The following is a 72,089-nucleotide window of genomic DNA, read 5'->3' on the forward strand; positions in this document are numbered from 1 at the left end:
CCATGGATTTTCCAGGCAAGGGTACTGTAGTGGGGTGCCATTGCTTTCTCCATGGACATTCATGAATTGTAGCAATTAATGACAATAATCAGATACTGTGTTTAAGTGTGCTTGACGAAAATTGCTGCAAGTTTAAGAACTAAGTGCTAAGCACCCTTAAGGAGCTGTTAAAGGGAAGGTTAAAAAACAAACAAACAAAAAAAGACTTATAGAAATGCTTGGGGAGGAGCATCCCCAAAAAATTGAATCTTTCCTGGCAAAACAGCTGGGGACACAAAGCATGGTTCATGGTCACAGGTTAGGCTAGGTCACTGAAGTTTCATATATGCCACCATATGGATGCTCCAAAATGTTTCTTTTTAAATCCTTTCAGTATCTTATTAGAGTTGTCATTCTCAAACTTAATTGTATATATTCACCTGGTGAGTTACACAAAACCTGTAGCCTATGGATTACCTCCAGAGGTTCTGATTGACTTGGTTTAGTCATAAAATTAAAAGATGTTTGCTCCTTGGAAGGAAAGTTATGACAAACCTAGACAGTGTATTAAAATCAGAGACATCACTTTACTGACAAAAGTCCGTTCAGTCAACCTATAGTTTTTCCTGCAGCCATGCACGGATGTGAGAGTTGAACCATAAAGAAGGCTGAGCAATGAAGAACTGGTGCTTTCCAATTATGGTGCTGGAGAAGACTCTTGAGAGTCCCTTGGACTGCAAAGAGATCCAACCAGTCAGTCCTAAAGGAAACCAACCCTGATTACTCATTGGAAGGACTGATACTTGACGTTGAAGCTCCAACACTTTGGCCACCTGATGCAAAGAGCCAACTCATTGAGAAAGACCCTGATGCTGGGAAAAATTGAAGGCAAAAAGAGAAGAGGGTCACAAAGAGTCAGACATGAGTTAGGAACTGAACAACAACGGTACTGTCCTAACTGGTACAGTACTTCTCAACTTCATGTTGAACTTGTTGATAATATAAATTCTTTTTTTTTTTTTTCACCAATTTTAGACTTTTATTTCCTATCTTCAATTTGATTTTACAAACTTGCTTTCAATAGCACCATGTACAGATAATATAAATTCTTGAGCACCACCCCGGACATACTGAATCAAAACCTCTGGGGTGGAGCCCAGCAATCCCTGTTTTAACAAGATCTCCTCTTGACTTGGATGAACTATAAAGTTTGGAAGCCACAGCTTTAGGCATCACAATTGTTAGAGCTCTCCAGAAGATTCTAATAAACAGTGAAACTTGAGAAGCAGGACTTTAGTGAAAAAACTACTCCCTAGGACTGGGTTCCACCGCAATGCAGACTGGTTCCTTGGTCATGTTTTCACCCTGCCTTTTACCAAAATCATACATCTACCTCCTTGTCTTAGAAACAAGAATTTCCAGCAGGAATGTGAATGGAGAAGAACATTCTGAGAAGAACATTCTGGGTAGAGGATTTGAAGTCCCACACAACTTAATGGGGTAAGAATGGCAATTAAAGCCAATATTTTATAATAACTATAAATAGAGTATAACCTTTAAAAATCATGAATCCTTATATTGTACACCTGTAACTTATATTGTGGGGCTTCCCTAATAGCTCAGTTGGTAAAGAATCTGCCTACAAAGCAGGAGACCCAGATTCGACCCCTGGGTCAGAAAGACCCCTTGGAGAAGGAAATGGCAACCTACTCCAGTATTCTTGCCTGGAGAATTCCATGGACAGAGGAGCCTAGTGGACTACAGTCCATGGGGCCGCAAAGAGTTGGACATGATTGGGTGACTAGCTTTCACTTTCACTTCAACTTATATTGTACATCAGTATTCTTCAATTTTAAAATGTGAAAAAAAAGTGGGGACAAAAGACAGCGTTAAGTGAGAAGATAAGAATGTGATTGTGAGCTGACTTAGAGACAAATCTCTGATCTTGCAAAATACCAGGTTAAAGTGAGATTTCTTTCTTCTTAACCCCTCTCTGCCTTCCTCAAAAGGACACTGGCTGCCTTGGCTCTACCAGGTCTCCTGGAAGAGGTGACTTGTTCTATCTGCTCACAAAATTTGAAGAAACCACTTGCAGTTGAATGTGGACACAAGTCTTATTGTTATCGCCTCCTATGAAATTGGAAAGGAATCTAATTACAGCACCCGCTTTAAGTATAAAGAAATTTGCAAGGGAAGGGACTTCCCTGGAGGTCCAGTGGTTAAGACTCTGCTCTTCCATTGTAGAGACACGGATTTGATCCCTGGTCAGGGAACTAAGATCCTGCATACTGCATGGCATGTTCAAAAATTTTTTTGAATAAAAAATAAAATAAATGTACAAGATAAGTGATCCAAGGTGTAACCTGCAGCTGAGGATGATGGCTGAGACAGCAAAATCCTCACATGATGGATTTAAAGGCTAGCATATGTGAGATCTACCAAGAAAAACTGAAGAGGTTCTGTGTGAGAGATCAGATGCTCTTTTGTGAGATCTGTTTTATGTCTCAGGAACACAAGCCTCATGGTGCTTACCACTGAGAAGAAGAAAGATTTCAAGGTAAAATTGTCTTTCAAAATTTCAGGGATTCATTCTTATCATTCTTTCCTCTTTAAATACCGTGGGTTTTCAAAATCATACAGATTGAAATCATTTTGCTATCCCTGATCTGTCAAATATGGAGATTTAGGAGCCCCAAAGACCTCATTTTTGTTTTACAGTAAAACTTCTATTTCAAGCATGCATACTTACTTTTAAAAAATGCAAGTAACAACAGTTGTTATCATTGTGGGGAGGAATGAACAGTGACTAGGTGAGGCTGAGGGTGGCATCTGAGGAGCTGATGATGTTCTATAATAATATTGTTTGGGGGTATGGTCATATGGATATTCATTTTTTGATAGATCACTGAGCTATAATTCTTAAGTATAATTTTTTTTAATAATTCTTAAGTATATGTATAGCACTTCACAATAATAAAAGTTTTTTAAAGAAAAAAAAAAGACCCCATTTTGACAAGGAGTAATTAATTTTCACTTTAGAACTCATTCCTGAGTTTGTGCTATAACTTCTATTATATAGATCTAGCATAGCAACCTCCAAGAGGAGTTAAAAGCAAGCTCTCCTTTTCTGAATGAGATCCAGGAAATCCCAGATTTTCTGTATAAGACATTAGAGTCTCACAAGAGAGCCCCTTCCTCAGAAGAGATAACTCTATTGAGTCAAGGAAGAAAATCATGTAAAAACCTATAATTATGTGTATATGTTGCTGAGAGGGGAGGCAAACTGTATTCAGTTTTAGGAATAGGAAGCTATAGGGCTGCTAACACAGTCAATAAAGTTCAAAGCCCTACCAGGGTCTCTGAAAAGATCCGAATCATCATTCTGGCAGATGTATCTGGTCATTATGTCACTCTGTGAAGGGTGAAAAGGAACTGCAAAATAATCACTTGGGAAGGGATTGATTAGAATGAAGGTAAGATGTCAGTTTGCTTGATAAATACCCTGGATACCTGCAGCCCCAGAACTCAAACCCAGTGGAAGTTTCCAGCAAAATATAAACTCACTTAACTAAGAAGCAAATTATCTCCTAGTTGGTTAACCATTTAACCAATCATAACCACACTCTTAACGTTTACATCTACTAAACACGTAAACATGTGTTACTTATTAAACATGTGTTAACTTATTAAACATGTAAACATCTACTTAGTGTCATTCCTAAGGAAGTGTCATTCCTTTAGGAATACATAGCTTATGGTAATAGCCACATAACTGTAATCTAAAATGTACAATTGAGACACTGATTTCAGATTTGTGAATTTAAGTAGAGGCCCAAATATACTGGGCTTCCCATGTGGTGCTAGTGGTAAAGAACCACCTGCCAAGGCAGGAGACTCAAGAGATGCAGGTTTGATCCTTGGGTTGGGAAGATCCCTTGCAGAAGGGCACAGCAACCCACTCCAGTATTCTTGCCTGGAAAATCCCTTGGACAAAAGAGCCCAGTGGGCTACAGTCCATAGGGTTGCAAAGAGTCAGACATGACTGAAGCAACATAGCAGGCACCAAATATATACAATGCACTGTAATATATAAAAATTCCAGGTTTACTGTATGGATTTATGTATACATATGGGTTTATGTATGGATGTGAGAGTTGGACTAGAAAAAAAACTGAGTGCCGAATTGATTCTTTTGAACTGGGGTGTTGGAGAAGACTCTTGAGAGTCCCCTGGACTGCAAGGAGATCAAACCAGTCAATCCCAAAGGAAATCAGTACTGAATATTCATTGGAAGGACTAATGCTGAAGCTGAAGCTCCAACACTTTGGCCACCTCATGCAAAGAGCTGACGCATTGGAAAAGACCCTGATACTAGGAAAGGTTGAAGGCAGGTGGAGAAGGGGACGACAGAGGATGAGATGTTTGGATGGCATCACCAACTCAATGGACATGAGTTTGAACAAGCTCTGGGAGTTGGGGACGGACAGGGAAGACTGGTGTGCGGCAGTTCACAGGGTCGCAAAGAGTCAGACATGACTGAGTGACTGAACTGAACCCAGGTTTACTATTTTTATAAGCTTAATTTATCATAAGAATTTAATGCTTAGGGGAGATTTTTATTAAAAAAAATAATTTTATTTATTTATTTTTGGCTGTGCTGGATCTTGGTTGCTGTACCGGCTCTTCTCTAGTTTTGGTGAGTGGGGGCTACTCTCCAATTGCAGTGCAAGGGCTTCTCGTTGTGGTGGCTTCTGCCATTGCTGAGCATGGGTTCTAGGTCACGTGGGTTTCAGTAGTTGTGGTTCCTGGGCTCCAGAGCACTGGCTCAGTAGTTGTGGCACATGGGCTTAGTTGCTCTGCAGCATGTGGCATCCTCCCAGACCAGGGGTCGGACCAGAGTGTCCTGCATTGGCAGGTGGATTCTTTACCACTCTTAGGAAGGTGGAGGGAGGGTGGGTTGGGGTTGGGGCCGTGGATTTTTAAGTGAAATGATTGAAATACTTAAAGATATTGACTATACTATCGGGGGCCTATGAAAGTACTTTGTGATAAATTTTAATTTAACTTTGAGGTACTTTCTTTTATAAGTTGGCAAAAATTTTTAGTTACAAGAAGTAAGGAAGTATTATAAAGCTTGGTTGTGATTCAAATCCGATATCTGTAATTTTCTGTACCGAGTGCTCTGGGTCACTTACTCAACCTCAAAATCATTAGCTTTATCAACCATAAAATGTATTGATAAAATGTTTCTCACAAGATTGTGGGAAATGGTGGTGGTGGTGGTTTAGTCTCTAAGCTGTGTTTGACTCTTCGTGACCCCAGGCTCCTCTATCTATGTGATTTCCCAGGCAAGAATACTGGAGTGGACTGCCATTTCCTTCTGCAGGGGATCTTCCTGACCCAGGGATTGAACCAGATCTCCTACACTCCAGGCCAATTCTTTACTGATCAGCTTTATCAGCTATAAAACATATTGATAAAGTGTTTCTCACAGGATCATGGGAAATACATAGATATAAAAAGAGCTTAACATATTGTGTTGCATAGCACTTTCTAGAATTATCTTAGTTTAAATATGTGGTCTTCCAGAATAATTTACTATTTACTTAGAGTCATAGACTTCTCTGGTGGCTCAGATGGTAAAGCATCTGCTTAAAATGCAGGAGACCCGGGTTTGATCCCTGGGTCGGGAAGATCCCCTGGAGAATGAAATGGCAACCCACTCCAGTATTCTTGCCTGGAAAATCCCATGGACAGGGGTGCCTGGTAGCCAACACTCCATGGGGTCGCAAAGAGTTGGACACGACTGAGCGACTTCACTTTCTTTCTTAGAGTCTAAGATAGACCTTATATGTCTCCACGACATGAGAATTTTGCTTGATGTTTTACCTTTTAATTCAAAGGTTATGTTTTCCTGTCTCAGAATGAAATCATATAAATTATAAAAGCTCAGGACAATAAGAATAAATGACCAAATAATTGATAAAATCATCACATAATTTGGCTGCATCAAATGTTAAAAGAAAAATAAGGACTGAGTAGAAAAAGGAAAGAGATGGAGGCTGAGGAGGGAGGGATACATAGAAAAGAATGCGATTAATCTGAAGGAGAAGAGGGTTTGGGTGGGGACTGTCATTTGAGATAAAGAGAAAGGATGTATACTTAAGATTCCATAGGGTGGAACTAGGTTTTGGAAGATCAGATAGCAAGCAGAAGAATTTTTTCATTGTCCTGTCTGGTAGTTTTAAAACCACCACCACAAAAAAAAAAAACAGGCACTGTATATTTGATCAGTGGCACACTGATTGATGTAAAATGTTTAAATTAAATTTTAAAAACAAACTTTTCAGAGACAGAATTATAAAAATTGTGTAGTTGTGCAGATTGTCCTTCTGCTGAGGTCATGATAAGTCACTTCAAGTCTGTCTGGCTCTTTGAGAGCTTAGCAGGCAACTAGTACATGGGTCTCACAGCCTGACAAGATTGAGCGGCTTAGGATGCTCGAACAGACGCACGGACTGTAGACCGCCAGGCTCCTCTATCCAGGGTTATTCTCTAAGCAAGAATACTCTAGTGGGTTGCCATTTCCTTCTCCAGGGGATCTTCCCAACCTAGAGATTGAACCAGAGTCTCTTACGTTTCCTGCATTGGCAGGCGGGTTCTAGCTCCGTCTGGGAAGCCCTCCAGTGAGGTCAACTAAGAGCTATCTGAGATTACCCCTGACCTCCCATTCTAGAGCACATTCCTTAGTCAGGCAGCTGTTTCTCTCTTTCCTCCCTACAAATAAAGCAATGATCACTTCTTTCAGCAAACAATGAACTCGGGCATTGTTCTCTAATAAAAACTATTCAATGGTTTAAGATAAAATGGGATGGCTAAGGAAAGAACCGAATGAGAGTCTCAGGTAATGCTTGTGAAGAATTTCTTCCCTGTGAAAATTGTCACTATATACATGACGTTCATGAAGAACAAAAATAAACCACCAACAAAAACATTTATGTAGTGCCTTCCAGATAGTAACCCCTTAATTAGACCTTGATGGTGGTGTAGTCGCTAAGTGCTGTCTGACTCTTTCGACCCCATGGACTGTAGCCCACCAGGCTACATGGGATTCTCTAGGCTCGAGTGGGTTGCCATTTCCTTCTCCAGTGGATCTTCCCAACCCACGGATTGAATTCCGGTCTCCTGCATTGCAGGCAGATTCTTTACCAGCTGAGCCACAAGGGAAGACATTGGAGGTACAGGAAAGAATGAAATATTCACCCGGCCACAGAGACTGAAATGCCTGAAGAAGGTCCCTGACTACTGGGCATTTTCTAAGAACTCATTAAAATGCAAATTAGGGCTCCACCTCAGATCTACCCCAAGAAGACTGTTAGGGCGGGGCCCAGAAATCTGTTTGAATATGCTGAGATGATCCTAGTGTTCACTGAACTTTGATAACCACTGGCCTAGATTTATTGTATGGGTAGGATGTGAAATGTGACCAGTTCCCTACCTGATGATGAGAGGGAGGGACTGAGGGAGTAGCTGAATAGATCAAAGCTCCTAGGTTTCCATTTTTCTCCCTCTTTCCCCGAAAGGAAATACCAGGATTACAAAGAAAGGGAAGCTTTTCTCTGAAGAAAATCCTGTGTGTGCTCAGTCGCTCAGTTGTGTCAGACTCTCTTCGACCCCATGGACTGTAGCCTGCCAGGCTCCTTTGTCCATGGAATTCTCCAGGCAAGAATACTGGAGTGGGTTGCCAATCCCTTCTCCAGGGGATATTCCCCACCCAGGGATTGAACCGAGGCTTCCCACATTGCAGACGGATTCCTCACCCTTTGAGTCACCAGGGAAGCTTCCTTAATCATGGTTTTCTTTAAATACCTAAGCTTGATTTTAGTATTCAGGGAAGCTTTAGAAACATATATACAATGCAATGGTATAAAAGGGTAGATGAAAAAAGCCAGGGCAAAAAATAAATAAAATTATAAAAAAACAAGAATAGGTATGAATTTGGTGCATAGATAACATACTCATGATCTCCTACTTTGTTTTCACCTGGGTCCTGTAAAAATATTTAATCTCTATTCTCTGTCCTTCACTGATTTCTCTTTGTGCTGGTTTGATTTAAAATATTTACTCAGTGTTAGATAAAATAGATACAGAGGAAATGATTATAAATGGCGGGAAGGTATTTCAAGTTGGGTAGTTAGAGAAAGGAATCTCAGAGGAAGTGATATTTGAGCTGAGAACTGTAGGGAGGAAAGAGGGCTGAAAGAAAAAGCGAACGTGTTTTGCTCAGTGACCCCAGGACTGTAGCCCGACTCTTTGTGACCCCAACGACTGTAGCCCACCAGTCTTCTCTATCCATCAGATTCTCTGGGCAGGAGGCCAGATCATCTAGAACTGTGTTAGCCTTTGAATTTTATCCTAAGTGCCATGGGAAGTTATTAGAAATGATTAGAGGGAATTCCCTCCAATGGTAGGACCCTGAGATTTCACTGCTGAGGATGCCAGTTCAATCCCTGGTGGGGGAACTACAATCCTGCAAGCCACACAGCCAAATTAAAAAAAAAGAAAGAAAGAAACTCGATTAAGGTTTTAATATAGTATTCTGGTTGTTGAATTCACAGACTGAGGGAACAAACTTATGGTTGCCAGGGTGCAAGGATCGGGTGAGGGATAGTTGGGGAATTTGGGATGGACTTGTCTACGTTGATATATTAAAAATGGATAACCCACAGGGGCTTACTATATAGCATGTAGAACTCTGCTCATTGTTATGTGGCAACCTGGATGGGAGTCTGGGGGAGAATGGATACGTGTATATGTGTGGCTGAGTCCCTTGCTCTCCACCTGAAACTGCCACAACATTGTTAATCGGCTATATTTCAATATAAAATAAAAAGTTGTTGTTTTTGTTTTTGTTTTTTTTTTGAAAAAAGCTCTTACCCCCCAAAAGATAGTATTCTGGCTGTTGTGCTGATGATTTAGAGATAGAAGTGGGGCAGGATTGAGTATGAACTAATAAAGGTGAGGAATTGATGGTGGCTTACATGGTGCTTCCAAATGAAATTTTAAAGTGAGTTTGGGGTCTGACTCAAGAATACTGGAATGGGTTGCCATTTCCTCCTCCAGGGGATCTTCCTGACCCAGGGATCAAACAGGCATCTGTGCATTTGCTGGCAAATTCTTTATCATCTGAGCCACCAGGGAGTTGGGGGAGGGAAGGCATTATTGATTAAAATCCAAAAGTGTTATAGGTATGTTAATGTGGGGTGCTTATTAGACATTGAATTGCAGATGAGTTGGGAGTGCCGGGTCTAGGTGGATGATTAAATAAACGTTTGGAAGTAAATGTGGATTACCTAGGGAGATATTAGAACTAGAAGGGAAGGAACTAACACTGACCCTTGAAGCCTGTGAAAATTTAGAGGTTCAATAGGATTCAAAGCCAAGAAAAAAAAAAAAGAATTTTGAGAAACGGGCAAATTAAGTAGAAGGGATGTCATTTACAAGATCCTGATTGCAAAGAGAGGAAACTGTTCCTGGCCAACTATGTTGACTGCTGAGAGCTCAAGATAAAGCCAGGAGTTACCACTGACTTTCTAAAAGCCTTCATTTTTGTAATGGATCAGTGTTCTGCTTTGGTTTTTCAGTCTACATTATGTTCAGGGAGGCAAGACAAGCTACGAGGATTTGAAAGGACCCAGTAAAAACCAACTGGAGTAAATTCAAATCCAGATGATAAGTAGAGGGTAAATATCTGCAATTTGTATAATAAGGGGATGGTCTATTCAAAAACCTGTCAGGTAAAAAACAGCTGAAAGGCTTAAACATGGTTCACAGAAATGTTAAAAATAAACATTTTTATGAAGAACCTTTTCTAAACAGTTCCTCAAGACAAGAGGCATGATTTTAAAAATTTGCATATCTCTTTAATTTTTGATTTATATCTATTCTAGCATTCTATCCATTGCAATGTTATTTTAGTTGGAGTCCATGAAGAAAATCTGTCCTCACACTAGGACATAGTTGGGAAAGGGGAGATCATTCTATACCTTTTCAGATAATTGTTTGTTTTTAAATCATATTAATGAATGTTGTGTCCTCGGTAACACGAAAGTTCACTGATTTTATACTTTGAATCCACTTTACCCTTTCATAATCTTGTAACATCATGCATTGAGCTTTTAGAAAATAACTTGTTCAGTCACTCAGTTGTGTGACTCTTTGTGACCCCATGGACTGCACCATACCAGGTTTCTCTGTCCTTCACCATCTCTGGGAGCTTTCTCAAATTCATGTCCATTGAGTCGGTGATGGCATTCATCTATTTCATCCTCTGTTGTCCCCTTCTCCCCCCTTCTAACTTTCCCAGCATCAGGGTCTTTTCCATCAGACATTTCTTCGTATCAGGTGGCCAAAGTATTGGAGATTCAGCTTCAGCATCAGTCCTTCCAATGAATATTCAAGTCTGATTTCCCTTAGGATGGACTGGTTGATCTCCTTGCAGTCCAAGGGACTCTCAGTCCTTTTCTCCAATACCACAGTTCAAAAGCATCAATTCTTTGGCACTCAACCATCTTTATACTCACCTCTCACATCCATACAAGACTGCTGGAAAAATCATTGCTTTGACCATATAGACCTTTGTTGGCAAAGTAATGTCTCTGTTTTTTAATACATTGTCTAGGTTTGTCATAGCTTTTCTTCCAAGGAGCAAGCATCTTTTAATTGGTTCACTGAATTTGCAGGTTTTCCAAATGTTGACAGATTTCATTTTACAATAGCAAAAACAATCAGTTGTTAATATCTCTACTAATTTCATCAGAAAAGACCAAGAATTGGGAAGCTGTCAAGCTTAGAATAGTAGATACAAGTTTTCTAAAACTCTCATTTTTGCTTAAAAGCTCAGATTTTATCATTAGGAACTAACGCACTTAGTTTCCTTGAGATGACAGTGTTTGAAAAAATGTCTTTCCAAATCACTACATGCGAATGACCACAGTCTTTCTACTAAAAATGACCTATGAAAAAAATAGCACTAGTATTAAGCTTGCAACTTAATCAGAAAAAATGCATTTTTGTGAGACAACCATTGTTTTTCCATATGCAACATAAATGTTTTACACATTTCTATCTTGTCACCTGGTATGCTAAATCCTATACTTTTTTTTTTTGGGGGGGGTGGGCAGCATGGCTTAGCATGTGAGATCATAGATCCCTGACCAGGGATTGAACTTGTATTTCCCTAATTTGAAGTGCAGAGTTTTAACCACAGGATTGTTAGGAAAGTCCCTAAATTCTGTCCTCAATGGTTGAGATTTAATATTTTACCACAGCATCAAGAAATATGAATGTTTTTAATTAAAACAGATTTTTAAAAAAAAAAAACGGGAAGTCTACAAATAGGTAGAGATTTAAAAAATACAGTAAATGACTGTGGTCCTGTTTGCTGCTGCTTGCTTGACACCAGCAGTTTCATCTACTGTCAGTGCAAATGTCGACATAGTGAAAAGGCAAATCAAGTCTGCTGCTTTAGCATGTGCCCTAGCAAAAGAACAATGTCTTCATACATTGAATATATAAGAATAACAGCTTCAGAATTTTTATTGTTTCATGTATCTTAAAAATTAAAAAAGAGTGAAAGGCCTAGATGATGTCATGGTCCATGCATGGGCTGGAAAAGAATTTTCAGACATCAGGCAGAATGAGAAGAGAATAAAGTTTATTAGAGAGAGAGAGACAGAACAGTATTAGAATAGTGGGTTGGTTCAAGGGAGAGCCGAACACTTCGGCAGGCTTGCAGCCAATATTCACAGCCTCAAGAAAGAAAATTCCTACTGGAATGGTGTCATTAGGTGTCAGGAAACTGGCCGGTTTAGATGTGGAGGCTCATGGCAACAGTTGCTATGGGGCTTGGTCAGTTCCAGAGATTTTTATCCTGGGATCTTGGTACAGGGCTTCACACCTGTGACCTTGGTATGGGGCTCCACAGTAGATGGTCAAGTTTGGGCGGAACTGCAAGTATGAGAGGCAACAAGAAGCCAATGAATCCAGAAATAGAAGTTTCGGAGTTCTGCTTTCTTTCAAGTTAATTCTTTGCAAGAGATGTTGTTAAAAATAGCTGGCTAATGAGACAGAATGGGCAAATGTAAATTAGAGAATTTTGAGAAATTAATATCTGGTGTTACAGTGTCATCGACAATGGCTACAGATGGGGTTAGACAAGGAAACTAAGGCGATTCCTCATTGGGAAAGACTTCCAAATTCAGTAGGTAATACATTTTAAGAATATAATTAAAATATATCTAGTGAAAAGGTAGAATTGTTGCTCAAACGTTATCAGAATTGTCTGGAAATGGGGATGCACGGATTATAGATCACTTGTTCTGTTTTCTTAAAATATATTTGTATATATGCACATATGTACATATGTATATATGTATTACCTACATGTATTTATGCACATACTTTGTTGTTTAGTAGCTCAGTCCCGTCCCTCTGGCAAGTTCCTCTGTCCAGGGACTTTCCCAGACAAGAATACTGGAGCTGATTGCCATTTCCTTCTCCAGGGGCGGGCGTCGGGGGTGGAGGTGGGGGTGGGGGGCGGAGGTCTTCCTCACCTAGTGATGGAACCTGTGTCTCCTACATCGCAGGCAGATTGTTTACCACTTAGCCACCCAGGAAGCGCATATATGTACATTTGTGCTGTGTTGCGCTAAGCCACTTCAGTCGTGTCTGACTCTGCGACCCCATGGACTGTAGCCCGCCAGGCTGCTCTGTCCACGGGATTCTCCAGGCAAGAATAACTGGAGTGGGTTGCCATGCCCTTCTCCAGGGAATCTTCCTGACCCCGGGATCTAACCGATGTCTCTTACATCTCCTGCATCGGCAGGCAGGTTCTTTACCACTAGCGCCACGGCCAGATCCCATATGCACATATAAATACGTGCAATTTCCCTTCAGTATTTTTGAAAAGGTTTATTTACTTGGGGTTTGTGGCTTCCCTCATGCCTGCAACGCAGGCGACCTGGGTTCGATCCCTGGGTTGGGAAGATCCCCAGGAAATGACAACCCACTCCAGTATTCTTGTTTGGAGAATCCCATGGACAGAGGAGTCTGGTAGGTTATAGTCCATGGGGTCGCAAAGAGTCAGAGACGACAGAGCGACTTAACTTTCTTTTTTTTCTTTCATTTATTTATTTTTTTAGCAAACATCCTTCAACCGCCAAGTCTGGTGTGACACGTCTTACCCTTCAGGCACAAAAATGGCGCCTCAGTCAGGCGCATGCGCACTTGTGGAGCCCCCGAGAGCGCCTCTCAGGCAGAGAAGCTTGCGCGCCTCGAAGCCAGACCTGAAAAGGAGCGCCTCCTCGGAACGCGGCGACACACCACTTCCCGTCCGTCTGGTTTAAGGAGCCCTCACTTTGTGGATCTCTGCAAGCAACTGGGTGAGTGAGGGATTCCTTCGGCTTGCGACTGGAGTGCCTGAGGCTAGGCTCTGTCTGCTTTTAGTTCCAGAAGTTCCTTTCCTGCTCTTTGCCACAGTGTGCTTTCCTTTGGGCGTGATTTTTCTTTTCTTTAATGACTTACTGGGAAGCACTTTGCTATTTTGTCACTTGTTAATTATTTTCAATAACTTGAAATTCTCGGAGAACTTGACCATTGGTGGAATTCATCGTGTCTCAATCCTCAGGCTCGTGGCTGCAGAAGGTTTGCTGGAATCCAAAGAGTCCAGGACCCTTGACTGCGGAGGACGGAGGCTGCCGAGTGCGTCTGCCCTAGAACCCCGCACTCCTTTCGCGTTCGGCGTGTGGGGAGGTGTATACCGCCTTAGAAATAGCCTGATCATCTCCACCGAGGGCCACCTGCCGGGATGTCCAAAAGGCTCCGCTCCCAGTTAGAGCAAGACACCCCAGGAGGTGTCCATTGTGAGACACGCCCGCAGCCATCGCAGCTGTTCCGCAGTGGTGACCAAATGGCGGTTTGTGGCCGCAGCTTCCCGCCCCAGGAGCGTGGGAGTCCCGTGGTGGTGAATGAAGTGCCAGAGGCGGCCGAGAAGTACAGGGTAAGCTTCGTACAGATCCCAGACCACCCTGCCATTCTGGCTGCCTCCTCTTTTCATTAATTACCTTATTTGTTTGGGGAACAGGTATTCTGATCCTTCAAGGCCATTCCCTTAGTGGATGTTGATCAGCGGAATACTAGATAAGTACCATATGCAGACCTTCCACGTGTAGTCAGGGCTATTGGCCTTTCAGTTGTCTAAGGTTAGGAATCTAGCTGTTGTAAAGCAATTACTGTGATATATTTCTCTGCAGAAGTTATTCCAGGAGATGTTGGACACATTGAAGGAGAAACTTGAAGCAGCTAAAATCATACTGGCTGATGAACAAGAAAGAATGGTGATGATGCAGGTCAGTGCTTATCTTGATTCTTGGGCGGAAATTACCTATAATGTTGGCTAGCAAATAACATAAACAGCATCATAAGACCAATGGCACAGCAGGAAAAGCTACTTAAAAATCCATAGGTAGGAAAAGTATTAATTTCTTCATGTATAAAGAGCTCTTAATAAGCAGGGGACTTCCCTGGAGCTCCAGTGGTTAAGACTGCACACAGTTCCACTTCAAGGGACATGGGTTCAATTCCTGTTCAGGGAACTAAGATACTGCAACAAAAACAAAACGTCAGTAGCAGAAGACTAGACACTCAATAGAGAAATGATCAAAGACATGAGAGCTCGCAGAAAAGCAAATGCAGATAATCTTTTGAGTAGACTGAATTGGTTCATACGCTCGTGTTAAGAGACATACAAATTAACTATATTAAATTTGTTAGAGAGATGGCATTTTTATACCTTATTTATAAATATAAAAAAGACTGATAGTGCAGTTAACAATGCCATAGGAGATTGAGCATCGTTTGTACTTTGGATGTGGCAGTGTAAATCCTGAAGGCATTTAAAGGTCAATGTAAGGATTTCTATTCGGGGCGTGTCAATTAGGAGTTTGGCATTGACATGCACTGCAGGAGGATTGCAGGCCGATTCTTTACTGCTGAGCCACCCAGGAAGCCCTAACATATTCACAATACTATATATAAAATAGAAAATTAACAAGGATCTACTCTAAAGCACAGGGAACTATAGTCAATATCTTGTAAAAGTCTGTTAAGGGAACAGAAGCTGAAAAATAATATATAGACTGTAAGAGGGTGAGATCACAGGCAGGGAGTACTTGAAGGGGACTGTTTGCAATAATCAGGGCCAGGTGATGGTGAACTGTGGCGGGAGGGGTAGTGGAAGTGGTGAGAATAGTCAGTGTCTTGATAAATGTTCACTCAGCAGTGTCATGAGGTTAAATATGGTCATTTTGTTGTGGTGGTTGTTTTGGCTGCACTGTGCTGCATGTGGAATCGTAGTGCCCTGACCAGGGATCGAACCAGTGCCCCTTCAGTGGAAATGCAGAGTCCTAACCACTGGACCTCCAGGGAAGTCCCTAAATACAGTCGTTAAGCCAACTACTCCCAATATATGTCTGTAGCTCAGACTTTCCAAGGAGTGGGCTTTCATGTCCAACTTTCTTCCTAGTATCTCTCCTTGGATGGCTGACTTATCAAAATCGACATATCCTAAACTGAGTTGCTGATACACTCCCAATGTCTAGAATCTGTCCCAGCCATAGTTTGCATTTTATGTTTTGGCAGCTCTGTTCCTAAAAACCTTGGGGTCACCCACTGATTGCTCTTCTCTCATCCACTGTCCAAAGCATCAGCAAAAGCCATTGGTCCTACCTTCCAGTTTTCCTGATCTCCTGCTCTTTGGTCCTGAAGTTGTGTAGATTCCTCAGTTTCCTGTCAATGAACATTTCTCTATCTGCATTTCATGTTCTAAAATTGTGTTGATATCTTGGCTGATGTTGACCCAGAAATTCCCTTTGTCCTTTGTATCTATGCCTATTATTCCCTTTCCAGTACTTTATATTTCCTTGGATTTATATTAGAATTATAGATGGAAAGGGACCATAAATAATTGTCTGTAGTATTTAACCTGAAATCTGTCATTTCTGTGTCTTTGATGAAGAAAGAGGAACAGAATTTTAAAGAAATGATTGAGTCTGAATATAGCGTAAGGATCCGGCTGATGACTGAAGAAAATGAGATGAACTTGCGAAGCCTGCAAGGTGGATTCAACCTGAATTTGAGACAAACCAGTCAGAACCAGCTGATGGAGTTTGCCATGAACCTAAAGGAGAAGTTCCAGGAAACACTACAGGTGAGATATGCAACGTGGCATCCTTACAATATTTGGGAAATGAAAGCAAGAAGAGCTAAAACTATGTTTTTATTAAAATAATGTGTATATATATATATATAGTCACCCCACAGTTCTATTCCTGATAATTTGTTTTGCAGATATATTTGCATGCATATGCTGTTAAGTCGCTTCAGTCGTGTCCAGTTCTGTGTGACCCCATAGACGGCAGCCCACCAGGCTCCCCCGTCCCTGGGATTCTCCAGGCAAGAACACTGGAGTGGGTTGCCATTTCCTTCTCCAATGCATGAAAGTGAAAAGTGAAAGTGAAGTCGCTCAGTTGTGTCCGACTCTTAGCGACCCCATGGACTGCAGCCTACCAGGCTCCTCCATCCATGGGATTTTCCAAGCGAGAGTACTGGAGTGGGGTGTCATTGCCTTCTCCGTGCATGCATATAAAAAGACACATTCATAAGGGATGTTGTAAAATGATGTCAGTATAGAGCCATGGCTTAGAGATAGTCTTTGAAGCCAAACTGATGGGATTCCTAACTGAGTTCTATAATTTAGAAGTCTAGTTGGCCACTTTCCCTGGTGGCTCAGTGGTAGAGAATTCGCCTTGAGTGCAGGAGACACAGGTTCGGTACCTGGTGTGGGAAGATCCCCTGGAGGAGGAAATGGCAATGCACTCCAGTATTCCTACCTAGGAAATCCCACGGACAGAGGAGTCTGGTGGGTTACAGCCCATGGGGGTCACAAAATGTTAGACGCAAATGAGCAACCGAATGACAATAGGTGGCTTTAGACATTCTGCTTAAGCTTTGGCTTACTTTCCTTAGATGTAAAATGATAATGGCCCTGAGTTCATAATATTGTGTGATAATCTACATGAAGCTCTTTAAATAGTATTTGTACATGTGTTCATTATTGTGTAATGTAAATGTAAGTTTAAGTGTTGTTATTACTTTAACATTTGTTGATAGCAGGAGAGTGGATTCAACCTGTATCCATCAATATTGGACTCATGAAATGCATTGTATAGGACATACAATGGAATGCTCTTTAGCGTTTAGAAAAGATAACATGGCTTTAATATGTATGGATAAGGAATGCTCTCCAAGAGCATATTATCTATTAAAAAAAGCAAGTTGCCAGATCAGCAGTGGAATATGACATCACTTGTGTTAAGAAAAAAATAGCATGAACATTCTCATACGTGCCTAGATGGAGCATCTTTGCAAGAGTAGGAAGGAACCTGGTATCAGTGGTTTGATTATGTTTTTTATTATTGGTTGAATTTAATTTTTAATTAACTTATAGTAAGTCTTAGTTTTAATGAAGGAAATAAGAAACTTCCTGAACAAAACTGAACAGCCAAAAGAAAAAAAAAGTGACCTGTTTTAGGTCCAAGTTGTGAACTGATTAAGTAGATAGAAGGATACTGTCCACATCAGAATAAATACAGTATGTCAGAGAATCAAGGGTCTGTTGAGGTATCCTGCTTGACACAGAGGAATATCCTGGCCTTATCCAGTTACTTCTGTTTCTGGGTTGGCAGGCAATAGAGTGGGTTTTTAATGAGGTGGTTGAATTAGCCAGTAAGAGAAACTGCCAGTTGTTGAATAAAGAGATGCTTGTGCAGAGACTGAACTTTCTGGGGAGAGAGAACATGAAGAAACTGAAGGAGAGTGAAGTCAGGCTTTCTGAACAGATCTGCAGCCTCCAGCAGATCACCGCGGAGCTCGAGAGGAAGTGTAGGCAGCCCGCCTCAGTGTTGCTCCAGGTAAGAGTCTGGAAATAACCTTCACTACAGTATTTGAGAAATGAGATGTGGATAGTACTCATTAGGAGTCAGTGCTAGAATACAGTACCCAGTGATCTTCAGGCCTACTTGAAGACTGTCAGAAGCATTATGACTCATCCTAAAATCATAGTATGTACAGAGCTGCTTCACTGATCAATAGTTAAGTTTGAATCGACATGCCCTTTAGTAGGGTAAGTGGGCTTCCCCAATGACTCATCGGTAAAGAATCTGCCTGCAGTGCAGATTTCCAGCCCTGGGTTGGGAAGATCCCCTGGAGGAAGAAATGGCAACCCTCTTCAGTGTTCTTGCTTGGGAAATCCCATAGACAGGGGAGCCTAGTGGGTACACTCCATAGGGTCACAAAGAGTTTGTCACGACTCACTGCGTGCGTGCATGCGCATGCGCACACACACAGACACACACACACACTGGGAGTGAGAATGCAGAGTCCAGAGCATTCAGACTCAGCACACACATACACACACATACACACACGCAGAGTCCAGTGAGTGCCAGGGCATTCCCAGTATTGTATACTTTAAATTTTGTTCAGGAGCATGCTTTGGGACTTCCTTGGTGGTTTGGATGGTAAAGAATCTGCCTACAATGCAGGAGATCTGGGTTCGATCCCTGGGTTGGGAAGATCCCCTGGAGGAGGGCATGGCAACCCACTCTAGTATTCTTGCCTGGAGAATCCCATGGACAGAGGAGCCTGGCGGACTACAGTCTGTGGGGTTGCAAAGAGTCAGACAAGATTGAGCAACTAAGCACAGCACAACATGGTTACCATTTTCAATAAGTACATTTTTATATTTTAAAGACTATCCAAAAAACAAAACAAAACAAAAAACTATCCAGATGCACCTGGACATAAACAGTTAGGTTCTGTCGTAGAGCCAAGCCTCATTCCAGACAGCACAGACAGGTGTGACCCAGTTACGTTCAGTTCCTGACCTGGTTCCAGCCACCGACCCCAGCGTAGCAGGCTAAGTTTCTGCCGCCCCCAGTATAGAAATCAGGTAGATGGGCAGAATTTGAATGAGGAGCATCCTCTATGTGAAGTAGAGAGGATTATTTCCCTTGGGAATATAACAGTGATTTCAAGCATTTTTTTGACTTCCTGTTCAGTGTTGAAATTTGATATCTGAGAATTAGCATCATGAGGCTGAAGAAATTACTTGGAAATCGAGTTTTGTTCTTATGAGAGAAAATATTTTCATGAGCACAAGTCACAAAAGTCTTGGCTCAAATACCCCCTAGTAATTTTTTTCCTCTTTTTTCATCCTATAGAATGCAAAATATGCTTTGGAAAGGTAAGTTAATCATTTTGGAAACATTTGGGTCAGATTCACAGTCTGATATGTGAGCACACAAGGGTGGAGGTGTTGGGATGCGGGTAGCAATGAGAACCACCTACTGGATGGAGGAGCCTGAGGTCTGCATGGATAACTGAGATTATCATTTCTGTAACAGGAGTGAGTCACTACTATATCAGTTTCTACAGCCCGCCCAAATCACAGACCTGAGTTTGTGCCAAGTAACAGGAATGAGCAAAATGCTCAAAGTGCTGCAAAGTAAGTTGACACATGTCCATGATCACAGGACATTTTATATTTGTATAAATTCCAGACAGCTGAAGGATTTAAAGAGACTCTGTATTTGCAGATATTTCTCCCATGGTTTGTATTTTCATTTACCTAGTAGTATCTTTTGAAGAGCAGAAGTTTTAGATTTTGAAGTTCAGTTTATCATTTTCTTTCCTATGGTTTGTTCTTTCTGTGGCCTAAGAAATTTACTGCAACAAAGATTTCCTTCTAGAAGTTTTACAGTTTTCGTTTTTGCTCTTAGGTCTTATTCATTTGAAGTTACTATTTACATACTATTCAAGATATGGTACAACTCTCCTCCTTTTTTGTATATATGTGTATTCAGTTGTTCTAACATCATTTGTTGAAAATCACTTGAAAATGAACAGACCTGTTTTGAGTCTAATAGATTCATTGATTGTTATTTATCCTTTTGGTAATATCATACTGGCTTGATTGATTATTCTATAGAAAGTCTTAAAATTGGGCACTGTGAGTTCTCCAGATTTTTTCTTTAAAAATAATTTTGGCCACTCTAGATCTTTCTCCACATAAATTTCAAAGTGAGCTTGTTGACTTCTACAAAAAGCCTGCTGGGGTTTTGGTTGGTGTTACACTGAGTCTGTAGAACAACTTGGGGATAAGGTGATATATCTCCACTTATTTAGGTCATCTTTGATTTCTCTCAACTGTGTTCTATAGTTTTCAGCTAATATTGTACATATTTAATTAGGCAGATACCTATGTGTTTTTTAGTTCTATTAGTGAAATTAAATATCAGTTTATTTCTTCCTTTCTAGTCTGTAAGCCTTTTCTGTATTTTTCTTACCTATTGCACTTACTAGGACCTTCAATGTAATGGTGAATAGGAGTGGTAAGAATCTTTTTCTTGGTCTTAGGGAGAAAAGATTGTCTTTGACCATTATTAATGTTAGCTGTAGGTTTTTCCACAGCTGCCTTTTGTCATGTTGAGGACGTTCCCCATCTATTCCTGATTCAGTAAGATTTCGTATCATGAACAGATGTTGAACTTAAGAGATGTTTTTGTCTGTATCTACCAAAATATCCATTTTTTCTTCGTTAATGTGAATTATGTTTGCTTCGTATGTTGAGCCAACTTTGCATTCCCAGGATAATGTTTTATCCATTTTATATATTGCCAAAGTGTATGTACTAATGTTTTTAAAAGAATTTTTGCATTTATGTTAATGCATATTTTCTGTAGCTTTCTTTCCTTGTAATCATCCATTGGCATTTTAATACTTTATTTTAATATTTTAATATTTTATTTCTAGATAATCTTATTTAGTTGTCAAACCCACTTAGTCTTGCTTTTTTTAGTTTCCTGTATTCTATAGGACTAGAAGTTTTTCTTTTTTCTTTAAACATAGAAGGAAAATTTATTGTAGAGTTTATGCCTGGCAATTCCAGTAAGTAAAGTTCTTCAGATTTTTTTCTGCTAGTCTCACTTTGAGTGTGTGGTTAATGATATTTTTTAAATAGTGAGCTTTCCTTTTTTCCTTAGATATTATTTTTAGAAGTTCTTTTCAGATAGGAATAAAAGGTGTACATTCTTCCAGAGACAATTTGCATTTATTTCCTCCAGTCTTCTGAAAATCCTAGGATCTTGGGACAAGCCGAAATTTAAAATTCAAGGCTTGTGGTTTTTAAGACCGCTTTAATACTGATATGAATTAGGTCCAGAGATGCATCTTCACTTGCCCATAAAAGTTTCTAGTGGATTGGATGGTAAAGAAAGAAATCAATGACTGCTACATTTTATGGCTTGACCAACTATAAAGTGATATGTTCCACTAAAAAGTAGAAACTGGGAAGGGATAGGTTTGGAGTTCCATTTTGGATGGAGAATGTTTGAAATTCCTGTGTTTTGTCCAACTGGTATTTGTCATCTTTTAAAAGGAGTAAGTCATGAACATATCAGTTCAGTTTAGTTCCTCAGTCGTGTCTGACTCTTGGCGACCCCATGGACTGCAGCATGCCAGGCCTCCCTGTCCATCACCAACTCCTGGAGCTTGCTCAAACTCATGTCCATCGAGTCACTGATGCCATCCAACCATCTCATGAACATATAGAAGATATTTAAAACTGAGGCTAAATGAAGTCACTTAGGGTAAAAGAATATGCAGGGAGTAAAAAGGAAGATCCTGGGCCGATCTCTGAGAAGTCACAATATTTAGAGGCTGAACAGAAGGAGAAGGACCAGTTAGAGATATGAAGACATCTACCACTTTCAGTCAAGTATGAGAAATCACAGTGAGCCTTCTTGACTTCAGCTTGATTTTTCTGGAGGATTCTCACAGGTTTTCAGGCCTCTAATGTATTCACTTTTGATTTACTCAGTGTTAGGGTCCTGCAGGCAGCAGTTCCCAGATGTCTCTGCTGCACCCCGGTGATATTTAAGATAAGGAGGGAAGTTCAGTCACAGGTCAGAGTCATGAATCAACTGCTCTATAGGAGACTCCAGTGCTCCTGTTGGTTCCAGGCTTGGGGAAGATCTTTAGGGAGTTAGATTTGGGTCTCAGGTGATACTGGGCCAGGACTGGGCGTCAGGTCATTCTTATGGCCTGGCAGAATTCCTTTCTGGTTTGAGAGGTGCTTTTCAGCTCTCCGTAGTCCATTATTCATTGTTTTGTTCTTCTTCCTCAGATTGATTGCATCTCCTTCCATTATCTTACTGACTTTGTTTCTCTGTGATGTCCATTTGTTTAAAAATTTTATTTATTTGAGTATTTATTTTTGACTGCGCTGGCTCTTTGTTGCTGCACACAGACTTTCCCTAGTTGTGGGAAATGGACTTCTCCTTGTAGTGGCGTCTCTTGTGGCGGGACCCCGCTGTAGACACATGGGTTTCAGTAGTTGCAACACACGGGCTCAGTAGTTACGGCTCACAGGCTGAGTTGCTCTGCAGCATGGGGAATCTTCCCGGACCAGGGATCGCACCCATGTCTCCTGCATTGGCAGGTGGATTCTTAATCACTGGACCACCAGAGAAGTCCCACCATTACTTGAAACAGAGCTCAGAGGTCCCTTCATCTGGACTCTCCTAGATTGCCTCTCCAGTATTTGTGGCTGAGACTGGTGCCATCTCATTAGGAAGCCCCTGAAGTTTGAAGTCATCAGTCACTGGCATTGACAAACCCCTCGGGTAACTAAATTTCTTTCTCCCTGCAGGACCTATAACTTTGGACCCTAAAACAGCTCATCCCTATCTGGTCTTGTCCGAGGATCTAAGAAGTGTGAGACTTAGAAACGTGCAACGGGGTGTACCCGGTCACCCTGAGAGATTTGATTTCAGCGCCACCGTGCTGGGTGCGCAGAGCTTCACCTCAGGGCAGCACTACTGGGAGGTGGACGTGGGCAAGGCGACGCAGTGGCAGCTGGGCGTGTACAGGAGCTCCGCCGTGAGAAACAGCTCTGGAAATAAGGTCTTGCTCACAGGATCTCTCATGGGAACCGATCACACCTTCTGGGCTTTTCCCCCTTTCAAAAGGGTCTGCTTGAGAGAGCAAGTGCACAGAGTTGGAGTTTTCCTGGACTATGAGTATGAGCAGATATCGTTCTATGATGCCGTAAAGAGCTCCCTCATCTATAATTTCTCTTATCTCGCCTTCCAGGGAGCTCTCAGGCCTATATTTTCTCTCAGTATCTCCAGTGGAGGCGTGAATTCAGACTCTTTGAGTATCTGCCTCCCTCACGTTTCTCCTTGTAATGATACTGTTAGCTCTCAGCCCTCTTCGGTGTGAAATCTAATAACCACGAGAGCCCAGAATGTTACAAGCATGACTTTGTATAAATAATTTTACAAAATAAGCCAGTAGAAGATTTTTAGCACTTGAGTTGGAGCCCAGTTGAGCACCCCAGAGCTTTTGCATTCATGCAGCCCATAGCCTCGCATAGAGTCGGACATGACTAAAGCAGCTTAGTGTGAGGGCACAGCACGGCTTTTGATACCCTTTTCACTGAAGTGGTTGGATTTAAGCTGAATCGTGAATGATAATAACTAAAGGACCCCATGCTAATTAGAACAGCAAGTGCCTATGTAGTATAAGATTGGGAAATTAGAGAAGAAAATAGTCTGGGATCCTTAAGACTGGGTTAAGGACTCTTGAGATTTCAGAAAACAGAATTGGGTATAATCAAGACTTTAGATTTGAGAATGTCATCAAAGTGACATGTGGAATGGAGACATCCTATTCCTGATGTTGCCAAGAGTTCTATCATCATTCCACATGGAGGACAACTTAATTTCCCCAGATACCTTATCTTGGTGGGGAGGATGTGTTTCAGAAAATGTGAGTATTTCCAAGTTGTTTCAAGTATTCTATTTCTTTCTTATAAGAAAATTAAATTTCTTAGAAGAAATTAGACAGTTTGATGCTTTGTAACGATGTCTTATGTTTGCCTTCGTCTTTCTCTGTTTGATCACCCACTGAAAATTTTTTTCTGCAGCCTTTCTTGGGGGTTCGTACAATGCTAAGAAGACAATGAAATATTTATTAGAGGGACTTTTAATGAAAGGTTTATCATGCTGGATCTCCATGTTTTTAACAGCCTGTAAGTGTGTATTAATCCTTATTATTCGAATGTAGAAACTGAGGCTGAAAGGTGATCTTGGCTGAAGTGTTGCTCTGCAAAGCAGCTATACTTGATTTAATAAGGGCAAATCCTGGAACATCACTGCACCGGTTACAGCTTCTTATATACAAACAACAGTTGGAATTTTTAAAAATTCTGTTTACTTTTTTATTTTTAGTTTCTGGCTATGCTGGGTCTTTATTGTTGAGTGCAGGCTTTCTCTATTGCAGCGAGTGGAGGCTATTCTTTACTGTCGCTGCAGCAAGTGGGGGCTGCTCTTTATTGTAGTTGCAGTCAGCAGGGGCTCCTCTAGTTGTGCTCAGGCTTCTCATTGCATTGGCCTCTCTTGTTGCAGAGCGTGGGTTCTGGAGTGTGGACTCAGTAGTAGTGATGCACAGGCTTAGTTGCCCCTTGGCATGTAGAATCTTCCTGGACCAAGGCTTGAACCCCCATTGCCTGCATTGGTTGGTGGATTCTTAACCACTGGACCATCAGGAAAGTATTTTTTTTTTTTTTTAATGTTTTGGCCACATTGCAGTGTGTGAAACTTCTCTCGCCAGGGATCGAACCCATGTCCCCTGCTGCAGTAGAAACACGGAATCTTAACCACTGAACCCACCAGGGAAGTCTGCAACTTTAAATTTATTTGGACAGTTCTTTGATTGCCTTTCCATGAGATTTAAGTACCATGCCTATTTCTGTTCATTCTTTTGTTCTGTTCATTCTTTAACAGTCCTTAGACCATGAATTCTCAAATATGTATTGTAAGTGAGGAAGAAAGCATTAAGTAGTGCTGTATATTATGGCGCTGGGTGAGTGACACTTAGAAGTTAAAAGTCCTGGAAGAGAGCTGCACTCGTGTCAGAACCAAAAGGTCAATAAACAGATTCAGGCGAACTGGTGGTTGAGTTTGTTACAGCAGCCACCGTGAAGTACCACAGACTGAGTGGCTTACACCTCAAAAGTGCCTTTACTCGTAGTTCTGAAGGCTAGCAATGACAGGTTGGCAGGTTCGGTTCCTTCTGAAGACGGCCGCATGCCTCTCTCCTGGCTTCTCGTGGTTGGCTGGAAATCTTTGTTCCCTTACAGGTGTACCACTCCCTTTTCTGCCTCTGTCTTCAGTTGATGTTCTCCCTGTGTCTGGTCTTTGGCCTTTAAAAAAAATAAATAAGGGCATTAATCACATTGGATTAGGGGTTCACCCTACTGTATGGGCTCATTTTAACTTAATAGTGACCCTGTTTCCAAACAAAGTACAGGGAGTTAGGAATTTTTTCTTGGAGGTGGGTGGTATAGCAGTTGAAGCTTATGTGTGCTAAGTCACTTCAGTTGTGTCCAGCTCTGTGTGACCCTGTGGACTCCAGGCTGCCAAGCTCCTCTGTCCAAACAAGAATACTGGAGTGGGTTGCTGTGCCCTTTTTCAGGGGATCTTTCTGACCCACATCTCTTAATGTCTACCTGCATTGGCAGGTGGGTTCTTTACCACTAGTGCCACCTGGGAAGCCCATGGTGGGGGATGACAGTTCAACCCACAGCATAAGGGTTAATGTAAAAATAGTCTTTCATGTACAACAGCGAGTTTGTAAATTCTGTGTATCATATAAGCACCTGAGGTTTTTTTTTTTAATCCCAGTATTCATCACCTCTTACGTCCCCCCACTACACATACATTAATTACATCAAGATCTCTGAGATTAGGGACTTCCCTGGCAGTTGCTGATGGCTCAGATGGTAAAGAATCCATCTGCAATGCAGGAGACCTGGGTTCTATCCCTGTGTCAGGAAGATCCCCTGGAGAAGGAAATGGCAACCCACTCCAGTATTCTTGCCTGGAGAGTCCCATGGACAGAGGAGCCTAGCAGGCTATAGTCCATGGGACTGTGAAAGAGTCAGACATGACTGAGTGACTAATATTTTTTCCGGCAGTCCAGTGGTTAAGACTTGGCATTCTAATGCGAGAATGCAGGGGTTGCAAGTTCAATCCCTGGTCAGGGAGCTAAGATCACATATCCCTTGTGGCCAAAAAACCAAAACGAAAAAAACAAAAAAGATTTCTGGAATTGGAATCTAGGCATCACTTTTCCAAAGCTCTGTGGGTGATTTGCAACATGCAGCCAAGATTAAGAAATAAGTTTAGTAAAGGCAAACAGAGAACAGCTGATTTGGTCAGTGACTATACCGCCTTTCGTGTGGCTTGTAATTTTAATCTGTCAGAGGTGCTGGATGTGTGGTGCTAGTGCTGGGGGGTCAGGCTGTTAGATCAGAGATCAAGGTGAGCCTGGACGCCTTCCTTAGTAACAAGCATGTGTAGTTCACATGACTGGGACTGCCAGTCAGCCTGCTGTCTTAGGAAGATTGTTGACTGGCTCAGGGGCAGTTGGAAGGTACTCTAAGAAACTATATGTCTTGGAAAACTGGACTCAGTAAGAGCTAGGCACTCTCAGGCCATTGGAAGAAGCTTCCAGTGATTTAGAATAGGGGTCCCCAGTCCCCAGAATCAGGCCACACAGCAGGAGGTGAGCAGCAGGGGAGGGATATATGCATAACTATTATCTGAATATATATATACGTATGTCTGTATTTTAAAGAGAATGAGGGAGACCAAGGCTTCCCACTGATTCTGCATTATGATGAGTTGTGTAATTATTTCATTATATATCATGGTGTAATCAGAATAGAAATAAAATGCACAAAAATGCAATGCATTTGAATCATCCCCAAACCATCCCCCTTCCCCCACCTGGGTCCGTGGAAAAACTGTCTTCCATGAAACCGTCTCTGATGCCAAAAGGGCCGGGGACCACTGCTTTAGAACACCTCGGGTTATCCCTCGACACCGGGGACGTATCTACCCTTAGAACATTTCAAGTATGATAAGTGTACGTTGGGCAAAAAACTTAAGTAAAAAAATGCAGTTCCATTCTGTAGTTATAACTTGAAATGACTTCTCTGTCCCTATATAGATCACTTAAGTTGTGAGACTGTTTATAGCTGAACTGCTAACACATTTCTGGGACGAGCCCAGGAAGGCTCACAGCCCATACTGGTCTAGACCTACTACCCTCCTCTGGGAGTCAGGGCAGTCTGCTTGAAATAATCTGGGGCTAAAAGAAGAAAAGGTAAGTGACCTCACTGCAGTAATTGTCTTAATCTTGGATAAAGAAAAGGAATTGGGATAGAGGAGATAATAAATTCATGGAGAATGGGCAAGTGGTTTGAAACTTTGATTTCTTGGAGTGCCTGATTAGAATGTGATAAATGCCATCACTGGTACACTGAAGTTGAAAAGCACATGGATGGGAAATGAAGAAAGTTGGAGAAGGTTGCATTTTATCTGTCCTGACAGATGGGAAAGTATACAATGGAGTGGGACATTTGCCCTGAAGAGAACCAAATGTGAGATGAGAAACTCACCGCAAGTGAGAGGAATTATGTGCAATAGATAAATGTGGTACAGTAACAAAAAGATTGAATTTAAGTATTACATGTTAAAATTTAAGTTGGTATATCTACTGTCTGCAAGGTAAGGTTCCAAATGCTTTATATGCATTACCTCATCTGAGTCTTCTAACTCTGAGATAGATGTTTTTGTTTTATTGAGTCAAAAATATGCTAAAAACCTAGAGATAGTGTTACAAACTCTTGAAAAACCAGGCTATTCATTTCTTTCCACCCAGATTGTATCTCCTTAAAGGTATTCAGTGAGATCTGAGATTGACTGGAGGGGAAGGTGTGGGAAGTTGAGTAAAGATATGAAAGTGAAATCATGTTTCTCGAAAGAAGCAGTTGAGGACTTACTTCCCTGTTGGTCTGGGTCAGGGAACTAGATCCCGTATGTTGCCGCTGAGGGAAAAAAAAGATCCTGCATGCCTCAATTAAGACCCATAAGACCCAGCCCAACCAAATGAGTAAATAATTTTTTTTTTTTAAAGAAGCAGTCGATGAAGATTTAATGTAAAATTGTTTTCCTGGAAAGTATTTATGTATTTGTATAATATTTTGAAACGTTATGTAAGCTTTTTTTCCCCCAAATGAGTACTTAGTTTTGTGTTCATCCTAATGAATATTCTAACCTGCTAAAGATTACCCTGTATTTGTGGGTGTTGTTTCAGATAGTAGTACTGTGGTGATTCCAGATGCTGGTGGGTTTTCTCTTTGAAAAAAGAAGTGGTCTAAGCATTGTTGTTCAGTTGCTAAGCTGTGTCCATCTCTTTGTGAACCCATGAACTGCAGCACACCAGGCTGCGTTGTCCTTCACTATCTCCCGGAGTTTGCTCAGACTTGTGTCCATTGAGTTGGTGATGCCATCCAACCATCTCATCCTCTGTCATCCCCTTCTCCTCCTGGCCCCAGTCTTTCCCGGCATCAGGATCTTTTCCAGTGAGTTGGCTCCTCACATCAGGGGGCCAAAGTATTGGCATCAGTCCTTTCAGTGAATTTGGTGGCAATCTCCTTATCTCTGTGGTCTGTGACATTTCTGAAGCTAAAAGCTATTTCTGTGTTTGATGTTGAGATTCAGAACTTCAAACATGTGAATTTATTTCAGGGACTATAAATGTGAACTTCCTCTGAGAATATGCTTTCTTAATTTTCATTATGGAATTTCATGGCTTGTGTAGGTAGAGGTGAGGATACTAGTTTCCTGGACGATTTGGGGAACTAGAGGAGGTATATGACATACCAGCCCTCTTTTCAAACACTTATGAAAAGTACATGTGAATATCCAACAGATGTCTTGCCTTTCCTAGTCAGAGCCAGCTATATTCCCAAATGTGCCAACCTCATGTTTTATGTGAACTTCACAGGTTCACTTTGTCTCAGTTTTTACTTTGAAAATCACTGGCTCCTTTAGTTGGCTCCCATTCTGTGTTCAGTCTGTCAGCAATACCTTCAATATATATCCCAGGTCAAACTCTTAACCAGATTCCCTCTTGCCATACGAGTCTAAGCTCTTCTTTCTTACCTAGACTAACATGGCAGCCTTCTAAGTATGGCTTTCATTCTTGCCTTCCTCCATCTATCTTTCACAAAGAAAGCCCTCTCCTGAATATTCTATCTCATCCTGTCTCATTTTCTTACCTCTTACTCTCCATTATTTCCTTTATAGCATCAATCATTACCTGAAGTAATATTATTTAATTTATCTTTCTTCCCTCCATGGCATGTAAACTATATCATGGCAAGGACTTTGTAAGAATGGTGAATAAGATAACCAACAAATATTTATTAGGTGATTTCTGTATGCTGGGTATCTGACATGAGAAGACAACTCAGATATCTGACATCATTAGTAGATGAAAGCCCGACCTTAGAGCTTTGGAGTACCGTTTTGTCTAAGGGACTCTTAAGAGTTGCTTTCTGTTAGTTTGCTTATTGGGCTTCCCAGGTGGCTCTTGTGATAAAAAATCCACCTGCCAACGCAGGAGACATGAGATGCGAGTTTGATCCCTGGGTTGGAAAGATCCCGTAGAGAAGGGCATTGCAACTCACTCTAGTATTCTTGCCTAGAGGATCCTGTGGACAAAGGAGCCTGCTGGGCTACAGTCCATAGGGTTGCAAAGAGTCAAACATGACTGAAGCAACTTAGCACACACATAATTGCTTATTTTTATTTTTTGTAAAGATGGCAGCTCCTAATGAAATAAACTCCTCCAGTGTCATTTCGCCATCCAGTTTTACTGAGTATATCTCTCAATACATGATTTTAAAAATCTGAACTCGGTATTTTCTGTTCGTTGCTGTTGTTTGCACAGCATTTTATTCTTGCATGGATGGAATATAGTAATCCTGGCCTTAGGGGCAAAGGTCACATAAAGTTTCTGCTAACCAGAGGCTATAGCTACTAGATTAAAAAATAGACCGTTACAGGTTGAAATTGTGTATAAATTAGAAATTCTAAGAGCCATTTCCAAAATTCTCCATGGCTTGCCCATGAGTGTCAAAATCCAAATTCTCTTCAGCCCAGTTTTAGTTAATGGTTTCTCAGCTTTGAAGCACTTGCAGTTTTTCTCATTGGGTACATTTCTCTAAATGAGAGTTCTTATGCAAGGATCAGAACTCTTCTGTCATTTTAAAAACTAGGTCCAAGAGAAGAAGCTACCTAATATCATTGAGTGTCCAAAAATATATATTGGCTGGTTGAGAACACAATGGGTTCCCCCCCTACCGCAGTGGGGGGTTAGTGGCTTTTCTTTTTGTTTGACAATGCAGTCATACTTTCATAGAAGATACTTAAAGAATGTGTTTTTCCTTTAGAAAAGATGTCTTTATTTACCAGTGTTTCTCTGGTGATAAATACTTGTAAAGTGAACGACAGAGACCAACAGTAAGAAGTAGAATTTAAAGGAAAACTTCAGAACTCATTAAATTATCCTCAGAGAGATGAAAAGATTCTAGAAATAGTGTGTTTCTATTAAAAATAATTTTTTTAAAGAACTTAACCATATGAAAAAACTATAGTAACGAAATTCAGATAAAGAGTTTGAAGGAAAAAGCCTCCCACAGGAGAGAACAAGAAGATGAAAAATAGCTGAAAAAGCAAAGGTAAATCAATCTATTTATATCTATCTAATCCAGGAACTTTGCCGCCTGACCAGTGGGAGTTCCAAAGAGAGAACAGAAAGTAAGGGAAGGACAGGGCAATTTCAAACAAATTTTAAATGTATGGGTTTTACATTAAAGGGGCCTCTTAGAAGCCAGGATGCAGAGTGAAGACATACACACCAAGGCAAAACATCAGGGATAAAGAGAAGACCCTAACAACGTCCAAAAGGAGAGGAAATAGGGTGCAGATGTAATTTTCAGAATGGCTTTGTACTCATCAATGTTGATAGTAGAAAATGGAGGTCAAAAGGCTATAAGTAGGGTCTCAAATAGGGAAGTTAGTGAAGACTCTTAACATGGTTTTAGGGCCCGAGTCAGATAATTTTTAAGGTGTGTTTTGCAAGGCGGAGGACTGATGGAAGTTGAGCCACAGTTATGACATCAGAGCATGGGATGTTCCTCCCAGAAGGCGAGGTACCTAATGAGGTACCTAATGAGTGTGATGCTGCTGTTCCTGCTTATCAGGCTGTGTTAGGTGATTCATAGGCTTGTCTTTCAGGAGTAAATTGCCTAAAACCAGTTGTTAAATTACCTTTGTTTGGTCTTAAGTATTAACAAAAGTGTGGGCTGTTAGGTTGTTTTTAGTTCCCATTTTTCGTTTTTGGCTTCTGGGCCTGTGGGATTTTAGTTCCCTGACCAGAGTTTGAACCCGCATCCCCCGTCTTGGAAGCACAGCATCCTAACCACTGAGCTGCCAGCAAAGTCCATCAGTTCTCAATTCTTAGATAAGAAAAATTTTCCTAGTCGTTTCCAAGGGACTTCCCCTTACCTTAACCAGTATATTTCTGTACATTTCATATGCAGAGATAGAGCAACATGGTGTGAATACTTCTCTGTATCTGTGGGTAGGTGGTGAGATACAGGGTCATACAAAAATGGGATCATTTTAAAGATGCTACTTTTTTTCCTTTGTATGATCCAAATAATTAGTTCCATTTTTCTGAGAGCCATTATTCAGCCTCCTGTTTTCTTACATTAAATCAGTGTGTGTGTATGCGTGCTCAGTCGTGTGTGACTCTTTTCAACCCTGTAGACTGTAGCCCACCAGGCTCCGCTGTCCATGAGGCTCTCCAGGCAAGAATAGTGGAGTGGGCTGCCACTTCCTCTTCCAGAGGATCTTCCCCACCCAGGTACTGAACCCACTTCTCCTGCGGCTCCTGCCTTGGCAGGTGGATTCTTTACCACTGTGCCACCTGGGGAGCCCTCACGTCAGTGTGCGTCTCCTTTCGTCTAAATCTCTGGAGATTCTTTTGTGTTAGTTCCCCTGACTTATTGCTCTACTGGAGCCTGCAAGCAATTATTACATTTTCAGGAATAGTGACAGTCAGCTGACATCATGTTCATACCTTGAGATCCGTCATGCTGGATGTATTCACACCACAGAAGTCAGTGAGTGCTCCCCTTAGGGCTCCACACTCCCAGCTGGCTGCCAAACACTGACTCGCACACCGCTGCCCGTGTATCCCACTCTTAAAGTATTTTGTTTTATAAGTAATTTTTCAGGAAAAAAAAAAGAATTGTTGAACTTACCTGTTCATTTGCTATAAGAAATGCCATTTCTTATAAGCCCTCTAAGGTTATGAAACCAAAAAATGTTATGAAAAACATCGAGTTTTAAGTTTCCATGTGTTTGGAAACTGTGCTCAATTAGATTTTGATATTTTTCGACTCTTGTACTTTAACTCACCTGGCTGCTACTTGTGCCTTTTTTTCTTTAGCTCTATGTTTTTAACTTTGTATTTTATCCTGGAGGATAGCTGATTAACAATGTTGTGATAGTTTCATGTGAACAACAAAGGGACTCGGCCGCACACGCACATGTGTCCACTCTTTCCCAAACGCCTCCCATCCAGGCTGCCACGTAACACTGGGTAAAGTTCCCTGTGCCGTACAGTAGGGCCTGGTTGCTTATCCATTCCTTAGTTATATCTTTGTCTTCGAGATCTCACGAGCTTTTGAGTAAGCTGACTGGCTGGTGCAAAAAAGCTGATGAACTCCCGCTGGAGATCTTCTTTTGCCCATCTGAGTAGTAAAAGCTTCATTTGCAGTCAGCTCATTTAAATGAGAATTCAGATGATAACACTCTTATCCTCTGAGCTCATTCTGTGTTGTACTTCTGCTTATGCTTTTTCCAAAATCACCTTTCTACCTGTCCTCCAGTTTGGCTTTCAGAACATCTGACAAACACCTGAAAAAGTGCCTGGTAGCTGGTAGGTGCTTAGTATTGGTGACTTGTTATGCAATTAGACAACTGCCAAATTATATATGAGGCAATTTCTTAGTTCCCTAGGACTACATGCTGTGATAGATTATTACACACTGACGGACTTAACAGATTTATTCGCTCACAGTTCTGGAGACCAGAAGTCTGTGTTTTGGTAGGATGTGTTCCTTCTCAAGGCTGTAGGGAAAATCTGTCCCAGCCTTTTCCAGCCTCTGATATCCAGGCAGTGCTTTCTTTTCTTTCTCTCTTTTTTTTTAAGGTGGTCCTTTCTTACAGCTGCATTGCTCCACCCCTGCCCCATCTTCAAATGGCCTCCTTCCCCTCCTCCGTGTCTCAGATAAGGACACTTGGCATCGGATCTACTACCCATGGAGTTGCCTAGATCTGCAAGGACCACATGGTCACAGTCACAGGTCCTGGGAATGAAAGCATGTACATACCCTGTTTTTTTTCTGGTTGCACTGGGTCTTTGTTGCTGTGAGTGGTTTTTCTCTAGTCATGTCAAGTGGTGTTGCGTATCTGTGTTGTGGTGCATGGGCTTCTCACTTTGGTGGCTTCTCTTGTTTGCAACCTCGGACTCTAAAGTGTGATGGTTTCAGTAATTGCAGCTGGTGGGCTGTAGAGCACAGGCTCAGTAGTTGTGGCACATGGGCTTAGTTGCTCCATGGCATGTAGGGTCTTCCCGGACTAGGGATAGAACCCATAACCCTGCATTGGCAAGTGGATTCTTATCAACTGCACCACCAGGTCTACATGTCTTTCTGAGGGCCACCACTCAACCCAGTTATAGGTTCTAGTGCTAGAAAAATGAACAAAACACTGAGCTCACAAGAAGTTTACAGTATAGACAAACACATAACCGGAGAGCTACAATCTTGTAGAGTCATACCAAGTATTAGCAGAACCCAGAGGAGGGGTACTTCAACTCATTATAGTATATACTGAGTGAAGAATCTTAGAGGGGGCCAAGCAGCTTCTAAGCAGAAGTTTAAAAGATAAATTTGAGTTATCTAGGACAGCAGCCCCCAACCCTTTTGGCACCAGGGATTGGTTTCATGGAAGAAAACTTCATGGAAGGAAACCTTTTTCCTTGGATGAGGGATTGGGAAGGAGACGTGCTTTCGGGATGATTCAAGTGCTCTACATTTATTGTGCACTTTATTCCTGTTACATCTGCTCCATCTCAGATCCTCAGGCATGAGATCCCAGAGGCTGGGCACCCCTGATCTAGGACAGTGTGGGTGACTTGGAGAAGGTCATCTTGGCAAAAAGAACAGCTGCATGAAGTCAAAGAGAAGTAGGTGTTTTGAGTAGGAAAATTCCAAGGAGTTCAGGATTGCTGGAATGGAAAATTGCTCCTGGGTAGTGGTGAGTAAAGCTACGACAGGAAGTGGTGAGGGCCTCTCTGATTTGATGTGCTGGGAGATCATCTGGGGCCCTTGTTCTAGTGCAGACTCTGGTGCAGCAGACAGGAAATGTGCCTGCAATTCTGCATCTCTGAATGCAGATGCTGACACTGTGTATCTCCAGACCTTACAGAGCCACACAGATTTAGACCAGTAGGCCGAAATCCTGCAGGTGTAGGAGGAAATGAATAAAGCAGGGCAGAGTTAACTGGAGTGATCCAGAGAGCCTTTCCACTCCAAGAAAATGTTGCTTGATGGAAACATCTGTTTCTGCCAGATCTTCCCATTATTTTCCAAGAGAAATAGGAATCAGTGTTTTTATCTGAAATTGTTCTAACAACTGAAAAAAAAAGTTGATCAGCTAGTTCTAACTGTTGACCTGTGTCAGGACCTTCGAGATGCTTTCAAGAAGAGTGTCCCTGTGGCAGAGTGCAACGAAAGAATAGTCAAGAAATAACCTGGGATTTCCCTGGTGGTCCAGTGGCTAAAACTCAGCCCTCTCAATGCAGGGGGCCTGGGTTCAATCCCTGGTCAGGGGACTAGATCCCACATGCCACAACTAAAGATCCCCGGTGCCGCAAGACCTGGAACAGCCAAATAAATACATATAAATGAATAAATAAAAGAAATAACCTTACTGGGCTTCCCCACTGGCTCAGTGGTAAAGAGTCCAGCTGCCAAGGCAGGAGGACGCAGGTTCAATTCCTGGTCAGGGAAGATCCCTTGGAGGAGGAAGTGGCAACCCACTCCAGTTTGCTTGCCTGGGAAACCCCATGGATAGAGGAGCCAGGTGGGCTACAGTCCATGGAATCTCAAAGAGTCAAATATGACTTGAGTATAGAACACAACTTTACTGGAGACAGCTGGGATAAGGATGGCCTGAGACATGAGACCTTCTACTTACTCTTGGAACACCTGCGATTGTCCCACCAAAAAGGCAGAAACAGCAAGTGTCATGAGGCAAATTCTAGTTGATGGAAATGATGGCTCATTCTGAAGAGATGGACTGACCTCATGGACATTATTTAGTATAAAAAAAACAACAAAAACTTCCTGATTTTCTCTTGTGACTATAGAAAAACGAATCTGGAGTTTTAGTATGGCCAATGTTTGGTAAAAGATCATTTTTTCAAGGTTTCCTCAAGGCATAATTTGGTAGGGAAGCACCATGGAAGGGCTTGAATGTAAACCTTTTAAAATCAGGCTCTAATTTTTATTTGGCAAAATCAAGTAACTTTGTGTCATCCTTGAAGGGATGTCATCCTTGAAGAGGTGGCAAGAATACACAGAACTATACAAAAAAGATCTTCATGACCCAGATAATCACGATGGTGTGATCATTCACCTAGAGCCAGACATCTTGGAATTCGAAGTCAAGTAGTCCTTAGGAAGCATCACTATGAACAAAGCTAGTTGAGGTGATGGAATTCCAGTTGAGCTATTTCAAATCCTAGAAGATGATGCTGTGAAAGTGCTGCACTCAGTATGCCAGCAAATTTGGAAAATTCAGCAGTGGCCATAGGACTGGAAAAGGTCAGTTTTCATTCCAATCCCAAAGAAAGGCAATGGCAAAGAATGTTCAAACTACTGCACAATTGCACTCATCTCACATGCTAATAAAGTAATGTTCAAAATTCTCCAAGCCAGGCTTCAACAATATGTGAACTGTGAACTTTCAGATGTTCAAGAAAAGGCAGAGGAGCCAGAGATCAAATTGCCAACATCCGCTGGATCATGGAAAAAGCAAGAGAGTTCCAGGAAAACATCTGTTTCTGCTGTATTGACTATGCCAAAGCCTTTGACTGTGTGCATCACAATAAACTGTGGAAAATTCTTCAAGAGATGGGAATACCAGACTACCTGACCTGCCTCCTGAGAAATCTGTATGCAGGTCAAGAAGCAGCAGTTAGAACCGGACATGGAACAACACACTGGTTCCAAACTGGGAAACGAGTATATCAAGGCTGTATATTGTCACCCGGCTTACTTATATGCAGAGTACATCATGTGAAATGTCGGGCTGGATGAAACACAAGCTAGAATCAAGATTGCTGGGAGAAATATCAATAACATCAGATATTCAGATGACACCACACTTATGGCAGAAGGCAAAGAAGAACTAAAAATCCTCTTGATGAGGGTGAAAGAGGAGAGTGAAAAAGTTGGCTTAAAGCTCAACATTCAGAAAACTAAGATCATGGCATCTGGTCCCATCACTTCATGGCAAATAGATGGGGAAACAGTGACAGACTTTATTTTTGGGGGTTCCTAAATCACTGTAGATGGTGACTGCAGCCATGAAATTAAAAGACATTTGTTTACTCCTTGGAAGAAAAGTTATGACCAACCTAGACAGCATATTAAAAAGCAGAGGCATTACTTTGCCAGCAAAGGTCCATCTAGTCAAAGCTATGGTTTTTCCAGTAGTCATGTATGGATGTGAGAGTTGAACTATAAAGAAAGCTGAGCACCAAAGAATTGATGCTTCTGAACTGTGGTGTTGGAGAAGACTCTTGTGGACTGCAAGGAGATCAAATCAGTGCATCCTAAAGGAAATCAGTCCTGAATATTCATTGGAAGGACTGATGCTGAAGTCGAAACTCCAATACTTTGGCCACCTAATGAGAAGAGCTGACTCATTTGAAAAGACCCTGATGCTGGGAAAGATGGAGGGCAGGAGGAGAATGGGATGACAGAGGATGAGATGGTTGGATGGCATCACCGATTCACTGGACATGAGTTTGAGTAAACTCCAGGAGTTGGCTATGGACAGGGAGGCCCTGTGTGCTGCAGTCCATGGGGTCACAAAGGGTCAGACGCAACTGAGCGACTGAACTGAACTGAAGGGCCGCATTGATGGTATTCTCAGGAAGTGGGGTTGCGATGTAGTCTAGGTCACCCTGTTGACTGAAAGAGTGGTTCTAACACCTCCTCCCCCCAAAGAAGAAGGCAAGTCACTGGAGATGTTTGCATCCATCCTGTTTTCCCATAGAGGGTTGGGGACAGAATTGCATGGTTCAAGTAAGCTGGTTTGTTGATTTAAGTAATATGCTATGATTCAACTAATATGCTATGAACTAGGCGTTTGTTGAACATCCTACGAGACTGACCGAATGTTTTCCTTACACTTCAGAAAGGAACTAATGTATTATCTTCCTTCAAATTTTGTCATTAACAAGGCCTTTTGACAGCTCATGGAAAACACTGGAAGTTTGTGTTGTTAAGTGTCTGAGCTGTCATGAGCGACTACCTCCAGCTCCATCACACAAATACAACTAATTAATTTGATGTGGAGAATTTCTTGCAGTTCCCCCTTCCACTATTTAGGTTTTAATTTGGGTAACCGGAATCATACTATGTATAATTATAAAATGCACTCTGTTTGCTTTGATGACTAAATTATAAGACAACTTGTTTTTAAAATGTGTTTTTTGAATAGATAATACACTTTTCTACATCTACTCACCATCCAACCAAGTATTTCTCTCTGGAGAGTCTGTAAATATACAAACGTATATAGTTCTTTTTAACAAACTAATTACAGTACTTTTCCACATTTTTTTCTTCACAAAATAATACATCATGGAATTATCTGTTTTCAAAATTTTACTGAAATAGATGATGTTATAACAGACAGCCTTGTATAACATGATTTCATGTAATACATGTTCAATTATATTTTAGAGGGAAATTCCTAGTAGAGTCAAAAAGCATATGCCTTATGATTTTTATATATGTCATTATTCTCCACAGAAATACCAACATACATTTTAACTTAAAATTGTTTCTTTCCCTTTGACTCAGTATGATCCTTCTTGTAAGCATTCTTAATGCATTTAATCATTTTTTAGAAATATGCATGTATAATATATGTGTATATATAAGCACATATATATGTGTATATGTATATAAGCATAAGTTTGTGTGTATATATATTTTACAAGTTGATAATCTTTATTATAATAGATTCTACAGCCTTGTGTCCTTTTAAACACGTAAATGGTAACTGAATTTTCAGATGTGCTTCACAAATGGAGTACTTTACTGCTGAGCTCAGAAACTGAAGGACCCTCAGAAGAGGCTGGGGCCCGGCTGGAGGCCACGGATGGTGTGTGTTGAGTAGATGCCATCACTAGCAGAGGATACCGTCACAGTTGCCAATTGTGGGTCTGTGGGTCTTGTTTCATGCACACACATACATATAAATATATGAGTGTGTATGTGTATATATACACCTACACATATCTACATAGGGAGAAGGACTAAAGAATAATTAAACATCTGTGAACCCATCACCTAATTTGAAGAAAGAATATGTGTGTGTGTGTGTCTATGTATATTACTAGTGATCATAGAAAAAGCAAGAGAGTTCCAGAAAAACATCTATTTCTGCTTTATTGACTATGCCAAAGCCTTTGACTGTGTGGATCACAATAAACTGTGGAAAATTCTTCAAGAGATGGGAATACCAGACCACCTGATCTGCCTCTTGAGAAATCTGTATGCAGGTCAGGAAGCAACAGTTAGAACTGGACATGGAACAACAGAATGGTTCCGAATAGGAAAAGGAGTTTGTCAAGTCTGTATATTGTCACCCTGTTTATTTAACTTCTATGCAGAGTATATCATGAGAAACGCTGGACTGGAAGAAACACAAACTGGAATCAAGATTGCCGGGAGAAATATCAATAACCTCAGAGATGCAGATGACACCACCCTTATGGCAGAAAGTGAAGAGGAACTCAAAAGCCTCTTGAGGAAAGTGAAAGTGGAGAGTGAAAAAGTTGGCTTAAAGCTCAACATTCAGAAAACGAAGATCATGGCATCCGGTCCCACCACTTCATGGGAAATAGATGGGGAAACACTGGAAACAGTGTCAGACTTTATTTTTGGGGGCTCCAAAATCACTTCAGATGGTGACTGCATCCATGAAATTAAAAGACGCTTACTCCTTGGAAGGAAAGTTATGACCAACCTAGATAGCATATTCAAAAGCAGAGACATTACTTTGCCAACAAAGGTCCGTCTAGTCAAGGCTATGGTTTTTCCTGTGGTTGTGTATGGATGTGAGAGTTGGACTGTGAAGAAGGCTGAGCGCCGAAGAATTGATGCTTTTGAACTGTGGTATTGGAGAAGACTCTTGAGAGTCCCTTGGACTGCAAGGAGATCCAACCAATCCATTCTGAAGGAGATCAGCTCTGGGATTTCTTTGGAAGGAATGATGCAAAAGCTGAAACTCCAGTACTTTGGCCACCTCATGCAAAGAGTTGACTTATTGGAAAAGACTGATGCTGGGAGGGATTGAGGGCAGGAGGAGAAGGGGACGACAGAGGATGAGATGGTTGGATGGCATCACTGACTTGATGGACGTGAGTCTGAGTGAACTCCAGGAGTTGGTGATGGACAGGGAGGCCTGGCGTGCTGCGATTCATGGGGTTGCAAAGAGTCGGACACGACTGAGCGACTGATCTGATCTGATGTGATCTGAGTGTCTTAGATGCTTTCTATGGACTCTTCACTGATAGTTTCTCTCTTCCTCCTTTCTCAAAATAATTAATATTTAAAATTTTTCATTTATATCTTTTACATGTTTTTGTTGTCTTGTTTCTTTGTTTTCGATTTTGGCCGTGCCCCCGTGGCATGTGGAATTCTTGTTCTTTAACCAGGGATCAAACCTATGCCCCCCTGCATTGGAAGGGAAGAGTCTTAACCACAGGACCACCTGTTGTCTGTGTTTTTTTTTTTTTTTTTTTAATTTATAAAAGTTGTCTATGTATTAAGGAAGTTACTCTTTTCTAATATTAGTTGTAGACTTCTCCCAGTTATGTTTGTTTTATGTTGCTTTGTATAGTTTTTGCAGTTTCTCAGTTTTGTGCTATGTTTAGAAAAACCCTCCCCAATGTGACATTATTTTTTTAATCCCCTTTTATGATTAGTTTTCTTTTACTCTTGTCGGCTGGTATCTTTGCATATGCTCCTTTCTGAATTTTAGAATCAGTATTCAGTCCTTCCTTAGAATATCACTCCCATCATAGATGTTTCTTGATATTATTTCCGGCCATCTGTGAAATCTTACATTTACCCTTTTTCAGAATCTTCATCAATAGAGGCCGTTTGTTGAATAATTAACAATCTAACCTTGGAATTTTCAGTTTACCTGATGCTGTAGCTGTGGAGTTTGCAGAAAACAGTTCCTAATGCAGAATGCAAAGAATATGTAGCCTGGAAGAATCTTACTGGATTTGAATGTGCTGTTTTCATTCTTAAAGAGTGTTAATACAGAAAATTTGGGTTGACTACATCAATTTCTACCACCTGGAGGTAAACCAGTGTTGTTAATATTTTAATGTATTTCCTTTCAATTTATTCCTTTATGAATGTATACATATTTTTAATCTTAAAAATAAATTAGAAAGAAAAAAATCAATTAGGATTAAGATATTTAGTATTTTATGTCCTGCTGATTTCATATTATAACGTCTAAATATCTTCCTGTGTCAATACAACTCTCAATCATTTTAATGACTGTATAGCTCCATTCTCTCAGTTTACCATAAATGAATTACCCTATGTTTTGGTTAGATTCAGTTAAGTTACTTATAATTTTGTTTATCTGTACATATGACAGGCAGTATGGCCTGGTTTCAGTCACACATAGTTCTGTGTTTGGGATGGAAGTTCCTGCAAAGTGTTTTTCAAGTGGAAGTAATAAGGAAGTAGAGATTGGAAACTTCTGGTATACCTGTAGGACAGAGTCAGACCTTGTAAAAATAATGTAGCGTTTATGGTCAGTGGTGAGAAAAGATCTTACATTTTAAAAAGTGTTTTTGTTCAGTTACTTGATTCATGTTAAAAGAACAAATCATGCTTGGAGAAGTCCATGATGCAAAATGGTTTGTTTGGGTTTCATGAGGAGGAGCCAGTGGCAGCATATGGATTCAGAGCCTACACAGGCCCTCATTCAGTGATGTGTAAATTTAGACCCATCCATCAAGAGACAGAGCTTAGAGCTGTGCGTCTTGAACTGCCCTGTTCAACACTAGCCACTAGCCACATGTGGCTATTTAAATTTAGATTCATTAAAATGAAAGTGAAATAAAAAATTCAGTTCTTCAGCCAAACTGGCCACATTTCAAGTACCCAATTCTTGTGACCAGTGGTCCCCACATTGGACAGCAGTGTAGCTACAGAATAGTTCTATCATGGCAGAAAGCACTGTTTAAAAAATTAAATAGAGCATTTTACAAAATACACAGGGGTCAGAGAATGGGTAGGAAGGATCCTATCGGACAGGTTTAAAAAAAAAATACATTTTTATTGCTTTTGGCTACAGAGTGTGGCCATCTTACTTCCTCAAGCAGGGATTGAACTTGTGCTGTTTGCAGTGGGAACACAGATTTTTAACCACTGGACTGCCAGGGAATCCTGGACAGCTATTTTTGTAGTCCATTCAAAGATAGCGTTAATAAGAAGGAAAAAAAAGAAGATTGATGTGAGGTGATGTTCAGTTATTCAGTCAGTTCAGTTCAGTTCAGTTGCTCAAAGAACACCCAGGACTGATCTCCTTTAGAATGGACTGGTTGGATCTCCTTGCAGTCCAAGGGACTCTAAAGAGTCTTCTCTAACACCACAGTTCAAAAGCATCAATTCTTTGGTGCTCAGCTTTCTTCACAGTCCGACTCTCACATCCATACATGACCACTGGAAAAACCATAGCCTTGACTAGATGGACCTTTGTTGGCAAAGTAATGTCTCTGCTTTTGAATATGCTATCTAGGTTGGTCATAACTTTCCTTCCAAGGAGTAAGTGTCTTTTAATTTCATGGCTGCAGTCACCATCTGCAGTGATTTTGGAGCCCCCAAAAATAAAGTCAGCCACTGTTTCCACTCTTTCCCCATCTATTTGCCATGAAGTGATGGGACCAGATGCCATGATCTTCGTTTTCTGTATGTTGAGCTTTAAGCCAACTTTTTCACTCTCCTCTTTTACCTTCATCAAGAGGCTTTTGAGTTCCTCTTCACTTTCTGCCATAAGGGTGGTGTCATCTGCATCTCTGAGGTTATTGATATTTCTCCCGGCAATCTTGATTCCAGCCAGGGTTTCTCATGATGTACTCTGCATATAGGTTAAATAAGCAGGGTGACCTACAGGCTTGACGAACTCCTTTTCCTACTTGGAACCAGTCTGTTGTTCCATGTCCAGTTCTAACTGTTGCTTCCTAACCTGCATATAGGTTTCTCAAGAGGAAGGTCAGTTGTTAAGGGGTATTAAACATGGTGCTCTATTTTTTAACTTGGGGAACTGGGAGATAGAGATATCATGGAGAGAAATACAGGACACGTAAGGGACAGCAGGTGGAGGAGGCGAGATGCTCTGGGATTACGCCCCCTGGATACTGGGGACTGTCCAGAAAAGGCAGATCAAAGCAGGGGTGCATAGAATGAGCGTTAGAAGCATGAGTAGATCTTTGGGACAATTAGTTTGTCTTTTTTGTCTGTTTTTATTTATTTGGTTATTTATTTGAGGGACTTGTTTGTTTTTCATTTTGAGTTTTATTTCTGACTGAGTATACTCAAGCCTATTAGGGAGCTATTTAAAAAAAAATTAGTTAAAATTTATTTTGAGTAACCCATACTTAAGTGTACAGCTCCATTAACTTTTACACATTTATATACCAGTGACTCTACCACTTAAGGTTTTGATTCAGGTTTCTGACATTCTCCAAGGTCATCTAGTGCAGCTTCTTAGATAATACTGAACCTCCCCCACAGTAACCACCGTGCTGACTTCTACTGGTCATTAGTTTTGCCTGTTCCTAAATCTCATGTGAATGCACTGATAAAATACTGGTCTTGAGATATTCCATGCTATTTCTTGTATTGGTAGTTGTTTTATTATTGTTGGCATCCTGTGTAGTACCTCATGGTAAAAACAAATGATAGTTTTTATCTCTTCTCCCATTTGCAGACATTTGGATTATTTCCAGTTTTTAGCTTTTGTGAAAAAAACGACTGTAAGTGTTCTTGTGTACATTTTTTTCATAGACACAGGCATTGATGCCACTTGGGTAAATGTTTAGAAGTGGAGTTGCTGGGCCATAGAGTTCTGCTGCTGCTGCTAAGTCACTTCAGTCGTGTTCGACTGTGCGACTCCATAGACGGCAGCCCACCAGGCTCTGCTGTCCCTGGGATTTTCTAGGCAAGAACACTTGAATTTTTGAATACAAAAATTCCTAGCATTTTGTAAATGTAACATTAGCAACAACTAAGTAAAATAATGAAAGGGCAAAAAAAGTTTTTCATTCGTTGAAAGAAAAAAAACCCTCAAAGTTACTTGTGGGAACATTAATAATAAAGTTTACTTAACGACCTTAAAAATGGGAAGACATCCTGTGCTTCTTGATGGGACACTTTATGTCATACAGATGCCAATTCTCAACTAATTTCTAAAGTGATTCAAAATATAATCCCTTTAGGATATTCTTGGGACATACCAAATGGTTCTAAAGTGTATATGCAATAATTAATGTGTGAAAAAGAGGCAATAAAAAGTATCCAAAAGAAAAACAGTGAGATGGGGACTCCCAACCAGGTATAGACAGTAAATTATTCAATAAACAGTTTGGGACAGTTGACTCTCCCTTTAAGAATAAAGTATATACCCTTGTCTCAAACTCAATAATACATTTCAGATGGATTAAGGGTAAATGCAAACAAATTAATCCAACACTGTGAAAGAGACTACAGAAAAAAGTAGCCTTATAGTTTTGAACTAGGAAAGGCTTTTCTAAGCAAGACATAAATCCTAGATACCATAAAATAAAGGTTGAACTATTTAAAATGACATAAAGTTAAAGACAAATGGCAAACTAGGGAAACTGTTCTGCAACATATATGACAAAGTATTAATACTCTTAAGAGCTCCAACAAATCAATACAGAAAAGACAAGAGTCCAATAGAAAAATAAGAACACAAAAAAGTATTTCACAATGGCAGACATCAAATAGTAAATATGCTTTTTCCTTCACTAATAATGCATGAAATACAAATTCAGGCATTAAGAAGAGAATGATTTTTGTTTTACATGTGCAGATATATATAGCATCTTTGTGCCAAGGTTATGGGGAAACAGATACTCTCATAATTGCTTGGAGATGGTGTATGTGAGTACAACTTTATAGGGCACCCTGGAAAAATCTTTTTATATATTTTGGTTTTGATCCAGCAAGTTCACTTCTAGGACTTAACCCATGGAAACTGTTGAACGGGTATACAAATACGGATGACAAGGCATTCGTTTTAACATTGTTAAAAGAAGGGAAAAATGTCAATAGGGGAATTCCTAAATAAATTATGAAACGTTGTGTGATTGTTAAATAGGGGATGGTTTCATGGATAGATTTTTTTTGGCGGGGGGGCGGGGGGTGGGCACACTGTTTGCCTTGTAAGACCTTTGTTCCCCAACCAGGGATCAGACCCATGCTCCTGCAATAGAAGTGTAGAGTCTTAACCATTGGACCATTAGGGAAGTTTCTAGGATGGATAGATGGATGGAAGTATGGAAAAGATTACTGAAATATATATTTGAGCAAAATGATGAAAGAAGCTTCCATAAAAACTTGTTTGTATTGAAAACTCTGGGCTAAAAAATTTACATGGATCCTCTTATTGAATCTTTAGAATACTGATTTCAAAACATTTATTACAAATATATCTTAATAAGAACTTGCCTTAAATGTACAGTACAGTAATAACCAAACTTTGTGAAATAAGTCTATCTTGAGATAGCAGTTTTTAACCTGTGAGGTTGGCAAAAATCCAAAGTTTTGACAGCCTACTGTGTTAGGACTGTGGAAATAGGCACTGTCTTATTGTTGTAAGACCATGAAGTTCTTTATACCAACCACATGGGCCTTCTTTCATGTCTTTCCTCAGGAACTTCCACTTGAAACTTCCTTTGTGCAGAGCCCAGCGGCTGCTATTCATTTATCAGAGCAAAGTTTAACCTCACCTCCTGAAGGAAGTCTTCACCTCCCACCCCTCAGACTCCTGCCTTAAGCATTCATATTACACTTTCTTAGCACCTCTCTTGTTCCTGTTGTTCAGTCACTAAGTTGTGTCAGGCTCTTTGCAACCCCATGGGCTGTGCACCAAGCTTGCCTGTCCTTCACTATCTCCCGGAGTTTGCTCAAACTCATGCCCATTGAGTCAGTGATGCCATCCAACCATCTCATCCTCTGTCGTCCCTTCTCCTCCTGCCTTCAGTCTTTCCCAGCATCAGTCTTTTTCCAGTGAGTCAGCTTTTCACATCAGGTGTGCAAAGTATTGGAGCTTCAGCTTCAGCATCAGCCCTTCCAATGAATATTCAGGACTGATTTCCTTTAGGATGGACTGGTTGGATCTCCTTGCAGTCCAAAGGACTCTCAGAGTCTTCTCCAGTACCACAATTTGAAAGCATTAATTGTTCAGCGCTCAGCCTTCTTTATGGTCCAACTCTTACATCTGTACATGACTACTGGAAATATCATAGCTTTAACTATAGGGACCTTTACCTGAAAAATGATGTCTCTGCTTTTTAACACCTCTCTTAAATGGTATTTATTCACCTATTATTTATTTTTCCCAATCAAATTGAAAATTTGTGAGGTCAGTAGCCTTAACTATCATTTCTTCTAATACTTGGCACTTAGTAGGTACAGAAAAGGAAAGGAAAGTTAGTTGCACGGACGTGTCTGACTCTTTGTGATCCCATGAACTGTAGCCCACCAGGTCCTCTGTCCATGGAATTCTCCAGGCAAGAGTACTGGAGAGGATAGCCATTCCCTTCTCCAGGGGATCTTCCTGACCCAGGGATCGAACCCCGTTCTCCTGCATTGCAGGCAGATTCTTACCAACTGAGCTACTAGGGAAGTCCCAATTATATTCCAATTAAAAACTACTTTTAGTTGTGGGTGCCGTTTAATTAAAATCTCTCAGCCTAAATTTCCTCAAGAAAATACACATCTCTTTGGGATGTTTCACCTCTTAGATGGGTACCATGAAGTATTACGTAACATAGTGTGTGATACAGAGAAAACCCTCAAAAAAGGGGAAGCTATTCTAATATTTGGGAGAAGGCAATGGCACCCCACTCCAGTACTCTTGCCTGGCAAATCCCATGGACGGAGGAGCCTGGTGGGCTACAGTCCATGGGGTCCCAAAGAGTCGGACATGACTGAGCAACTTCACTTTCACTTTTCATTCATTGGAGAAGGAAATGGCAACCCACTCCAGTGTTCTTGCCTGGAGATTCCCAGGGACGGGGGAGCCCGGTGGGCTGCCATCTATGGGGTCGCATAGAGTCGGACACGACTGAAGCGACTTAGCAACAGCAGCATTCTAATGTTTAATTACAGTTATCATTACCAATGCAGTGGGTACCTCGTTGGCTCATGACAGATCAACAATTATGAAAGGAAAGTCATCCTTATCTGCTTCACTGTTATCGCAATAGCTATGCTCTGTGTAAACCCTTATTTCCTTAATATTTTTCTTTACAATGACTGACTTCTTAAATGTCTACCATAATCTCATGCTAACTTAATATCCACAAAATTATTAGTTTTTGTAACATTTTCTGCAATAAATCATTATCTAATAAAAAATGTTGCTAGTAATCACAGATAATTGTCATGAGAAGGTGCTGCTTGACTCAATCTTTGGAAAATGCTGAGATAATCACTTGATGTTTATCATTTCTCTTCTTTGCATGTCTCAATTGCACCTATTAAAATTATTTATCTCCATGTTTATCTTCATCATTAACTGGGATCTCTAAGGGCAAGAATTGTGACTGTAAATTCTATTGCCAGTGATTACCAAGATACTTTCTCAGAACAGCAGCTCAATAAATGTTTGCTAAATGAATTAAACAGCTTTTGAGTACCTACACTGATTAAGGAATGTGCTCAGCATGTTGGCAGAATTCAAAGAATAATCAGACACAGATTCCCAATGAAAAAGATAACAAACTAAAGGGGAAATACTTTTTTTAATAAAAATGCATATGTTACATACATTTTATATGTATATTATGCACATACAGTTAATTTTCATGAATGTTAATAATAGTAAAGATAAATTACTTTCAACTCAAAATTACTCAAGCTGTATCTTAAAAGTTAAAGATGTGAATTATTAATATGTGTATTAATGCCAATTTAAGATTTTAAGGAAATAGTAGAAAAAGTCATGTCAGAAAGAGAATTGCATGTGCAAAGCCACTGAGATGGGAAAGTGAGGAAGATGTAATTAGGTACTGAAATTACAGTAGAGAATAGTATAAATGAGTTGATAAAGTTGATAATATGTAGAGTTCTTGGCAGTTCATAGAAATGAAAACACAAATGTCTTTAAAATGTGAGAATGATTAACAAAATGTTTAATTTCATTTATATTTAAAAAAGAATATAAAGGTTACAATGGGATATCATTTTTTGTGTTGGCTAGCATGAAGGAGAATGGTGCCCTTATCCACTGTTAATGGAAGTATAAATTGGTATAATGACTTCAGAAGGAAATGTGCCAATGTCGTTAAAATTTTAAACACATTTACTCTTTGATCCAGTGGTCTCACTCCTAAGATTTTATTCTCCATATGAGCAATTGCACATATGAGCAATGCTACCCATACAAGAACATTTATTGCAGCAGTGTTTAAAATCACAAAATCCTAGTACCCTAAATACACTGTCAATGGAGGTCATAATTATTCAAGAAATACCTATGCCATGTTTATGAAGAAGAGAGTTTTACAAAAATTAATGTGAAATGACCCCCAAAATATCATAGATGCAAAAGATACAGAAATGTGTGTAAGTTGTTCCCACTTGAAGGGAGAAAAAAATGATAATTTGGTGTGTGTGTGTGTGCACGCACATATCTGCCTATCCCATAAATGCACACATGCTTATGGGCGCTTATAATAATGCTAGAAAAATAGAAAAGAAATTGCTCAAGTGGTAATTGCCTCTCTGGATAGAAACTGGATATCCGGAGAGATAGGAGAGAACATTCCTTTCCCTTTATACTAGCTGTTGAATTTTATAATCCTTGAGCCAGATGGGATTTTTCAGGCAATAGTACCAGAGTGAGTTGCCATTTCCTTCTCCAGGGGATCTTCCTGACTCAGGGATCTCCTGGGTCTCCTGCAGTGGCAGGCAGATCCTTTAATACTGAGCCACCTGGGAAGCTCAGAAAATACTTAGTACTTACTAAGCCCCAGGTCCTTTCATAATTGCTGGAGATAAAGCATCTACTCTCATGGTATTTACATTGCATATGTACATGTTATAAACATTTTGAAATCTCATAGGACAAATATGATTAATGTAATATAGCTAAAATAAATATGAATTTTAAAAAATTTCATCCCAATATAAAATTTTTTTCAATTTCATCCCTGTACATAAATGCTGAAATAATTTTTTTAGCTCTTGCTAATCTAAAACTAGTTTTTAGAATAAAACAAAATCATTAAAATGTATTATTTTTACAATAAGTACAAGTAAAACTATATATTTAAACTTACTTTTCAATTAGCAGTTCAGTTCAGTCGCTCAGTCGTGTCCGACTCTTTGCGACCCCATGAATTGCAGCACGCCAGGCCTCCCTGTCCATCACCAACTCCCGGAGTTCACCAAGACTCAATGTCCATCAAGTCAGTGATGCCATCCAGCCATCTCATCCTCCGTTGTCCCCTTCTCCTCCTGCCCCCAATCCCTCCCAGCATCAGAGTCTTTTCCAATGAGTCAACTCTTCGCATGAGGTGGCCAAAGTACTGGAGTTTCAACTTTAGCATCATTCCTTCCAAAGAAATCCCAGGGCTGATCTCCTTCAGAATGGACTGGTTGGATCTCCTTGCAGTCCAAGAGACTCTGAAGAGTCTTCTCCAACACCACAGTTCAAAAGCATCAATTCTTTGGCGCTCAGCCTTCTTCACAGTCCAACTTTCACATCCATACATGACCACTGGAAAAACCATAGCCTTGACTAGATGAACCTTTGTTGGCAAAGTGATGTCTCTGCTTTTGAATATGCTATCTATAGGGTTGGTCATAACTTTCCTTCCAAGGAGTAAGCATCTTTTAATTTCATGGCTGCAGTCACCATCTGCAGTGATTTTGGAGCCCCCAAAAATAATGTCTGACACTGTTTCCACTGTTTCCCCATCGATTTCCCATGAAGTGATGGGACCGGATGCCATGATCTTCGTTTTCTGAATGCTGAGCTTTTAGCCAACTTTTTCACTCTCCTCTTTCACCCTCATCAAGAGGCTTTTGAGTTCCTCTTCACTTTCTGCCATAAGGGTGGTGTCATCTGCATATCTGAGGTTGATATTTCTCCTGGCAATCTTGATTCCAGCTTGTGCTTCTTCCAGTCCAGCGTTTCTCATGATGTACTCTGCATGTAAGTTAAATAAGCAGGGTGATAATATACAGCCTTGACGTCCTCCTTTTCCTATTTGGAACCAGTCTGTTGTTCCATGTCCAGTTCTATCTGTTGCTTCCTGACCTGCATACAGATTTCTCAAGAGGCAGATCAGGTGGTCTGGTATTCCCATCTCTTGAAGAATTTTCCACAGTTTATTGTGATCCACACAGTCAAAGGCTTTGGCATAGTCAATAAAGCAGAAATAGATGTTTTTCTGGAACTCTCTTGCTTTTTCCATGATCCAGCGGATGTTGGCAATTTGATCTCTGGTTCCTCTGCCTTTTTTAAAACCAGCTTGAACATCAGGAAGTTCACGGTTCACATAACGCTAAAGCCTGGCTCGGAGAATTTTGAGCATTACTTTACTAGCGTGTGAGATGAGTGAAATTGTGCAATTTAGCAGTTAGAAAGCCAAATCTTAAAAGGTTGGGGATCAGATAAAGGCTGCTAGAACTTGGATACTAGATTTACAACTTTAAGAATGAAAAACTCAAATTTGGTGGATTAAGTCAAAGTATTACAGTAGTTTTTTCAAACAAGTTTTATGAACCTGAATGAACAAAAGGGACAGCATAGGTGAGGCAAGAGCAGCAAAAAGAGGGAGCCCAAACAGAATGGTTCAAACTTCAGGTTTGGAGGTTTAAAGGACAAGGTCTCCCTGGTGATCCTGAAGATGTGTCTTTGATACAGGATGTGCTAGAATAGGAGGGAGAATAAAATGTTGAGCTCAGTAATTTTGGAAGTGTTCTGACACTAGAAGACTTTTGTTTTTTTATCAGAAATTAAATGTAAGCTACAAGAGAAAACAAAAAGTAGAACTGTATGGCTTCCGTAAACTATATAGATTATGGCTTAGCGGTAAAGAATCCACCTGCAGGAGACTCCGGTTTGATTCCTGGGTTGGGGAGATGCCCTGGAGGAGGAAATGCCAACATACTCCAGTATTCTTGCCTGGGAAATCCCATGGAGAGAAGCCTGGCAGGCTACAGTCCATGGGGTTGCAAAAGAGTCAGACACAACTTAGTGACTCAGCAACAGCAACAACAATAGATTATTATGAGGTCAAAATGGAAATGATCAACGCTGTTTATTTCACGCATCTCTTTCAGATCAGCTAATTAAGGTCATTAAAATACGTTAACGTGAATATGGTTTGTGGTGTATCAGGAGGCTTGCAATTGCTGAGATAGTATTCCATACACGATACACTAGCATTGTATTTACCATGATTATTCTTGTTTGGTTGATTGAATTAAATTCCTTTTTATTTTATTGAACTGTCTAATTGCTCCATTATAATTTCTATGTATTTCCCCAAAGACTAGCTTCTTTATGATAGAAGACAATGAAGTAGCCCACAGAGATAAGCAAAAGTATAGGCATATTATCCTCCTTTTAGTTGAAGAAGAAATGTATTTATTTTTATTATAATTTAGATTGGATGGGGAGGTAAATTCTATTAAATTAAACCACAGAGAAGTCACATAAATATGGATGGAGAGGATGTTTGTTAGGAGACTTTCCAACTGTGTGCTGAAATCTGAGAGGAGAGAGGAATAGAAAAACTGGAGAAGTGCTGTGAGGTGGCCTGAATCATTAATGTCCTTAAACATTACAGTCTTTGAAAAGCTTGCGGGCACTGGGTGCCCACGCAGTTGAGCTCATGTAACATAAAAGATAGGTACACTTTTTTTCTGTTGCTAACTCTAAGAATTACATTGTCGACGGAAAAGAAAAAAATTGCACAGCCTAAAAGTTGAGAATTGTATTTTATTTTTGGTTGACTTACTGAGGATGTAAGCCCAGGATACAGCCTTTTAAAGAAGACTGAGGAACTGTTCCAAAGAGGTGAGGGAGGAACCAAGATATATAGGGGGCTTTCCTGGTGGCTCAGATGGTAAAAAATCCACCGCAATGCAAGAGACCCAGGTTCCATCCCTGGGTTGGGAAGATCCCCTGGAGAAGGGAATGGCTACCCGTCCCTGTATTCTTGCCTGGAGAATCCCTCGGACAGAGGAGCCTGGTGGGCTGTGGTCCATGGTCCATAAGGTCACAAAGAGTTGGACAGGACTGAAGTGACTTTGCACGCATGCACGACTAATGAAATCTTTACATCTCACTTCCACATTACAGGAACTACAGATGATAAGGAAAATGATATCATGAGGAATAGGACAAATCTAGAAGGTGGAACATTATAGTGACTCAGTCTCTTCAATGTCAATATAGTTTTAAAACAAAGAGGGGCTATTCTTCTGGATTAAAATATACCTTAGAGGCATAACTAAATGAGAAAGTTTGTCATTTATTGTATTTTGATTTAAATAAACATCTTCTTGTGCCAGAAAATAAAGACATGACTAGAAACCAATAGGGACATGTCACAAGGACATAGAAGTCAACTTGAAAGCACTCCTGCTTGTGAAATTTGGAGCAATTTGAATATCCTAAATGAACAATGATAAAGAAGTATTAGAAAAAGGGGATGAGATACATTCATGAGTCCACACTGGCAGGAAAAAATGAAAGAGGAAAACGGAAAGTTATTTCTTTAAGAAAAACTCCAACGAATAATTTTTTTAAATCACTATATTATAACCATTCCTGTAATTGATTCTGACAAGGATCATCAATGAACTAAAACTGTTGCTTGAAAGATTCTTGGGGAGCATGATCTTCACACAATATCAAATTATCAGCCAAATGATAGCTTATTAATTACAAAGATAAAAAGTATTTTTTAAAGGTGAGGGCTGGAAGACACCATTTTAACATCCTCAGTAGTCAAATTTTACATCCTCAGTAATGGGAAAAGCTGACATAAATTTTTTGACGTGACATACACACCACCTGTGTTGTTTTCCTGCCAGAAATGTTTTATCATAAATGAATCTGTTTGTGAAGAAACCATGTAAAAATGCAAATTGAGAAACATTCTGTAAAACAACTGCTATTTAAAAAGATTAATATCAAGACTTTCCTGGCAGTCCATTGGTTAAGACTCTGCAATTCCACTGCAGGGGGCTTGGGTTCCATCCATGGTAGGGTAACCAAGATCTGGCGTGCTGCACAGTGTGGCTAAAAAATAAAAACAGTAAAAATAAAAAGATTAATGTCATAAAAGACTTAAGAAACCCATGTGTCAGCCCAGTCTGGTAAAAGAAAATTACTCATACCAACAAGGCTCCTACACCCCTTCCTCAAAATAAAAACATCCTGGAAGCTGAAGCACAGATTCGGAAAGCAAAACAAACAAACAAACAAACAAACAAAAAAGTACATTTTGCAAAAAGCTATTTCTTTTTTAACCTATTAAATCTAGTGTCTCACTGACAAAGAATATTCTTAATGTGACCCAGGTCACCATCGTGTTACTGCTAATTGTTAAACCATAGTCTTCATATTTTAAAAATATTTCTACTTTGGGTTTTCTCTTATTATCATTTAGCTATGAAATAAATGAATATAATTGCATTCACCTTTCATTTCTAATTCTTCATGATATTTTTCAGTCCTAAAGCTTTTTTCACCCTGGGTCCTGATTTGTCAGGTTTTATAATCTCTGAGTATTGTCAGTGTTGCCTGTGTGTGGATTCAAAAACCTCTAGGGAAAATCTAGGTCTGCAGACAGAGGCACTGGTGATTCAGGAAGTGCTGTTCATTCCTCCAAGTGAGTATTGAACCAATGCCCCAGCACAAGAGGTGCTATCTTTTTGAAAATGACATAAAACAGAGGTCTTAACTTTAGTATGAGGCTCTTTCATAAAAACACCCAGAAACTGCCTCAGCTTCAGATTTCATGAGCAATCTTAAGGTTTTTCTAAAACATATGTACAGAACTTTTAATATTTCAGAAGAGGAGAGGAACTTTACTGAGTTGCAAAGCTATCTTTAAACCTGATCACTTTTTCAAAAGGAAAATTCTGGTTTTGTTTTTTTCCTGAGTATAAAGTTAGATATTTTTTGTATAAAAAAAATCCAGGAATAAAAGTATAAATGAAGTGAAAATTTCATACACAAATCCCATCCTTCAGTAGCAACAATTATTAGTATTTATCCAATGTATTACTCTAAAGCCTAATAAATAAAGAAAAAAAAAATCTTGCCTTTGTGTTGTGTGGAGGATGTCTCAGGATAACCAAGAAATTACTTCTTGACACAAATATTAACGAGATGTTTTTATTGTTATTTAATTCTAAATTTTTCAAAATGATTCTCATTTTGCTCAGAAGCTTTTTTTGGTTTGTTTTTTAATTAATTTAGTTTTTAATTGGAGGATAATTGCTTTACAGAATTTTGTTGTTTTCCATTGTTAACTTTCCAGACACTGTGGTAAATCAATCACCTACCAATGACTTTTAATTAATTGCATAATCAGCATATCATAATCTATATGATATTAAATATATTGAGGCTCTCTTACAAATTTGGTGTAACATTCTGTGTATGCTTGAAAAAATCAGTGTTTTTTCCAGAGTATAAAATTCTTTTTATATCTAGTATTTGAAACATTTTTAAGGTGTTTTCCCCCCCCAAATATAGGTTCACCTTGAAAATCATACCTATTTATTCCCAAAACCTAACAAATATTTTGGTTATATATTTTAATAAAAGTAGATTCAGAGAGGTTTTATGAGAGAAACAACCAGCCTTTAATGTCTATTTATTGGTCTAGTCACCACCCAGCAGAGGGTCGGCATACATAGCTGTTGCTAACACATCTCTCGGATGTACCTTCTCTGTCCTAGTTCATTGGTTTCCAGGGTTGGTCAGATCTCCAATTTATCACTTTCCCTAGATACATCATGAATTCCAGTCAGCTTTACTGAGGTTGGGAGAAAAATCCCTCTCCCTTTCAAATAAATTTTATTTTAGCTAAAAAACTCACACCAAACAGACACACAAGAGGATGGGAATCATTAAATAACTAGGTCTCTGAAACAAAGTGAAGTTTTTAATCCTATCACCCTTTGCTGTTGTTCAGTCACTAAGTCATGTCTGATTTTTTGTGACCCCACGGACTGCAACGTGCCAGGCTGCCCTGTCCTTCGCTATATCCCGGTATTTGCTCAAAGTCATGTTTATTGAGTCAGTGATGCCATTTAGCCATCTCATCCTCTGTTGCCCCCTTCTCCTCCTGTCCTCAATCTTTTCCAGTAAGTTGGCTCTTCACATCAGGTGGCCAAAGTATTAGAACTTCAGTTTCAGTCCTTCCAATGAATGAATATTCAGGGTTGATTTCCTTTAGGATGGACTGGTTTGTTCTCCTTGCTGTCCAAGGGACTCTCAAGAGTCTTCTTCAACACCACAGCTTGAAAGCCTCAGTTCTTTGGCACTGTCTTCTTTATGGTCCAACTCTCACAGCGGTACATGACTACTGGAAAAACCATAGGCTTTTCAATATGCTGTCTAGGTTTGTTCTAGGTTTTCTTTCAAGGAGCAAGCTTCTTTTAATTTCATGGCTATCACTCTATTGCTCCATTTAGTTTTACGGACTGATAATAGCATTTATTTGTGATTAGTTGTTGGGTGATTTTGTATTTGTCATGGTGGGGACAGAGGTGAGAGGATTCATAAGAAATTATTCTCAGAGGTAGAACTGTTACTGATCCTCCAGTGGGTCCCCAGCAAGAGTTCTTATGCCTGATGTCATTCAAGCCCGTAGAGTGAGACAGAATTCAGTTAATAAAGAAGCAAAGGAAAGCTCTGTTCTCTGATCAAAGAACGGAAAGCCACCAGTTGCTCTAGGGTACATGTTCTCCCCAAGACGCCAGGGCAGGCCGCCTTAAATAGCTCTCAGCAGCGGGGAAAGGGATGGAGTTCTCGCGAGACGCGTGGGGCTCTGCGCTCGTGTTACGGATCTCGACCCGGGCGCATCCTCTGTGCACACGGCCCGACGCCGCTGCCGCCGTCTTGAGTGGAGGCGTCGTGACTTTGTTTCTCTTCCCAGCCGCTGGGCTCAGGCAGAGTCGGTTTTCACCAGAAACTCTCATCTGAACTTCCCGCTGGGAGGCCTCTGCATTTAGCGCCCTAGGAGAGAGTGAAACTGGACTGAGCACAAAGGACAAAAAGCAGGTTAGACTTTATTTTATTCTCAGGTTCTTGTTTTCTGTTTTGGAATTGAAGTATAGGTGATTTACAATGTTGTGTTAATTACAGGTTAGTTTCATACCCAGGGTAGTCAGCGAGTTTCATACCCAGAGTCTGGTTTTATTTCCCAGAAATTACTAGTGGGCTTTGCCGGTGACAAACGCCTGCTCTGCCTTCTGCCCTGCTCCTCATTTTTGAGGGGTGCAGAGGGGCTAAGGTGTGGCTTCTGTAATTGCCTGAGGGTGTCATCCTGACCACCGGAGGAGGAGACGGACTTCCCCAGGCACCTTCAGACATGTTTGCTTGTTACCAGGCCTCAGGCCTAACTCTGTAGCTTAAGCAACCCCATTTTTCTAACGTTTTGGAGCTGGGACCTCAATTTAGGATGTGTGGGCCATGTATCAGCAAGAGAATAGTGGTCGCATATAAGATTTTTCCTAAAAACAAAAGTGTCTTGGTCTTTGGTCTGTAGGCAAGTGTGCCGTGATGTGGGGCCTGAATCTTCCTACTCACACTGTTGTTTTTTGGAAGAAAAACTTAAGGTCTGAGAGAGGTGCCCACAAGTAATCATGGGAATTGTTGCCCCAACTTGTCTCTAGAGTTTGAGGCTGTCTTTCCGGGTTTGGGGGTACAACTTGTTTCTTGGTTGGAAAGGGTGCAGGGCCAAGAGCAATGGGTGCGGGCAGCACCAGTTACCGTATTCCGTGAGAGCTTTCATAGTTTCTTCTACCTGGAGGGCACATTTGAGTTGTTTCGTTTCTTTTTTTCTTTTTCTTTTTGGCTGAGTTGCTTGCTTTGTAGGATCTTAATTCCTCAACCAGGGCTTGCACCTGGCCATGGCAGCCGATGCACTGAGTGCTCACCCCTGAACCACCTGGGAATTCTCGTGTTGTTTCATTGAGGGAGCTTCATTGTTTCATTGAAGGGGCTAAGGTGAACCTTCTCTTGGGTTTGGGGAACGTGTCTAGGGTGTTTGTCTCATGTGTGCTTAGTCTCTCAGTCATGCTGACTCTTTGAGACCCCATGGACTGTAGCCCACCAGGCTCCTCTGTCTCTGGGGATTCTCCAGGCAAGAATACTAGAGTGGGTTGCCATGCCCTCCTCCAGGGGATCTTCCCAACCCAGGGATCGAACCCAGGTCTCCCACTTTGCAGGCATATTCTTTACCGTCTGAGCCACCAGGGAAGCCCTACTAGGTGAGTTCAAACGCACTTGACTTTAACTTATCTCTTCAGGTAATGGGAAGAAACTTAGTCCACTTTTCTTGAGTTTCCTAATATAGCTTGACTAAGGCCCAGCTCAAGGTCTGATTGGATCTCTCTTCCTTACCCCAACAGTTGGGGTCTCCAGGCTGAGTGCAAGGTCTGTTACGCCCAGGGTACTTGTTTCTCCCTTCACCACTTAGATCATTACGGTTTTGTAGGGATCCTGGGAGCACAGACAAGGGGGTTATTTCTTTTAGTAATGCCTTACACACTTTAGCTGCTTTTTCAATTATATTGGGGGATACTTCTGTCCACCCAAAACACCCATTCACTGGCACTGAAAGATGCTTGAAATTTCAGCATGACTGTGAAATCAGCCTGCTAGTCTTCCACAGGATATGTTACTGTGGTCTGAATGGGTCATATCTGGGGGTGGGGCGGTCTCTGGGGGCGTCAGGTGTTGGGGTTGTTCATTACATAGATGGGGCATGTCACAACTATCCAACTAACTATACTTTTCATGCCTGGAGTTACCAGGACTCAGTTAACTAATCATATAGGGATTCCTTCCAATAATGAGTTCCTTAATGAGCCTCCCCGATGGCTTGACAAGCTGCAGTTTGGGGAAAGCAGTATTGCTCACATTTGTTAACTAGGCACCCATGGTCTCCTAGATCTCTATTGAAACATCATTTTCAGGCTTTGTCTAATTCGTCCTTTGTGTAGATTAGGGAATAACTGGATGGATGCCCCAGTGTGATCCTCTCTCTCAAGGGGGCGAAATTCAGATGACTCTGAAGACTACGCTCTGAACACACCACACCTGGTTATTGGGTAGAATTGCTGTGAATTCAGCCAACAGCTGCCTCCTCCTACCCATCAGTGTCCTCAAAGATCAGAGCTGGTCATCCTCACATCAGCCTCCCAAAGCCTATGCTGCTGGAGCCTGCATGAGCCTGAAGCCTAGTGGATGCGCACAGGCAAACAGGCCACAGTTCATCTCTTTGTGGCTGCCAAAATTTTGTTACTGACCTTCCTAAATCAGCCCCCCAAAAGGGTCCTTCTGCCCTTCAACTGATTTCCATTTAGAAGCAAAGGAAAGCTTCATTATCTGATCAAAAAATAGAGAGGTGTGAGCTATTTTTATTTTATTTTTATTTTCTGGGAATTGTTAATGGGCTTTGCTGGTGACAGAACTATTTCCCTTAAGGTTTGTTCAGGGCAACACCTATTAATATGACCCGGAAGATACTTTGAGTAATGTTCCGATAAATAGTGTAGTTGACAGGAAGACTGTCATAATCTCTGGTAACTAATTATTATTTCCATCCTTTTGTGCGGAAGGGGACAAAAAGTCTGTCTCTTTCCTCTGCTACTGATGTTTATAGAAGTGACTTTTTCATTGCATTTTGAGTGCACTTCCCGTGATGAGGTCTGCCTATAACATAAGACAACTTCCTAATGAAGCTTCTCATGAAGAGCTCAGCAACACCCGAAGCAGTGGCAGCCATGGTGGAAGCATAAGGCACATTTTTGGGAGCCTTTGAAGCCTCTTTGGGTGAATGGGTTCTCATCCGTTGTGTTCGTAGATTCTTCATCATGTCACGCGGCACCATAGCTGCCATTTTTAATGGGGCTTGTATCCTCAAAGAAAGTGAAAGTGAAGTTGCTCAGTCGTGTCCAACTCTTTGGACCCCATGGACTGTAGCCTACCAGGCTCCTCCCTCCATGGGATTCTCCAGGCAAGAATACTGTATCCTCAATTTACCCTCAATTTAGAGGAGTCAGCATTGGTCCCTTTTTGCCTGTATTCCCAATGGGGGAACCCATGATGTTTGCTGAGTCATCCAATGAAAATTTTATCTTCTGGATCCATATTATTTTTCAGGCTAGATATTAGCCAGTGTATTCTTTCCTCTCATTGGAAAGATCTTTATTTTGTAGAATAAGGCAGCTCTACTGTTCAGAGAAAAATCCCAGCATTTTCTTGTTATAATGATAGTGACCAACCATGATGCTTTCAAGGTCAGAGTCATTTGTCCTCTAGATTGGGGTCAGCAAAAATATATTTTTATCTCTGGGGAAAAAGCAACCAGATACATTTTTCCCATTGAAAAGGGGTTTTTTAGAGTGTGAAAGCACTCCCTACCCATATCATGCACATACACAATTGTTCAGCGATGGGAAAATAGGTAACATGGGGTAATCAGCAGACTGTGAAAATCACTAGTCTGAGTTCTATAGGAGACCAAATGGCCAGAGAAGAGGCTTCTGGGGACAGGTTAGTGGCATTTTGGGAATACTGTTCTCATTTTAAACGTAAGTAGATACTGTAGTCTAACTTCTTTCTTAACATAAACACACACACACAGAGTTACTGAACTGTGGGGTTGTATCTCTGTATTGACTATGGACAGTCAACAGTAGGGGCTTATGCATTGTTATAAAGGGGTAAAACCCAGGTTCTCATATGCCAATTTTTTTGTACTCTAACTCCTATTCCAGAAACATGTTCTTTTACTATTACTTGCTTTTTTCTTTTTTTTAATTAAAAAGTATTTTATTTTTATTTTAGATAATTGCTTTACTCTTTCCACTAATGTGTTTTATTTATTTTTTATTGTTCTGGCTGTACCGAGCAGGATGTGGGACCATAGTTCCTTGACCAGGGATCAAACACTTGCTCCCTGCATTGGGAGCATGGAACTTAACCCCTAAACTGCCAGGAAAGTCCCATGTTACCTGCTTTTTAAACTAGTTAGCCACTTGAAGGAAAATGGCTTATGGCACAATTTGTATCACATCTTTTCCAAGTTGTGTATTTGTTTTCAGATTTTAAAAATTACAATAAAAAAGTAAAGCAAAAACATAGTATTATCTAAAACCACAGTGATATCACCAAACACCTGTTAGAATGGCTGTTATCAAAAAGACAAGGGATAACAAGTTTTCGCAAGTATGCAGCAAAAAGGAAACTGTTGTTGTGAATGTAAGTTGATACAGCCACTATGGAAAGCAAGGGTACCTCAATTCTCCCCTGGTCTCACCCTGTAGTAGGAAAACCTGAATTAGTTCACATGCCAGACGGATTTCAGAAGGAGTAAGAAAGCAAATCCCAAACACACAGTTCTTTTAAAGCCTCTGCATCATGTTTGCAAATTTCTTTTCAGCAAAAGGCAAGTCTCAAGAGGGCAAGCCCAGATTCAAGGATAAAAAGCAATGGCCTTCACCTTTTGCTGGGAGAAGATTCAGAACACATTGCAAAGAGGTGTCTCTGAAGAAGGGGAAAAAATATATAACCATTCTTGATGACTTAGCTTGAATGCTCACAAAAACCTTGAAAAAATAAGAAAAGTAAAAGCACAGGAAATTATAGCCATTCATCTAAAATCAGACAGCAATACCCGAGGGTGGCATTGGTGTCAAACAGTTCATGTCAGTCACTGGAGACTGTGTCTCTTTTTTGTTTTGTTTTGCACATGCCTCCAAAGCACAGAGTTAGACTAATAAGAGGGACCTGTTCAGTTCCCATCCACTACTATTTAAAGAGTATCTGTATGTATGCATATGCAGTTGACATTTTTGCAATATATAAAGATCTACACAAATACAATATAAATTACCTAGTATCCCCTTCCTTCAGAGATGTTTGCTGACCCTGAACCCCTCCTGTATAGAAATCTTGTTGGCTTTTCTGTATATACGTAACTTCAGGCCATCACCAATCATGAGATTTCGCAATTGTCTCTTAGATCATAGGCTCCATTATGAATATTCAGTGTGTCATGTGTTTATCAAGTGCCTAATAGAGGAGGTTGTGTAAAGATGTTCAATGAATATTGGTTGAATGAATGAACAGTTAACTGTTAGCATTTACTTTGTTCATCTACGGGTATAACAAATATCTCAGTTTAGATGTAGCATGACCCAATTACCTCCCAAAGGCCCCCATCTCCTAATAGCATCACACTGGGAACTAGTGCTTCAATATATGAGCTTAAGGAGGACACAAACATTCACAGTATCCATGTCGATGTTCAGTTGTGACAAATGTATTGAAATAATGTACGATCTTAGCAATAGAGAAAAGTGAATGCAGGGTGTGTGAGATCTTTATGTTTCTGTAAATCTAAAACTATTTTAAAGGTAAAAATTTACTTATAGATATCTCAGTTCACAAAAAAAGAATATATTCACTTTAAGTTCTAAACAGTTCACGTTCTGAAGATGTGAAAGTAATGATTAAAAGAAGCCCCTTGAGCTTTTCTTTAAAGTGAGATATAGCCTATCTTAAATTAATAAAAGTCATAGGAACATTCAAGAATATGACCTATTTAAGAAAACAGATCATAGTTGAAAATGCTGCCACATTTTCAAGTTATGATTTTTCCAGGAGGTTAAACAACAATTAAGAATTTTAAGTTGATCTCTACCAAATTGCTTGACCCGGTGGGAGAATGGGTGGCTGGGGGATTATTATAAGAAAGAGACTGACTTTTCATTAAGTCATTTTGTGTCTTTCGAATTTTGTATCATATGTACACATGTATTACCTACTCTTAAAAGATTAACAGTTGGCTCTATTGGGAGATGATAAATATAGCTAAAACCCTGTATGTGGGGAAAAAAGCAGCGTCTCAGCCAAAAATGACAAGATTGAGGCCGATAAGCTATACAGTTGGTGGTCAGGTAAATTAAGCCAAAGAGCAAAATGCCTTTTTGTGCCTGGAAGAATTTCAGAATTGACACTACCTCAACATTAGACTCATGCCAAATAATACAGCCAGGGTTTGGAAAAAAAGCAAAAAAAATTCCAAAGTCTGGAAATTTTCTACAGATGAAAATTAAGTATTAGTAGAATAAAAAGGTAATTTGGTGGTATTAGCATAGACCTTTAGCAATTAAGTGAAACTCTTAAAATGTAGTTTTATATTGGCAAGACAGAACCTTTCCAAAAATATCACACTAATAAGGGTGGTCTTTGAATGGAAGATTAATATATATTCAGACTTCATATGTTTTATAATCATAGAATTTGGCAATTTTCATTAGATTTTAAGTTATAAAGAAAAGTTATGAACTGGAAGATTTTCCAAATTATACTAGATGTGATCCTATTTACACAAAGGTGTTGTAAGACCCAGAAGAAAATTGACTAATGTATAGAGTTCAGTTCTATTCTTGAGTAGTAATTAATGCTTTGACTCGGTGTCTCCATAAGTTATCAAGTTCTTTTGATGATGATAATAAATTGGCCCATGGACAAACTAAGAATCTTGTGGAAATCTGACAGCTTCCCCACAAAAAAACCTAGGTTTTCAAGGATTCATAGGATTTTAGGATGTCAATAGATTTTAGGGATCAGTTTACTCAAATCTCTTTATTTCACAGATTTAAAAAAAATCTAAGAGTCTTGGAAGGTAGCTAACCAATTCATGATCACTAAGCAAATACTTTGTGAACAGAACTAAATCCAAAATTCTTCCCAGGTTTCACTGCAAGGAATGTATATATTCCTCTTGTTAAATACACGTGTCATTCACCAAATTCCCAGTATATCTCTTGTTATAAAATTACTGAGATAGAGAAGAGCTATGCAAGAGGCAAACTAAGTCAGTACAAATGAAGTTGTGGGAGAAATTTTGAGTCCTAAAAAAAGGAATTAAACAAGGGAGAAAGAAGATGACAATCTAATATTTCACAAAACAGGCTTCTACTCTTTAATTCCATGACAGATTCTTTGCTGCTGCTGCTGCTAAGTCGCTTCAGTCGTGTCTGACTCTGTGGGACCCCATTGACGGCAGCCCACCAGGCTCCCCCATCCTTGGGATTCTCCAGGCAAGAGCACTGGAGCGGGTTGCCATTTCCTTATCCAATGTATGAAAGTGAAAAGTGAAAGTGAAGTTGCTCAGTTGTGTCTGACTCTAGCGACCCCATGGACTGCAACACACCAGGCTCCTCTGTCCATGGGATTTTCCAGGCAAGAGTACTGGAGTGGGGTGCCACTGCCTTCTCCGTCTCTTCTGCTAGTACATTCTAAATATGCGTCTTAGTTCCCAATGAATTACCTCAATCTGAACATTCACCATGGACGATACTGTTTGTTTATTTTTTAAAGATTTATGTATTTATTTTGACTGTAGTAGGTCTTCATTGCTGTGATGGGTTTTCTCTATTTGCAGGGATCGGGGGCTACTCTCCCTTGTGGTGCCGGGGCTTCTCATTACAGTGGCTTCTCCTGTTGCAGAGCACACGCTCTAGGGCCTTGGACTTCAGTGGTTGCAGCACATGGGCTCAGTAGTTGTGGTTCGCAGGCTCTAGAGTGCTGGCTCAGTAGTTGTGACACACGGGTCTAGTTGGTCAGCGGCTTGTGGGATCCTCCTGGACCAGGGTTTGAACCGGTATCCCTGAATTGTAAGGTGGATTCTTAACCACTGGAATACCAGGGAAACCTGATACTGTTTTGGAGACACTTCTTGATTCAAGCTAATTTTATCCATGCTCCTATTTGTATCCATGCCTCCTATTTGTAGGAAGTCAAGTTTGGAAATAAGGGAAAGGGGCCTAATGCTGGAGCTGAGAGTATCAGTAGCCAATTCTAAGGACAATGGTGGGCTTCCCAGGTGGTACAGTGGTACAGAATCTGCCTGCCAATGCAGGAGACACATGAGACGTGGATTCGATCTCTGGGTCGGGAAGATCCCCAGGAGTAGAAAATGGCAACCTACTCCAGTATTCTTGTCTGGAAAATTCCATGGAATGACGAGCCTGGTAGGCTACAGTCCATGGGGTTGCTAAGCGACTGAGTGCATGCATGCGTGCACATACACATATGCACACACACAGAGGCATAATGGCAGTAAGGATGATAGGTGATAAGGAAAGCTCTATGTTAGTAAGAATGCAGGCAATAGCAAATGATATACTCAGGATTAGAATTATTCTTAAGAATATCTGTTCACCAATTCCCAGTTTTCCTGGTGCACTGCCATACCTGGAATCATGTTTTTGTTTATAAGCTTTAGCTAAAACAATTCTTTACTATCTGTAATTATAAGTAATATTTGTAAGCCACTTCTCTCCAATGTAGTCTTGCTGCCACAATCATCCGTAATTGTATGGCTTCTATTTTGATCCATTTTGCAGAATTATCCTTGGACTTTGTATTCAAAAAATGCAAATTATGCATCCTACTGATTCTACTAATTAGACATACATGTCAGTAGTGGTTTCTGAATAAAAAGATGATTACAGAGGACCCCTGTCATATTTATTTAGGAATTCCTTTATTTTTTTTTAAGGGGAAAGAACTGTCTAGATATTTTTGTTGCCCTTGCTCTTCAACAAGAGTAGAAGAAATGCAACCCACAATCTCTCAGTAATTCCCTAATCTAGTAACTTGCAGTGGACACTTGACATTCTGATGTCGGGGTTTTGATGTTGCTGTTTTTATATTTTCATTTTGACTCAGACTGAAAAACAAACATTAAACTTTTCTTTCAAGTGGAAAAACTTTATTTTTTCCCACTTATAAAGATAAACAGAAATCTTGCTATGAAAAATAGAGACTTGACTTTATCTTTTAAAATTTTGTACATGTCCTGAAATGCTACTAAAGCTCCTCTCTCCATGGGATTTCCCAGGCAAGAATACTGGAGTGGGTTGCCATTTCCTTCTCCAGGGAATCTTCTCATCCCAGGGATTGATCCCCTGTCTTTTGAGTCTTCTGCAATGGCAGCCAGTTTCTTTACCACCGAGCCACCTGGGAAGCCTGACAAAAATGGAGACTTGATTTTATGTTTTTAAGTTTTATATCTGTCCTGAAATGAAACTGAAAACATAGTTATGAATAAAGAAGAGAGATTTCAGAGAATTTTTGGAAATAGGTAACGATGGTTGAGAGCTTAAGTTTAGTACCATGTAAATAAGGCATTATAAATAACCCTAGCTTCAGTGAGTTTAATGCATAGTTGGAAAACAAATCCACCCACATGAAGTATTAAAAGATGATTCATAATTAAGAGGTTAGTTGCATTGCAGGGACCAAGAATGCTACCAGCTCAAAGCATTAAAGGCTGGAACACACAAAAAAGCTTCCTGATAAAGTGTCTTTCATGACTTCTTCCTCTTCTCACTTGCCTAATTCAGAGGTTTATATCTCCAGAAAAATTACTAATTTGTTCTCTAAGAATACATGAGAGTGCTACAAAGAAAAAAAAAACTTTAATGATTAAAAAATGTGTACGAAAGATCATTTGGCATCAATTATAATTTTATTGGATGGAATGATGGTATTATAATTGTATTTAAAATTTTTCCTTATCTGTTAGAGATGCATATTAAAATATTTTTCAGATGATATGTACCTGAAATTTGTTTTAAAATACTCATTAAACAGATTTTCTGTGCAACAGATGAAATAAAAGCACAGAACATTGATCATTAATGAAACTGGGTAACAGGTACAGGGAGATTACTGCTCTTTATACTTTACTATATATTTTATTTTCTCTATAGTAAAAAAAATGAAATTTAAAGCAAAAGTTTTGCTTAAAAATGCAAGATTAAAATTAGCAACAAAAATAAACTGTTCTCTGTCCTTGTTTCTTTGGCATCTCTAGAGTTTAGCTATGGAAGAAAACCAGTTCGCTATTTTCCTATATATTTTTGTTTATGTATATTTTTTATGTATATTTTGTTTATGTATAGATATGAGCATAGTAATAGCACAAAATATAAAAGCCATGAGGGAGGAACTTCCCTGGCAGTCTAGTAGTTAAGACTCCACATGTCCACTGCAGGGGCCATGGGTTGGATCCCTTATCTGGGATTTAAGATCCAGCATGCTGCGCAACAAGGACAAAAACTAGAAAAAATATTCTTAAATAAAAATTAAAAACCATGGCATTTGGGCAGAAGGGGCTTCTGGGATCTTAGTTCCCCAGCCAGGGATCAGATCTGGGCCCGGCCCTGAAAGTGTGCCAGATCCTAACCACTAGACCAGCAGAGCATCCACCGTTTTCTCTTTCTTCTGTGGCAACCCTATGCAACGTGGCATCCTTACAATATTTGGGAAATGAAAGCAAGAAGAGCTAAAACTATGCTTTTATTAAAATAATGTGTATATATATATAATCACCCCACAGTTCTATTCCTGATAATTTGTTTTGCAGATATATTTGCATGCATATGCTGTTAAGTCGCTTCAGTCGTGTCCGGTTCTGTATGACCCCATAGACGTCAGCCCACCAGGCTCCCCCGTCCCTGGGATTCTCCAGGCAAGAACACTGGAGTGGGTTGCCATTTCCTTCTCCAATGCATGAAAGTGAAAAAGTGAAAGTGAAGTCGCTCAGTCGTGTCCGACTCTTAGTGACCCCATGGACTGCAGCCTACCAGGCTCCTCCATCCATGGGATTTTCCAGGCAAGAGTACTGGAGTGGGGTGCCATTGCCTTCTCCGCCAAGAAGGTTATATATATTTAAGTATATATCTTAAATATATCATATGTGAAACGGATTGCCAGTCCAGGTTCGATGCATGAGACAAGGTGTTTGGGGCTAGTGCACTGGGATGACCCAAAGGGATGGGACAGGGAGGGAGGTAGGAGGGGGGTTCAGGATGGGGAACTCATGCGGATTCATGTCAATGTATGGCAAAACCACTACAATATAAAAAAGAAAGACTAAAAAATATATATATATAATATATAACAATATATTAATTAACAATAATAGCATAGGAGTATAAAATATTAAATATATAATATACATATATTTTTTGCAAAAGAATTTGATTACTCAGGTGATTACTTGATATTCATCAAATATTGTTATTTGGACTTTGTTTCTAGGTATTAGCAGTTTTCTGATTTGGTTAAATAAAAAATAATTACTTATTTCTAGCCAGTAATAGTAAATAAAAGAAATTAGATTTTTTCTTTGACGATCTACTCCCAGCTCAATTAAGTTGATTGATTTGCGTTGAAGAATTTTAAGCTAGTTTTCTGTGTGTGTGTGTGTGTGTGTGTGTGTGTGTGTGTGTGTTTTGGCCATACCAACTGGCTTTTGTGATCTTAGTTCCTTGACCAGGAATTGAATCCAGGCCCTCAGCAGTGAAGGTGGGGAGTCCTAACCACAGGACCACCAGAAAATTCCCTAAAGCTAGTTAAACTCTTTCAAAAATTTTGAGATTAAGTGCTATACTATCTAGTCCAGTGTTCAGCATCAAAATGCAAGTTTTAGACTTCACAGTTTTTAATTAATCACTAAGCCATATTGATTTTTTCCTAAATATCTCTCATTTGAAGTACTGTAAGAACCTTAAAAGTGGTTTTTATGCTTCTCTTTGTTCAATTCATTCTTATCAAATCTTCCTGAAATTTCATTTTCATCAGTTCATTATCTGATTCTAAACCTTTCAATAAAACTTTGCAATAATTTTAATGACAGTTATTTGAAAAGACTGGGCTGGTAAAACATCAGTGTGTCAACAAAGAGGGGCTGGTTAAATACATTGAAGAATTAATGGCTTTTTTGGAACCAAAGCCTAGCTTCTTTTTTTCCCCCTTGTCTACCATTTGAGAACATGATTCTGTGAGTTATTCTTGAACACAAAGACACCCTTGGGGACTTTCTGTTCAGTTAAAAAATATTAGGTATATGCATTTTTTTCTTCCCCAAATAAGTATTATGTTATGATGAAACATCATATTTACCATTCAGTCTATTACATAACATTGTGCAGAGTATTATCGGTAAATATTTCATGTTATGTCTTAGAAAGTTATAGTATTCAAATGTGTCAGAATTAAAAACATTTTTTTAAATCATCTGATTAATTGATTGGGAACTTTCAAAACCACTTGGAGAAGAATCTACAAAGGCTCAGGTCCTAGGGAGCAAGCAGAGGACTCTGAGTTAAATGAACTAATAAAACGTGGCTATAAATGCAGGAGAAGGGGACGACAGAGGATGAGATGGTTGGATGGCATCACCGACTTGATGGACATGAATCTAAGCAAGCTCCAAGAGTTGGTGATGGACAGGGAATCCTGGCATGCTGCAGTCCATGGGGTCACAGAGTTGGACACGACTGAGCGACTGAACTGATAAATGCTAATAGGCTCTAGGTTCAGTGTGTCTATGTATGTTTCACTCACAATGAGTGCCAGAGATATTGAAGTGGTTCGGTCCAAAAATACAGCTAAGAAATGGATTTGGAACAAAGGTGGTTGGTGAAAATTCTGACAGTGTAAGGACAAGTAGCAAAGCCTTTCATTTTATCAGCAGTTCTCAGATCCAGGGTAGCAGTACAGGGAGTTGTCTTGAGCAACTGTGAGATGGGGTAGGTACTTCGCTGCTAATGATAAAGTACCAAAATTGTAAATTATGTTACACATAAATTAGGAGAGTTATCCTTTTAGTACCTTATTGTCCTGAATTTCTTGAATGAAAAATGAGTTTCAGGTAGAACATATACATGTGGAAAGAAACATCTTCTGGTTCATGGTATATTTGAAGAATTTGGAGGATGTCCTTCAGTCTTCAATTCCACACTCCATTGCTAAAACATCCTACATATTAATATTTTATTTTTTGTTTAAGATTAGAGTCTTTAAAGTTTCAGTGTATTAAGTCAGGGAGGAGGTACAATGTTTCTACAAAATGAGTTGAAGTATAACGGGTTATGAGCTTAGTTAAAATTAAGGAACAAAATATCACCAGGTGAGCGTATGTTTTAGCAAGATGTGACACTGGGTAGTTAAAGGGCAGCAGGATTATTCTTGGGGCTTTAGGAATGGTGGGAGGTGGAGAAAAACAAAACTGATGAATGATAGATATCAGTGACCAACAACCCATTTGGCATCCAGAGTCACAGAGTGGAACAAAGCACTAGAATGAATTCTAATCTTGGCTTTGAAATATAGCTTTGGAATGCTTCCTAACTTTCAATTTTCTGTTTCTTGGTTGATAAAATAAGGTTTCCAAAGACGAAAAATACATAATTTCAGATATTTTTAAGATAGACATCTCCATTGCTGGTAGAAAAATAGATTGACACAGCTTTTCTGGAGCTCAATTGGCCAATCTAAGCAATTCATAAAAATTAGTATCATGCTGTGGTGCTAACTTTTCATGAGGATATGTCATTTTTACCTTTGCTAGTCATTATAAAGAGTTCAATATTTACAGAGTTTAATACTAATATATTTTATTCTGGTAGAGATGCAAATAATTTATGTCTAATAAAGAAGCCCAAAGATTATGGTGTATTGCTCTGAAAGACATTAACCAGATTTTACAAAAATCTGCCCCACCAGTCTTATTCTAGTATTTTTTTAAATGCCTGTCAATACCAAGTTTCCCAGATGCTTTTGGAACTAGATTAACAATCTTACTGATTCCTTCATTAATGAGTTAAATAAATTTTTGACACATGTCCAATTTATATTTTTAAGAGAGCCATGCTTTTAAATTTTAACAATAGGCTTATTGGTATTCTGTCATTAGGTTTATAAATATTATTTAACATGTAACAGATAACAGAGAATTAAGAAAAATACTAACCTAAGGCAGCATCATTTTCATCATTTCTTACTACTTCACATCTTCAAAATTTTGTGTTGTCAGTGTTTCAGATTTTGGTCCTTCTAGTAGATATGTAGCAGCATGACGTTGTTTTCTTTTGTATTTCCTTAATGACATGTGAAATAGCTTTTTATATGCCTATTTGTTGTCTGTACATCTTCTTTGGTGAAGTGTCTGGTAAAGGCTTTGGCCCATTTTTAACTGGTGAGTTTCAGGAGTTCTTTGTATATTTTGGGTAGCAGTGCTTTGTTAGATGTGTCTTTTACAAATCTCTTTTCCTAGCCTGTGGTTTGTCCTTCTCAACGTCTTCACATTGCTTTTCTCAGAGCACTTGTTGAATTTTAGTGAAATCTAGCTTAGCAGTTATTTTTTTTTTTTGACAGATCACAACTTTGGTGTTTTATCTAAAAAGTCATTGCCATACTTGAGGTCATCTGGATTTTCTCCTATATTATCTTCTAGGTGTTTTATTATTTTAGGTTTTACATTTAGGCCTGTAATCCATTTTGAGTTACTTTTTGTGGAGAGTGTAAGGTCTGTGTCTGGATTCATTTTTTTTTGCTTGTGGATGTCCAATTATTCCCGCACAATTTGCTGAAAAGAGTATCTTTGTTCCATTGTATTCCTTTTGCTCATTTGTCAAATATCAACAGACTATATTAATGAAGGTCTTTTTCTCAGCTCTCTATTCTGTTCCAGTGACCTATTTGTCTCTTTTTTCACAAATACCACAGTCTTGATTACTGTAACTTTATACTAAATACTGAAATTGAGTAGCATCAGCCCTCCAATTTTTTCTCCTTCAATATTGTGTTAGCTGGCTTGGATCTTTTGCTTCTCATATGAACTTTAGAATAAATGTGCCAATATCCACAAAGTACCTTGCTGGGATTTTGATTGGGATTGCGTTGAATCTGTAGATCAGGTTGGGAAGAATCGACAGTTTGATAATATTGAATCTTCTTATCCATGAACATGAAGTATTGTCTGTTATTTTGTTCTCTGATTTTTTCCATCAAAGTTTTATAGTTTTTTTGGTTTTGTTTTTTTTTTGCCATGACACATGGCATACGGGATCTTAGTTCCCCAACCAGGGATTGAACCTGTGCCCCACGCAGTGGAACTGTAGAGTCTTAACCACTGGGTCACCAGGGAAGTCCCTTAGAGTTTTTTTTCATGTGGATTTTTTACACATTTGTTAGATTTATGCCTAAGCATTTCATTTCAGTGGTGCTAATATAAAAGGTATGTTTTTAATTTCAAATTCTACATGTTCATTACTTGTATATAGAAAAATGATTTTTATGTTAATATTTTGCAACCTTACTGTAATTGCATATTTACCTGAATATATTTAATGGCAAACTATTAACATATAAGGGCTTCCCTAGTAGCTCAGACAGTAAAGCATCCTCTTGCAATGCAGGAGACCAGGGTTCAATCCCTTGGTCAGGAAGATCCTCTGGAGAAGGAAATGGCAACCCACTCCAGTATTCTTGCCTGGAGACTTTCATGGACAGAGGAGCCTGCCGGGCTGTGGTTCATTGGGTTGCAAAGAGTTCAACATGACTGAGTGATTAACACATTAACGTATAAAAAGGTGATCTATTAACCATTGTTGTTGCTTAGTTGCTAAGTCATATACAAATCTTTTGCAACACAATGGACTGTGTAGCCCACGAGGCTACTCTGTTCATGGGATTTTCCAGGCCAGAATATTGGAGTGGGTTTCCATTTCTTATTCCAGGGATTTTCCTGATCCAGGGATTGAACCCACATCTCCTGCAAGTCTCCTGCACTGCAGGTGAATTCTTTACCATTGAGCCATTGGGGAAGCCAGGTAGATTTTGAACCAAACTGTGGAATTTCAGAACAGCCGTGGCATATATATGAGGGAAAAGTGTGAAGAAAAGCCTATTTGAAATAGTGTCAGGAGCTGGGTTTTATCTGCATGCCAGCATCCACCTGTATGCCTGCGTGATTTGTGGAGTGAGGATGTGTAAAAACAGACAAGATCCTTTTCTATAAGTGCCATATGACGCTATGCTAATGATTATAATAAAAGCTAACCAATATTCTAATTCCAAAACCTCATCTACGTCTGAACAAGAAAAGGAGGAATTCACTTCTCCATAAGTAGTTGAGGAATCTTTGTCAAAGAGTCAGAATTTTAACTTAATTTTTAAAAATGTGGATTTTGACAACTGCTTTGCAATTTTAAATATTAGTCAATAGGATAGTATATGGAGATTATTTGTGAGCAAGTTCTTTTGTGTCAGTTGAAATGAAAA

The 72,089-nt window shown here is 39.9% G+C and overlaps 1 protein-coding gene across 3 annotated transcripts; it reads left to right on the forward strand.

The window, feature by feature from the left end:
- Window positions 1–13,215: 13,215 nt before the first annotated feature.
- TRIML2 (tripartite motif family like 2) lies at window positions 13,216–41,012 on the forward strand. 3 transcript variants are annotated; one of them, XR_006549069.2, is made up of 9 exons: window positions 13,216–13,421; window positions 13,667–14,038; window positions 14,292–14,387; window positions 16,055–16,246; window positions 17,868–18,008; window positions 19,320–19,342; window positions 19,503–19,603; window positions 22,808–23,928; window positions 40,597–41,012. XR_006549069.2 is itself a non-coding variant. In XM_006057430.4 (8 exons), exons 2-8 carry the CDS (start codon window positions 13,847–13,849, stop codon window positions 23,377–23,379), a joined length of 1,317 nt encoding a protein of 438 aa, XP_006057492.3. In that variant the 5' UTR covers window positions 13,216–13,421; window positions 13,667–13,846; the 3' UTR covers window positions 23,380–24,001. The 3 variants fall into 3 exon arrangements, 2 of the variants coding, with proteins under 2 accessions (XP_006057492.3, XP_045020596.1); XM_006057430.4 differs by lacking the exon at window positions 40,597–41,012 and having other exon boundaries at window positions 22,808–24,001; XM_045164661.1 differs by lacking the exons at window positions 13,216–13,421; window positions 40,597–41,012 and having other exon boundaries at window positions 13,447–14,038; window positions 22,808–24,001.
- The last annotated feature ends 31,077 nt before the right edge of the window (window positions 41,013–72,089 follow it).

This window comes from Bubalus bubalis, chromosome 1, assembly GCF_019923935.1.
Source record: "Bubalus bubalis isolate 160015118507 breed Murrah chromosome 1, NDDB_SH_1, whole genome shotgun sequence".
Lineage (NCBI taxonomy): Eukaryota > Metazoa > Chordata > Mammalia > Artiodactyla > Bovidae > Bubalus > Bubalus bubalis.

Bases quoted from the DNA above. Each gene is read 5' to 3' on its own strand.
- TRIML2 (XM_006057430.4), top strand. From the start codon at position 13,847: ATGTCCAAAAGGCTCCGCTCCCAGTTAGAGCAAGACACCCCAGGAGGT. The intron at 16,247-17,867 runs GTGAGATATGCA...ATGCTTGTGCAG, and splicing joins AGTTCCAGGAAACACTACAG to AGACTGAACTTTCTGGGGAG. The intron at 18,009-19,319 runs GTAAGAGTCTGG...TTCATCCTATAG, and splicing joins CCGCCTCAGTGTTGCTCCAG to AATGCAAAATATGCTTTGGA.